This window comes from Diabrotica undecimpunctata, chromosome 5 (genome assembly GCF_040954645.1).
Source record: "Diabrotica undecimpunctata isolate CICGRU chromosome 5, icDiaUnde3, whole genome shotgun sequence".
In the NCBI taxonomy this organism is placed as follows: domain Eukaryota; kingdom Metazoa; phylum Arthropoda; class Insecta; order Coleoptera; family Chrysomelidae; genus Diabrotica; species Diabrotica undecimpunctata.
Genome location: NC_092807.1, coordinates 83,867,398 through 83,939,486, shown reverse-complemented (window position 1 = coordinate 83,939,486; position 72,089 = coordinate 83,867,398). Strand labels below are relative to the sequence as shown.

At 32.8% G+C, this 72,089-nt stretch overlaps 3 protein-coding genes across 6 annotated transcripts in view; all 3 read right to left on the bottom strand.

The window, feature by feature from the left end:
• The window catches only part of LOC140440674 (uncharacterized), a 15,489-nt gene extending 6,400 nt beyond the window's left edge, over positions 1 to 9,089 (bottom strand). Inside the window, exon 1 of the mRNA XM_072531032.1 lies at positions 8,937 to 9,089. Within this exon, the coding sequence (XP_072387133.1) occupies positions 8,937 to 9,018 (82 nt within the window). The 5' untranslated portion in view covers positions 9,019 to 9,089. The remainder of the gene's footprint in view (positions 1 to 8,936) is intronic.
• A 5,284-nt stretch (positions 9,090 to 14,373) lies between these two features.
• LOC140441428 (multiple coagulation factor deficiency protein 2 homolog) lies at positions 14,374 to 44,615 on the bottom strand. 4 transcript variants are annotated; one of them, XM_072532152.1, is made up of 6 exons: positions 44,533 to 44,615; positions 35,622 to 35,800; positions 35,353 to 35,529; positions 34,841 to 35,029; positions 20,927 to 21,149; positions 14,374 to 14,538 (listed from the first exon to the last, which is right to left on the bottom strand). In XM_072532152.1, exons 4-6 carry the CDS (start codon positions 35,024 to 35,026, stop codon positions 14,417 to 14,419), a joined length of 531 nt encoding a protein of 176 aa, XP_072388253.1. In that variant the 5' UTR covers positions 35,027 to 35,029; positions 35,353 to 35,529; positions 35,622 to 35,800; positions 44,533 to 44,615; the 3' UTR covers positions 14,374 to 14,416. The 4 variants fall into 4 exon arrangements, with proteins under 4 accessions (XP_072388253.1, XP_072388254.1, XP_072388255.1 ...); XM_072532153.1 differs by having other exon boundaries at positions 35,363 to 35,529; XM_072532154.1 differs by having other exon boundaries at positions 35,622 to 35,740; positions 44,533 to 44,610.
• An 11,893-nt stretch (positions 44,616 to 56,508) lies between these two features.
• Positions 56,509 to 57,180, bottom strand: LOC140442333 (uncharacterized). The gene has a single exon (XM_072533408.1). The coding sequence runs from the start codon at positions 57,178 to 57,180 to the stop codon at positions 56,509 to 56,511; it is 672 nt and encodes a 223-aa protein (XP_072389509.1).
• Positions 57,181 to 72,089: the final 14,909 nt, after the last annotated feature.

The following is a 72,089-nucleotide window of genomic DNA, read 5'->3' as shown; positions in this document are numbered from 1 at the left end:
TGATGCGATTTTTTTCTTGGGAAAGTTTTTAGTACAAAATTTTATTTGCATAGAAAAATACACTATTTCATGCAACTCCGAACATTTTTTATACCTTTTTCATTTATTTCAACCAAAGTAATTCGAATATATCTGAAAAATATGAGATATGACTAAGTTGACGAACGTTCTATAGACCTACGTTGACAAATTCGTCATCTTACCTCCATGTCTGAAATGATAGTATGGTTTTTATTACATACATTTCCATTATATGTACGGAAACCAGCACATTTGGCAACTTCTTCTATAATAGGCATTGTGTATTGGCCTGGGCCCCACAAGAGATTTATTTTAAACCGCGTTTGAGACGTTCATTATTGTAGTGACCAAGGTTATGTGTACACGTGCTAAATTCTTGCTCTTGCAATATTTCTTGTTGGGGAAATGATGCGATTTTTTTCTTGGGAAAGTTTTTAGTACAAAATTTTATATGCATAAAAAAATACACTATTTCTTGCAACTCCGAACATTTTTTATACCTTTTTAAGATTTAAGATTTTTAAACAGTATTCGTTGGACAGTTAACAGGTGAACATCGTTCGATAAATCTGTGCCGTGTCCTTAACTAGTGCTATTATCAAATTAATAGGTATTTAATTTGAAAATAAACCAACCGATCTTCAAAAAAGGTAGGATCTAATTATTTATTATTATGAGTGAATCGGGGGGTGGTGTTGAGCCACCCCAGAATAATATATCATCAATGGATACGGAAGACAAAAGGTATATTAATTTAAATAATAAATATAAAATAAATGATTCAGGGTATTATAATGTCTTTGTAGAATCTACAGACAAAAACTTGTCCCGTTTATCACCAGTACGTGTCGGTCATTATCTATTTAAAAACCAATATTTTAAACACGATGTACTAGACATTAAACCTGTTGGCAGAAATAAGGTAAAAGTAATTTTTAAAACTTATACTTGCGCAAATTCTTTAATTGAACATGAGCTTATTAAGGATAATAAACTTGTAGCATATATTCCATCATTTTTTACTCAAAAGAAGGGAATTATTAGGGAAGTCGATACGTTTTTGGATGAAAAGTATATTTTAGAAAATATTGTTTCAGATAAAAATGTTGTCGAAGTAAAAAGGTTAAAACGGAAAATAATTGATTCGGATAATGAAACAATTCTTGTACCTCGCCAGATGGTCATTCTGACATTTGAAGGAAATAGCATTCCTAAGACTGTTAATTTAGACTTGGTTAGGTTTAATGTTGAACAATATATATATCCGGTTGTTCAGTGTTTTAATTGCTTTCGTTTCGGTCATACTGCTCGGCAATGCAAATCAACATCAAATCGTTGTAAAAAATGTAGTCAAACTCATAATAATAATGAAACATGCACTAACTCCCTATTTTGTTTACATTGCAACTCCACTGAACACAACTCACTCTCTAAACAATGTCCTGCATTTAAACACCAATACAAAATAAAATCAATAATGGCTTTAGAAAACACTACCTTTAAAAAGGCAGAAACCATAGCTAACAATCCTTCATACGCCAAGGTAACTACAAATAATAGATTCGGTATCCTCAATACTATACAAAATTTCCCCGCCTTAACCCCTAACATCCCTGAAGGTACAAATCAAAATCAATCCTATGTACCTACCATTAAAAAAACAAGAAACAAGCGTAAAGCTATATCTCCTACTGCGATCAAAAACGCACCAACCTTCCCAAGATTTCCAAATGCTACAAACACCTCATCCCAACCTATAATCCCTAATCCCTACAGGGACGAGTTTATGGCGTATAAAGAAAAAATAGAATGTAAAATAATCAATGAAATTCCAGCCTTGATAGAAAATATCATCAAGAAAATTAACCCTAAAATATTTTTACCTAACTTACAAAAAAATACAAAAGAAGAAATTGAAAAAATGTTGAACAACCTAACAGATATTGAAAGCGATGGGGAACAACAGGACATTTAACATACTGCAGTGGAACTGTCAATCTATAAATAAACATAAACCTAGTTTACTTAATTATCTCGAGCACAATGTTGTTGATGTCATTCTGCTTAATGAAACATGGCTTTCTAAAAATAAAAATTTTGGTTTAACAGGTTACAACGTTATCAGAAGCGATAGACCTGATGGTTACGGTGGTGTAGACATCCTCATATCAAATAACCTTTGTTTTACTGAAATTAATGTAACGAAAAACTTTAATAAAGGTATTGAAACGTGTGCAGTTTTTATAGAACAAATTAAATTGGTAATCGTTTGTATTTATAAACCACCCAAAGTGATAGTCAATAATAGAGATTGGGAAAAGCTTTTAACTCAATTTAGTGGTAGGGTTGTCATTGGTGGGGACTTCAATGGACACCACAGTAGGTGGGGTTCCTTGAAGGATTCCGCTCAGGGCAAGTGTATAGTAGACGCGCTTGATAACAGTAATTTAGTTCTGCTAAACGACTGTAGACCGACCAAAGTAACAAGACCTAATGAACTTCCATCAATGGTGGATCTATCCCTTGTTACACCAAATCTAATTGGATATACCACATGGGATCCTGTTTCCGATACTCTGGGTTCAACTCACTTACCTATAGTAATCACCATCGACTTGGACTATCACCCATGTACAATAATTCCTTCATCCAAATGGAAAGAGTCTTCAGCAAACTGGAATATCTTTAAAGGCCATATAGAAAAAACATTATCCGAAAATATAACCGATAATATCACTTCAGCGGAACGTTTTGACTTCCTGTTAAAGACAATTGACGATGCTGCCTCATTTTCTATGAATATCAAAAATTCCTTTCAGCCAAAATCTCGAATTCCAGTCTGGTGGGATTATGAATGCAAAAATATGATCATTTCACGAAAAGTTGCATACAAAAGATACATTGAAGCATCAAATTTTGAAAACTATATTAAATACAAACAAATTCAAGCCAAAAGTAAACTCCTCTTTACAAACAAACAAAAAAGTTCGTGGATTAACTTTGTAAATACTTTAAACAAAAATACTCCCATCAGTAAAATTTGGAATTTTGTTAATAAACTAGTGAATAAAAATTACCGTACAAGACGATATCCCCTGCCAAATGAACTAATAGAAGAGTTGCTCGACAAATTTGCTCCGCCATATGTTGACCTTCCTATTCAGGATAACAATAAAACTAGTAAATACAATATTTTCCAGGAAAGTTTTGATATGATAGAATTTGAGGCTGCACTTAAGTCTTCAAAGTCCTCGGCTCCGGGGCGCGATCAAATTACTTATAACATTATATATGAATTACCTCTTATAGCTAAACAAAGTTTACTAACAATTTTCAACGATTGGCTTTTCAATGGAAGATATGTGGATCATATGAAAGAAATAGTTATTTGTTTAATTCTTAAACCTAATAAAGATAAAACACTCTCCTCTTCTTACAGACCGATATCATTAATGTCTTGCATATGCAAGACATTTGAAAGACTTATTAAGACTCGATTAGAATGGCTTGTAGAACATTATAGTATCCTTCCAAGTACACAATATGGATTTAGGGCTAGTGTTGGTACACTGGATGCAATATCACATTTAGTTACCGACATTCAAATAACGTTTTCCAGAAACAATTATCTTGCTTGTTTGTTTTTAGACCTAAAAGGGGCATATGATTCTGTTAATTTATCCATTTTACACAAAAAACTATATGATATAGGATTACCTCAAAATATAGCGACTAATATTGTTCATCTTTATAATAATCGTGTTATATATATTAAAGATCATTTAAACCAACTACACGGTCCTAGAATTGCTCATACAGGTCTTCCACAAGGATCAGTTTTAAGTCCGTTATTGTTCAACATATTTTCAGCAAGTATTCATGGCATTTTTGACAACACAATCAATTGCATCCAATACGCTGATGACATTTGCATCTATACAGAGCGTAACTCGTATACTGACTGCCTGGAGGCTCTGGAATCCATCATGCAAAACGTTAATAACTGGGTAAAAAATCATGGACTGACCATTTCCCCTGACAAATCAGCCACAATGATATTCACTAGACATAGGATTCGTACGCCTGACAAAATAAAGTTGTCTGGATATGATATACCTATTGTCAAAGAATACAAATATCTTGGCATTCTTCTTGATCCCAAACTCTTATGGTCAAAACATGTGGAATATATAAAAAGTAGGTGTGAAAAAGGTATTAATATTCTTAAATGTGTTACTAATCGAAGATGGGGCGCTGACCCTAAAGTTGCATTGATGTTTTACAGAGCCTACGTGCGATCTATTGTAGACTATGGTTGCATTCTGTATGGTGCCGCCAGTAACACAAACTTATTAACTGTAGACCGCATTCAGTTTAAATGTCTAAGAATATGCTTGGGCACCATGAAGTCTACTCCTTGCCCTGTACTACTTGCTGAAAGTAATGAAATACCTCTTCAAAATCGTCGAGAAATTATGGCAATTAAACATATCCTGAAGCTAAGATTAAATAATAATAATCTACTTAGTCAACTGTATGAGTTATCTATTGAAAACCTCTCAAATAAATACTGGCGCATAAAAAATTCTCCTCCACTTGCTGATGCTTTCTTAGAAACTAATGAGTATCCTAATATCTATGGCAAAGAAAAAAGATTACCAATATATAAAGCTAATTTTCAGGTAACATTAAATAAACCAAAAGTCATTATACCAAAGTACACAGAATCCCCACAAATAAACTTTGTCTTACTTAGATCCATATTGAGTGACTATAATGATCACGTAATAATGTATACCGATGGTTCCAAAAAAGAGGATGGTGCCACAGGTTGCGCTGTTTACATTCCACATAAAAGCGAATCTTTGAAAATTAAACTTCCATCACATTGTTCAATATATACTGCTGAAGCGGTAGCTATCGAAAAAGCATTAGATTGGCTAGATTCACACAATTTAAATAAAGCAGTAATATTATCAGATTCATTATCGGTCATTAAAGGATTAAACTCAGATATGACTCAACATAAAAGAAATAATATTCTTTGTGCTATTAAAAATAAAACATATAGTAAAGATATTACAGTTATTTGGGTTAAAAGTCACATTGGTATCGAGGGAAATGAACTGGTTGACCAGCTTGCTAAAGATGCGACCCATGTTGGACTCTATATTCCCATATTTACATTGGAGGACTTACAACAACATTATTATAACAAAATTTTTATAAATTGGAAAGAAAAATGGAAAAACATAGCAACGAATTCAAATAATCAATATTATACTATCCACCCTACCTTGCCACAAGATGTTGACTATATTTTCAAATATGCAATGCCAAAGAAGTTAACAGCCACAATTACACGACTGAAAACTAATCACGGTGCATTCCCAGCTCACTTGGCTAAGTTAAATATTATCCCTTCTGGGGTGTGCTCATGCGATAATATATCACAATGTGACATCAACCATATTCTTTTTAAGTGCGATAAACATAGGTATGAAACAGATCAGCTGTATTCAAAACTATCAGAACTTAAAATTCAGACTCCCATAAACATCACCCATTTACTCTCCTTAGATAGTAGAGAAGTATACGAACTAATATGTAACTTTTTATTTAAAGTTGGTTACACTATTTAAAATCTAATATCTTACATTACAATTCTGTGGCTAAAGGACTAGTTTCCAAGCCAACTCACCAAACACACACACACACAAGATTTTTAAAGATATATTTTAGTATTCTTTCATTATCCCACATAAGTTTAGAGATTATATGGTTCACTGAATAGTCACCTGCTTCTTATATCTTGTTAATTGTTTGTTTCCAATAGTTTTGTATGTTTAGTTTTACTTTAAAATTTATTTGTTTTGTCGTTTTTCAACTTGTTTGATTTATTTAATAAAAGCACTATTTTCTTTTAAATTTTATCAGTACATATTTTTGTTAATTAATCTTAATTAACGATTCACAATTTGGGTTTTGCAAAGGCCTAGGAATAGGAACTAGTGAAGCTCTTTTATAGACTAGAATGACCTCAGGATCATATTGAATTTTTATTATAAGCAGCGAGCAAAAGTACGTGCTAATGAACAGCTGACAGAAGAAATGAGTGAAGAGTGAAGAAAGAAAAGAGTGCTCTGCACAAAAGATTTATTAAAGTTAGGGCTAAGAGTTAGGTTAGCGAACTACTACATTTTCTCGACTTTGTTTTATGGAATTGAAGCTTGGATGTAAAAAACTAGAGTCATTCGAGTTGTGAGTGAGTGTATAGAAGAATCCTGAAAGTATCACGGACAGAAAACGTCACAAACAAAGAGGTTCTGAAAAGAATGAATAATTAAATGGATATCTTAAATACAATTAAAACAAGAAAATTGGAATATCTGGGACATATTACAATTGGACAGCAATATATCTCGCTTCTACTGATTATGCCAAGAGAGATCCAAGGAAAAAGATACATAGGGAGATGTGAAATACCATGGCTGCGTAACCTGAGAGAATGGTACAGATGTACATCAAATAAACGTTTCAGATCAGTCCTAAAGTCTCTAAAGTCCAAATAGCTATGATAATTGCCGGCCTCCGTCGCGGAGACGACACTTCAAGAAGATTTTTCTTTATATATCACCTTTATAGTAAGTATGGTTTACAAAGCGCAATATGTAAGGCGCATTTTCAGTGAGTAGTTCTGAGAATTACTTTCTTTAATAGTCTAGATGTTTTTTACCTTTTGTATTTTATTAAAGCAATTCCCGTAGTCATAACTTTTATTATTTTTTCGAGTTGTTATATGAACAAAATTATTTAGACTACAAAATGCTTATCAAAAAAAATTAGGTACGAAGTATTCTCGTATTAAAACGTTTGGTTTTTAAAACTAGCATCCTTTCATTCACTGGCAATTAAATAATATCAATAAACTTAATCATTACTTAAGAATCAAACCGAAATTTTTATCAAAATTTTGTAATGGAAAACGTTTCAAATCGATGTGAACAATGAAGTATCTATAATTTGGCGTATATAATAAACGTTTACGCTATGAGAACGACAATAATTATGGTATAAAAAATTGTCGAGCTAAGCTTAATAAACTTGAATATACTGACTGGACCATGTTATAAATGTTTGAATTTTTACTTGGTTATCAAATAATGACAAATCTAAATATTCCACTCATTAAATTCAACTTTGTTGAATTGTTGACATTTTCGGAAATCATTCCTATAATAATGATATCAAATTAAAGGCCACCTTATTCATTGCAAACACACCTACAAAATTTGATGATAAATTAAGAATACGTTTTACCTTGATAATTAGATAAAAAATTTAAGACTTTTAATCTGAACAATGTTCCTCACAAGTTTGACATTGGCTATATGTCCTATAAAATCTTAGTAAAAGCAACTCTGCGTTACAAGAACAAAACATCAAATGAATAATGATAAGTATAACTTATAAAAGGAAAGTTGCTAGTGGTTGTATGTACAATGTACATCCTAGTTTAAAAAAAATACAAGAAAGTGTTAAATTGAACATTTGAAAAAAGCTGTGACTAGCTGGTTTAAAAACCTTTAGTTTATATATAAAATATTAATTAAATTTAAAATTAAATTATATGTTTTCGATGTTTATCTATTACGAACTAAAGGGAAACATACTCAAACACATTTAAAAAAAAATCTAGGTTGATGGAAATTATCTCATTTAATTTTAAGTGTCATTAACTTTTTATATGTAACCTAAAGGTTTTTAAACCAAGTTTTGAGTGTTTAAGTATCACTTACGATGGTCTAACAGGACCTTAAAGGTTGTGAAAAATGTATTAAGCCTTACTAATTACACTAGAAGTTTTCCTACTTAGTAAGATTTTTTTTACTTAATACAATATTTAACTAAATAAATATAACACTAGCCACAAAGAAAAATCTTTAAAGAACAAATTTGGATTATTTAAACCAATGTTCATTATTTGATCATGAATTAAATTTAAGTTGTTAAGAACTTATTTTTCAAAGAAAAAATGGAATCTATGCACTCAGAGAAAAGGTTGAAGAAGAACTAGCCACCTAGAAGTGGCAAAAATAATTTATTAATTTTAATTTATAATCAAATTTATTAATTTATAATCAAAATTTACCAAAATGTTTAATAAGCTGGTAGATATTTAATAATTTTGACGACTTACAGGACAATAATTATACAGCACAAGTTAATAAACAAAACTTGAGAATAGAAATATCTATTTCAACGATAGACGACGAAGATTTTCTTATGTTGTTGTAAGATGTGAATCTTTAAGGAAAAACATTTAAAACTTGAAAAAAATACAATATTTAAGAAAGTAGGAGTTTTGGATAATAAAAAAAATATTTTAAAAAGTTGGAATAATAATTTTTCATATCCATGGAATATTTCATATCCATGGAATACAGTGAATATTTAACATTGTAAATATATATATATATATATATATATATATATATATATATATATATATATATTATTTTATGAAATATATATAATATAATATTCAATGGCATAATAAAATCTAGTTAAAAATTTAATATTACTTATTGAACTTATTAAATTCTGATTTTATATTATATTTTATATTATATTTTATATTATATTATATATATATGTATATATATATATATATATATATATATATATATATATATATATATTCAATATTCACTGTAGGATGTCAGATATAATAATTAATAACTATTAATATCAAAGCCCAAACTTTAGACGAATTATGGCAAATACTTAATCATATATAATATAACTGGGGAAGGAAAGGACTAAACACTACTCCCAATTCAAACAAAAAATAAAAAATATTTTGGGATTTATTAAAATTAGTTATCACAAATGATTATCACATAAATCCTTACCTTCGCCAATATACGCTTGCAAAGTAGTTGATATGCAGATAACAAAGGTCAGACAGAAAAATATCCACGACGAAAAATTCATTTTAGGTTCAATACTGGACCAACGCTAGCCAATAACTGATAACTGATCATGCTTGTTTGGTTTTAAGATCATAAGAATTATTTCGTCATATAATTCCACAATATCAGTGCTTTGATTAATTTTATTTAATAACATTATTGTACGAGGAGGCGGTAAAAAATCGCATAATTATTTAAAATTATAATTTTTTCATCACAGATTGATCATAAATAAGTATGTTAGTGTGCTCTGTATACAAGTACAAGTATTTATATATTTTCAAACATTTAAAAAGTATTGGCTCATACAGTAGCCCACCTAGAATTTGCCTCTGGGAGGGGTTTTGCTGGTCACCAAAATTTTTTTTATGATGTTACCTCCATTTTGAGTCCTTAAAATGTGTAAGTAACAGTGTCGGAATAGGGTCCTGGGGGGGTTTTAACCCCCAAACCCCCCCTGGGTGCGCCACTGGGCTCATAACTCAGGACTTATGGGAAATAAGTAACAGAATCATTTAGTAACCTATCTAAGATGGAAATATCTAAAAATCGTATCAAATTTACATAAAGCAGATCAACAATAGACGACACTTCAGTCGGTGAAATTGATAAAACATCTCGCCGTCTCCTTACAACCATTAAACGAAAACGACTCGTCCTTTGTCGAAAATTCATTTCATTTTATTGATCTTTTAAAAAACATTTTTATTTTCTCCTTAGATATAATAGTTATAATAGTTAGTTTTGACATTTTTCCTTCATTAGCCAACATTCCTATTAATGAAACCATTTCCATCTTAGACTCTAAATATCAAATCCCGCTCTTATGACTACATATCTAACACATACTTTTCATTCTAAAATCATTTCTATCGTCAAATCAAAGGTGCTCAAATGGGATCCCCTATCTTCCGTAATAGCTGATATCTAGGTGGAACATTTTGAAGCAACAGCCCTGTCCTCATCAAATCTCAAACTCACCTGCTGGTTACGGTACGTTGATGACACCTTTGACATTTGGCCCCATGGTAAACATACACTAGATCTCTTCCTCTCCCACCTAAATGGAATACATCCCAGTATTCAATTCAGGATGGACGTTGAGTCTGAAGCCTCTTTGTCATTTCTTCCTCACAGTTTTTCCTATTTCGTGGACCGGAAACCCACCGATGCAAACCATTATCTTAATGCCCAGTCACATCATTACCCCGTCCAACTCAAATCAAACCAGCAGATTTATGTTTCGTAGACCTTACAAAGGCATTTGGCTGGGTCAAATTAAAAGACGTTATCCACTTACTGTGTGCAGGACAGATACCTCTAGGAATAATCAAAACGATCGAAAATATCTACCAAAACAACACAATAAAAGTAAAAGTAGAAGAACTAACCGACCTTATTGAAGCTGGTAATAAGATAAGACAGGGATATTCCCTAAGTCATCTATTGTTCAACCTGATTATGGACGAAATAATAAACTAAGACTATATAAATGTAAGTACTTAAAAAGGCTACCAAATGGAAGAAAAACAACTTAAAATAATCTGCTACGCAGACGACGAAATACTACTCTCAAAGTGAACATGATTTACAACGTATGCTGCACCAATTTAATATAACCGCCAGAAAATTTAACATGTTATTTTTCCTAAAAAAGACAAAATGCATGGTTATAACAGCAAATTTACTAAGATGTAAATTGCAGTTGGAAGGTCAGATAATAGAACAAGTGATGAAGTTTAAATATCTAGGCATCACATTATCTAGCTACGGAAAGCTCGAAACCGAATTGGAAGAGAAAGGCAGAATTTACAAAACAGTCATCAGACCAATAATGACATACGCAGCAGAACAAAGACCTGACACAGAGATGACAAAAAGGATGTAAGAAACAGCAGAGATGAAAACACTTAGAAAAATTGATGGTAAGACACTATGGGACAGAGCTAGAAGTACAGATATACGACGTAGATGCAAGGTGGAGAACATCAAGAACTAAGTAAAAAATAGAAGAGTAAAATGAAACGATCATATAAGCCGATTGACAACAAATATAGTAGTAAAGACGGCTAGAGACGGTTCCCCAATAGGAAGACGATCAGTAGAAAGACCACGAAAACGATGGAACATGGTCAACTTACTGGAGGCACATTGAAAAACAGACAGAGTCATGTCTATATAAAAATAAGAAGAAGAAGTAGAACTTAATTCAGTTATCAACACTTTCGTTTGACAATAAGACAAACACTCTTACAAAACAGCTACCACAAAACACAAATCAATAGGAACATTTAGAAACATCTAGACCGCATTCGTAAAAGACCAAATCCCCAAACACCATGGTCTCTACGAGATACCTTGTTTCAATTGCTCACGAACATACATAGAACAGTAAAACGAACGAATTCATAATCGTATTTATGAACATTCTATTTCTGTAAAGCGTTCAGATACTAATTCAGCCCTAGCCCAACATTATATTCAGACAGGTCATAAAATAGATTTCAGCGAACCCCCGCTAAGACTGTTTCCGCGTATATCATTCCCTCCTAAGAGTATAAAAGCAGCTACTGTCGCCGTATTAACATTTCGTTAATATTCAAATTTTCTATTGGCGGTTATACTAAAAGTATCCATAAATCGTTGTTTTCAAAACAGATAAATATGCGACACCTGCAGAAAGTCGCTCTCTTTAGCTCCACAGTACAGGGAACTCGTTGCCTGGCCAGGCCCTCTCCACCATAGGGCTTTATGCCCTGAAGAGCTCCTTCTGCTGTTGTAGCAAGTGTTACTTTACTTCACTTTGTTTTCATTTCTTTCTTGTTATGACTTGTAGCCCGAGTATACACTACTCAAGCCTCATCAGGCTGGACCGCTCTACGTTGCATTTCTTCCATTGATGAATTTTGGGTACCCAAGTACCCTTGAGGACAAAAACAGACATTTGTTATATCCACGACGTGGTAATACTACAGAGGGTAAGACCGGTCGTCACTCGACACTGAGGAGTAGGCAGATGAGACCTAAGGACTGTTTAACGGTTTTCGTATTTCTGGAGAACAAGATACTGGTTCATCACGAGTAAGGGAAATAGGCAGATAAAGACCCCGAACATAAACGGAACCATATCCATCTTGATCATAGCTCCGAAATGGGTGCCGAAACGTCTAGTTTTCAATTCTTAACGTGGTTCTTTCCGTGAACTTAGTAATTTTTATTTCTAACTTATAGTGTACGGATTTTTATTTCGTAAACAAAAAAATAATTGTGGAAACTATTTTATAATAATTTTCTTATTGAAGTGATTTTCCCAGATATATTAAAAGCAACAAAAGTACTACCAGTGTTCAAAAATAGAACCTATAGATGAAATTTAAAATTATCGTCCCATCTCAATTATTCCCATTTTCGACAAAATTTTTGAATTTTATTAATTAGCATAATTTAAAAATTAAAATAGATAGTGATACTCAGAAAGCAAAAAACTGGTTTTTACATAATGGACTGAAGCTAAATGAGGACAAAAATCAGAATTTGATTTTTAGTTCCATTTGGAACTATATCTCAAGAAATATTGTTAAACTATTAGGAATCTTTCTAGATGATAATTTGGATTGGACGGCTAATACAGAATACTTAGGTGTTTTTTTAATACGCAACTTAGTTTATATGATTCCTACAAGTACCCTTAGAATGTGCTACTTTGCACTATTCCGTAGTTATTTATAGTACGGAATAACTGTTTGGGGTAATTCTTCTCAGTCAGATATAATTTTTAAACTACAAAAAAGAGTAGTGAGAATACTTACAAGAGCAGAGTACACAGAGGACACTGTAAACCCTTATTTCTGGATTTAGGTAATATGCCACTACCTTCACTCTATATTATATATATATATATATATATATATATATATATATATATATATATATATATATATATGTATATATATATATATATATATATATATATATATATATATATATTATATTGCTTAGTCAGACTTGGATCGAGGCGGTCGTGTTTTGCTACACTCCGACAAATTTAAATTTAATTTATTTTAAATCTGTTGTTAAAAAACATAAAATATATATATTGTGATTGTGTTTTTAAACATTCAAGTAAGTGATAACGATGAATTTGCTGTTTATTATCAATCCAATAATTATAATTCATATCTAAAACTAACACAAAGTTAATCGTGTCTAATACACCGTTTTGCGCTAATTGTTCAAAGCTAACTTTTACCCCCGATAGAAAGCTCCAGTATAAGAACCAATACACATCGCTTGTACGGATCTGTCGGTCGATGATGGAGTTACCAGGCAAAAAGTACGTGGGATATGTATACTTTGCAATGCATGATGTAGTTCAATCATTGATAATATTACTGAAATCAATAGACTACTAGTTGAGTTTAAAGCGGATATTTAAAAGAAAATTGAAGACTTTGATATTAAACTACATATCTGAACTCAGCCATAAATTAAATCAATTTATAACAACAACAGAATTCCTGTTACATTTTATAGTCGGTCAATTAATACATTATCAATACCGTGTGCCTATCGATCAGGTTTTCTAGACTCTTCAATATAAATTTTATTACACTTATTGAACTAAGGTGACTTGACTTTTTTTTGTCCGGTTTTTCCACGTTCTAGATCTACAATTCATCCAGACGGGATTTATCCAATACTTCTGTAGAATTCCTAATTTTTTTTTGAAATGATACCTTTGTGAAGGTCCTTGGAGACAACTTTATGTAACCTTGATATTTCTGTAGTCTATTTTATCTCATCGCAATACCCTCTCGACGGTTCTCTTTTTGCATTTTTCAGTTCCTTATTATATTTAGTCAGCACTTTAAAATAATTAGCTTACTAACTTGAAGTTTTGGCAAAATTCAATTATTTTCTGACTTCTGGGCTTTTATTTGTAAGGTTTTTATTCTACGATGGTATTTTCCTGTTGGAATCTCAATATCTCCGGACAATTGTCATTGTCAAGTAATAAGGAGCATTTAAACAAAACGACATATTGGGACAACATGTAAAATGTGTATTCAAATTTACTGGATATACTATGATACTGTTTTCCAGTCGAAAATGGAAAATTGCTATTATTAAATTTGTATTTAAACAAATACTACATCAGATATTTATAGACTGTCTTAAATAAAAATAATATGTATAACCTTTCTATGGATTTTTTTCTACCATAACGATAACTTTAATCCCAAGTTCTATTGTAATTTGTTAGAATCGTTTTTTAAATGTCTGTATTTAGTTCTGGGCACCTATCGATTTATTTTCAACTGTACATTCTTAGGTCAATGACAATCAAGACAGCAACTCAAATTTACTAAGCATAATAAAACTTTTCTAAAAATTTATTAAAACTTCTTAACTTAAAATAATTATCTATTATACAATTTAATTGAATTATTTCGAATTCGTCGTCTTTTTGCAGCAAACTCGGAATAACTTAGGAAGCCATCATTATCAGTATCATCATCTTCTAAGGCTTGATCGACTAGTTCTGAAAAATAAATAAACGAATATAATAATTTTCACATACTTACAAACACGGTTATAGATTTATATAAAGATATAATGAAAAAAATTGAAAATTAACATTTGTAACGGTTACAAATTTGGAACTCATTATACGTAAAACTTGAAGTCTTGGTGAACTGACTACTGAAATATGTCGACAAAGTTGTCGAAATCTGTGTATCTATAGTAAACCTATTAAAAACAAACTAAATTTATTAAAAAAAAATGTTCTGTACTTATTATCGCATATTAGTAAGATTTGTATCATCAAAACGTTACATTTACTTAACCTGACATCAGATTTTTGGAGGGTCGTTGGGCTCAGATAAACAAAATTGTAAAGTCCTACCAAAATTTAGGGAGTAGGATAGATTACTACAAGTAAATAAAATATATTAATTATATAAATATATAAATTTTTTCCAAATTATAGTCTATGAAAACCATTGCGTTCAAATTTTAATTTTATATGGGTTCTAAAAATCATCGGTATAACAATTCCGATTTTGGCTCTATCGTATAATGATTAAATGATTCCTAATTAATATTTATGTTGTGGTTTTGATTTACTAATAAGATATCTGTTGATCGGTGTTTCCATGAAGAAGAATGTAGAAAATGGGGCGGCCAATAGAGCCTGATACACTGCGACCTTTGCAGATCTATTGTGTTTCCCCCTTATTTTAAAGCACTTCATCTAGCTTGGTCCTCTTAATGAGACTCAACAGCCTTGATAGTGGCCTTTTCATGTAGCCTGGTGCTTCCGGTTTTTCCTCTCCGAGTTCTAGAAACCGCATTCGTGCGAGACCTTCGCAATGGCACAGAACGTGTAGAGCGGTTTCCTCTTCTTCCAGACAGAAACGACAGGTGTCCTCTTCTGTCAGGCCTATGAGACTCAGGTGTCTATTGAGTCTACAGTGCCCAGTGAGCAGACCCACTATCATTCTGACAGTCCTGCGCCTGTGCGAAAGTAAGTCTGCTGTAAATTTAGCCGAATGTCCTTTGATGAACTGTTTGGCCTGCCTCTGTCCTGGTGAGTTGTTCCACCACTCAAGAGACTTCTGTTGCACCCATTTGTGTATGGCTGCCCTTTTTATCGTATTTGCGATTCCAAAGAAGGGTTCCGGACCAACCAGTGGCGTAGATGCGCCTTCTCGGGCCAATTCATCGGCCTTCTCGTTGCCACGATGACCCTTATGTCCCGGCACCCAGGCAAGTGTCAACCTGTTTTGACTTCCCACCTGAGAGAGGACATCCAAACAGTTCCATACCAGCCATGAATCGACCTGTACCGAACTGAGAGCCTTTAGAGCCGCTTGACTATCCGAGTAGATAACGATGGAGTCGTTATCTACATTTCGGCCGATTAGTTCCATAGCGCACCTGTGTATAGCAGCTAATTCGGCTTGAAATACGGTCGCGTATGTTCCTAGACATACCCGGACTTCCGTCCTTGGTTTTATGCCATATATTCCAGCCCCCGTACCTGTATCCGTTTTGGAGCCGTCCGTATACCATATTGAGTTTGCTGTTAGCGGCGGACCAGTTTCCCAGTCCTCTCTTTTTGGTATTATAATTTGAAAATTTTTGTTAAAACTATACCTCGTAACCATTCGGTCTACAGGCATTCCTAGAACGGGGTCTGCCTTTATGTCCTGGTATAGCCTTAAGTTATCAGCTCCCTGCATCATACTTATTGGAGCTTGGCCTTGGATCAACCGATGTACTGTTGATCTGGCTTCACTCTGTATGTATATATGCAGAGGTGGTAGGTTTAGCAGAACTTCTAGCGCGTCCGTTGGGGCTGTTCTCATGGCTCCGGTAACACTCAAGCATGCAAGCCTTTGTGTGCTACTGAGCAATCGAATCGCCCCGGACTGTTGCGTTTTGTTCCACCACGCCACTGAACCATAAGTTATCATGGGCCTTATAACCCTTGTGTACAACCAGAGGTTCATTTTAGGATTTAACCCCCAATTCTTACCACACATTCGTCTACATGTGTTCAGGGCCATAGTGGCCTTCTGTGTGACTTTCTGAATGTGTGCATTCCATGTCAGCCTCTGGTCGAATATTACACCTAAGTACTTGGCCTGACTTGTGAATGGGATTTCTACTCCCTTGAGCACTAGTGGCTGTAAGCCTTGCAGTGCTCTTTTTCTGGTGAAGGGAACAACAGATGTTTTTTTAGGGTTAACCTTCAGGCCTTCTTCCTCACACCAGCTGTCCACAATCCTCAGAGCGACTTGAAGTCTCTCCGAAATTATTTTGGTAAAGCGTCCTCGGACTACAATTACCAAATCGTCCGCATAACCCAGACAGTAAAAACCCTCCCTGGTCAGTGTATTAAATAGGTCGTCCATAAGCGTAGCCCACAGTAATGGGGATAAAACTCCTCCTTGTGGGCAGCCGCTTCCTGCCTTCGCTTCAATAGTGGCTTCACCTAACGAGGACACAATGATCCTGTTTGTTAAGGTCGCCTTTGTCCACTCGCATATGAAGGCAGGAACTCCTCTTCTTTTAAGCGCGTCCGTTACAGACTCGAAGGAGACGTTATTAAACGCTCCCTCCACGTCCAGAAACGTCGCCACCGCTATCTCCTTGTCATCTAGCGACTTTGAGAGCAGTCTGTTAAGATCATCCAGCGCCAAGTCAGTTGACTTTCCTGGCTGGTATGCATATTGGCGATCGCTGAGTGGATTCTCCATCAGCACGTCGTCCCTAATATACCTGTCTATCAATCTTTCCAGCGTTTTTGCTAGGAAAGAGGATAGACTTATTGGTCTGTATGACTTGGGGGTCTGGTCCATTACCCTACCAACCTTGGGGATATATGTGACTTTCACCCTTCGCCATGCGGTTGGAATATATCTCCATGCCAAACTAGCTTTGAAGATCTTTGTTAGATGCGGGATGATCACATCCTGTCCCTTCTGTAGCAAGGCTGGATAAATCCCGTCCATTCCAGGTGATTTGTATGGCTGGAATTTATTGATGGCCCACCTGACTTTTTCCGGTCTCGTGATGTCGGTAGCTAATTTCCAGTCCGCCTTAGTAGGCCTTCTGGGATGAGCTACCTCTACCGAAGGATTATTGTCAATGGATGAGCTGGGAAAATGTACCTTGGTGAGCATTATTAAGCTTTCCTCCAGGGTTTCTACATACGTTTCGTCCTCTTTCTTCAAGAGGCCGACCTGATTCACAATACCATCCTTAGCCAGGACCTTGTGGATTCTGGAACATGCGGGAGCCTGTTCGACTTCCTCGCAGAACTTTCGCCACGAGTCTCTTTTGGCTTTTCGGATCTCCTTATTATATTGCGTCAGTTTTTCTCTATAAATGGCCCAGTCCTGGTTGAATTTGGCTTTATTGAATAGCCTTCTTACATCTGCCCTAAGCTTTTGTAAGTGTTCATTCCACCAGGGTGTGTTTTTCTTTCCTTTCTTTTCTCTCTCTGGACAATTCTCCTGGTAAGCGGCCAGAACAGCTTCCCTCACCGTTTCGACTGTCAGTTCGAGATCGTCCGTATCTTTTATGGTGCCGATTCCTCCCTCAAGAGACTTCTCGAGTGAGCCTCTATAGCCTTCCCAATCCGTCTCTCTCGGGTTCCTGAACCTTGCCACCATTCGAGTCGAAGTAATTAAATCAAATCGAATGTGCCTATGGTCGGAACATGAAGGTTCCTCTGACACATGCCAATTCTTTATAGTATCGTACGTTTTTTCACTGCAAAGTGAAATCTGTGTTTCCATAGTATACTTTATAAACGCTTCTTTATCGTTTATGTTCATCAGCAATGTGTCAAATAACTTTGATTCATGAGACTATATAAAGTGTTCTTTATATTAATAATAAGGAATAAAAACAATTGGAATACCTAAACCAATCCGGATTAATGCTTTGACACTGAAAACCCCTATAATTGTCCCATTCCAGTTTATAAGTATATAATAAGACAAATTCTAAATAACTTGCCACACAGCTAACACCGCCCAATAATTGTTGAAGTAGGTTACATAATTCCAATTACTCGCTCCACTCCTAGAGCAAGATGAAGCTTTAAACAAGCTAATTGGATTAAGTTCACTGAATAACATTAACAGCATTGCTAGATAGATTTCTTAAATCAAATGCTATCATTTTTTCTGACAAGAATTCTCAGGTAAAATTTGATTGAATTATCCTTTAAAAAAGTCGTCCCAAGATCTCCCCTTAAAAATATTGAAAATATCATCTTAAAGTCCTCTATTTTAAAATATAATATATAATATAATGTATGTCCGACCTCGTGTAATTAATTATTAGACGACTTTTTCTGTAACAAAACAAAATAATTTGTTTAAATTATATTTTGGGAACGATTTTTGAAATGAAAAAAATCGAAACTTTAAAATAAACGTATTTTCAACTGAAATTGTGGTTAGTTCTCAACATAGACTCAATATAATATAAATAGACTGACTATTGCAATACAGGATTTTTGGAGAAAAAAAGGACTAAGTCTACTACCATTCTTTGCCACACTGCCAAATTATAGCACACAGTTTTTTAAAAATTCCTAATAGCAGCTGAAAATCAATATATGGATAGTGTTTTCTTAAACTCAGACTAAAAAAATACTTTTTTTGTAATTTTTTTTATTACAAATTAAAATTATGTTATACTTAGGCCGAGTATTTGATAAGTTTAGACAGATCTTAAACCAAAATAAAAAAAAAAGAAAGGTCACTGATTGTTCTGATAGACATAAGGAAATGTAACAGATAAGTACAAATATTGGATATTTTCGAAAACAAATTAGTAATAATATAAGATGTTGCAGTTGATCGTAAAAGAAAAAGGAAAGCAGTACAAAAACTTTAAGTCGAGTGCAATCTGCCTTTAAAAGTTTTTTTAACAATTTACTTATAGTATAGTTGCCCTTATACCGTTTTTTTAAATTTTATTGTGATTGGTTTTTATTACTGATGGAACCTTAAAATTCAATTAAAAATAACTGTTGGGATCAAAAAATCTTAAAGCCTCAGAAACAATAAAAAATATTGTTATTACTATCTTCTTCTTTTTATTGCGGCAGTTTTCCCTGTAAAGGTTGCCGACCAGCATGGCACTTCTTTAGATACCGGCATATGGAAAAATTTGACTAAGCACAGTCCAAACTAATATTTTAAATTGTGGATTTAGAAATATTAATGACCTCGTACTTCTTCTGTCCACGATTTTAACTTGTTTTCTAAGTTATAAGTCATTTTATTATATTGATTTAGTCAGAAACTCTAGATTTTTTTTCTTGGCATTAAATATAATTTCAATTCATTTTCTATCCTCTCCAATACATGTTGTTTTGTTGTGTTTCGGTCAACCCATGAGATCTTCAATATTTGCCTCTACACAAATCTTAAAAACTTTTTGTTTTTTTTTGTTGTTTATTTATGAACGGTCCAAACTTTCCAATCAACATAAAAGAGATGTGCCTACTAATATATATAAATTCTTCACTCTTAAAAATCTTATCTCATTTGTTGTTTTGATTACATTATTTTTTGTTTGTATTGAAAATTCTCGTCCATTGTTATACCAAGATATTTATAATACCATACCTGTTCGGTCATATTCCATTTTAAAATAAAACTATTTTAAAAATAAATCATCAAAAGTCTCAACTTCTCATTTGTTCTTTTAGAGACGGATACAAACCATTCATGTGATATGATCTCAGTGTTTATGTCTTTATACAGGTCTAGAAAAACTTACAGATGATGATACCCAACGTTTGATCACAGACATTGCACTTAAAGAAGAAGAAAAAAAACTTACATGGTGGTTTAATTAAACAATTTTAAAAGTTAAAATATGTATCTTATTCGGTACAGCTGCTTTATTAAAGTTTGATACTCCATGCTTTTTAAGCTTTGATAGCATATTACCAACTTATGAATACACAAGTTTCAGTTTTTAGTTTGTTAAAACAACAAATTCAGTCTGAAGGGGTTAAATATAAATCTACATACTTTTTTTTTATCTGTTCATCAGTAATATTATTAATTTTTGTTTGTTCTACGTACTTTAATATATTACCATTTGTTTATCGTTTATTTATTATTTCAGTAAATCATCGATTACCTTACAACTTTTTTATTTTCTCGTGTAGCGTTATATTTTTTAATGATTTAGTCTTAGTTTATTTCTGATGGCTAAAATTAGTTAACTAAGAAATGATCGAAGTATTTTTATTTAACATTTAAAAAAAGTTATTTACACATATAAAAATTCTTAATATTATTTCAAAAAGATACTTCCAAATGTTTTTTGTCAAAAAAAGCAGTCTTAATAGTTTAGATATTTAGATAAGATAAATAACTAGACCTTACCAACATAATAATTAAAGGCAGCTTCCTCCTCTAATGCATTATGTTCTTCTCTGTCTTCGGGATGCTCATAATGCTCTTCAGTATGAAGAATTGCCTGAAGTAGTTCTAGACCATCTAGCATTGAATTTTTGTCACTATCGTGTACTTGAAAATAATAGAATTCTACTTCCTCGTCTGACATTTTGGAAAAATCTGGTGCGGGAATTACTTCCTCCAGATGTTCCTACAAAAATTGGAAAGAAAATTGAAAATTGAGAATTTATAATTTAGTAATTAATATTAAATATATTATGAACCAGCAGGAAGAAAAGAAAGTATAGATCTGGGAAAGAAAAGTGCTCAGAAAAATTTTCGGATGAATAAATGCATCAGAGAATATTTTGAAAAGACGAACGAATAAAGAAATAATGAGAATGTATGAAAAATCATCAATTACGGCAAAAATACAAACTCAAAGAGCTAGATGGCTTGGTAACATTATACGAATGCCAGAGAATCGAAATGTTAAAAACAATACTAAAGGAGGGAGAAATGGGGTAAAAAAGAAGAGAACGTCCAAAGAGAAAATGGTTGAAAGCAGTAAAGCAAGACTTGTCAGAAATAGGCGTGAGAAATTGGAGAGAGAAAACAAGGGACCGATAAAAATGGAGGGAAATAACCAAGTTTTTAGAACCCAGGGGCCTACAAAGCCTGTAGCGCTGTTATATATATATATATATATATATATATATGATAGTCAATATACAAACCATAAGCAATATTTACAAAAACAGAGAGAAAGTCGCTCGATGTCTAGCAACCAACTAAAATATAGTATAGCAATCTCAAAAAGCAATACGTTTGTCCAATACAGTTTTAATGCGTCATTTATAATTACATATAAGTCAATACTACAATGTGTAATAACAATTTTAGAAACTACGCTGCCAATTCTTGTCTGTACACAAAGCATGGGGGTTCAAATTAAGAATTGCGCCTTAGATGTTGCAGCAATATTCTGCAATCCGTTCAAGTCAAAATTAATTTACGATGTACCTGCTACCGTATTTTATATATAGAAATATAAAAAAACTCATCTATTCGAGTATACACTTTTTGTTCTTTTATGTGTATTTTAACTTATTTTAAAAATTGTCAGTCTAATTGTGAAAGTGTAAAACAAATATTTGTCTTGTTTCTTTTTTGTTGTTCCAAACCGACAGAACCTGGCATACTTCTTTTGCCGATTGGTGATTAGACGACACCAGTCTCCTCCATTCTGTTATGTCGTTATTCTATTCTTTTTTCTATTTCGTGTCCATTCATTTATACACTGTACGTTACATTTTCTTCTAATGTCTTCACTTCTCTTTCGATCTCTCAGCGTATTTTCTGTAATTATTTTCAGTACTCTCATCTCTGCAGTTTTCAGTAGCCTTTGCGTTGTGGCTGTGTCGGATCTTGTTTCTGAGGCATATGTCATTATTGGTCTTACACTGGCTTTATAAATTCTTGACTCCATGATCAAATTGAAGAGCATGAGGCTCAATGGGGCTCCCCTTGTCTTATTCCGCTGCCTATTTCTATAGGTTCTGTAAGTTGTCCATCTATTTTGACTTCCATTTTGTTGTTTGATATATATATATATATATATATATATATATATATATATATATATATATATATATATATATATATTTATATATATAATATATATAATATATATATATATATATATATATATATATATATATAATATATATAATATATATATATATATATATATATATATATATATATATATATAATATATTATATATTTATATATAGAAAAGGTTAATGCGAGTGAATAATAAAAGTAAAATGTCATGGCATGTCTGGCAAAATAGGCATGTCTATGGAAGGCAACCGTATATACGTATTTCTGACTATTGGTCGTCTTCAGTACGGTGCAGCCATGCACAACAAAATAATTCATTTTTAAAATATGTCTTCTATTGGAAGCTTAAGGTAACAACCAGCCTGGGAACATATGATTGCTTTTAGTCCAGAATTTACAGCATACTGGAGTCAATACAATTGTCTGGTATTGAAAAATGATTTGATATGATATGATTTTGTTTTTAGAAAATTTTAAAATGAGTATGGCACAAAATCTAAGCTACCACTGATTGTTTTTAAAATAAAGTATCAGAAATATTGCGTCAACTACATGACGATGCATCAGGTAGACCACTTTGGCATTTCAAAGACAAAAGGTTTTATTGGGTTAACTGTAAATAAAATGTAAAAATGCGGTATCAAAAAGGCGAATTATGTATAGCTTGTAGGGGTCCAGTTAGTAAAAATATGGCACACATAAAATAGTACAATGTTGAAAGTCCTCGAAAGTCCTCGAAGTCTATCGAGAGTGTTTTCATTATAATTGTAAGATGAGACTCCCAGAAACTTCTACACTAGGAACACTATTCTGGTGGTAATAATATAAATAATATTAAAATATTAAATTATTATTTTTATTATTATTTAAAATAATATTCTACAAAATGTAATATTCTACAAAATGGACGGAGGATATAATGCAGTGCTAAATCAAGAAGCTTCTCTGGTTGCATTATATACTAGTTATATACTTCTTCAGCCGCGTTTTGTTCTTTAGAAATCCATTTAGACCAAGGGGAAAGCTTTTAATAAAAGTAATTTTATCTTGACCTGTAGCATTTAGGAACCCTTTCAGGACTGAATAAATTCCGCATATATTTAAAACTTTTCAGATAAAAAAATATGATCAATAATCTTATAATGGTGCCCAAAGTGATCTAGTTTTTTAAATATCCTTAAATCGTTTGGTAGGATATGCGACAACTGTGTCCCATCTTGGGACGAATGTGTCCCATTACTAATTTTAAAGGTAATTTTATTAAAAACAATATAAAATCACATGACTAAAATTAACAATGATGTGGAAAACACGTCTTATATAGTTGCCAATCACAGGCGATACAAATTGTTTTGGTTCTTGTCTCTTTCTTACTGAGAAAACATCTATGTCATCTCCACCTGGAAGAAATTTGATTTGGAAAATGGTTTCCGACAGTCATCATGCTCTTTTGGCGTATGGACATTCTTTCAGAATGACCCCTCATGTGTCACTCCACTTTATCTTTGGATCTGCCATGTTCTATAAGCTGCTCTGAAAAGGAAATAAAAAATTCGATTTGGAATATCATCTTTTGGTTAGACTTCGTATATGGTTATTTCCACATTACGAAACCAGACTAGTCGTCATCTGGATCTGACTTCTTCTCTTCTTCTTCAGAATCTATCCTTTCGAGATCTCTGTTAAAATCTTCCGTTTGCGAAGAATGTTCTTGTTGAATGAACACATATTTCTAGAAAATTTAAGGTTATCAAATTGTTGGTTGCATAACATAACGAAATGTTTAGTAATAAGGTTATATTTGATTAATGTGAGAACTAGAACTTTTTTAAAGTTTTGGGATATATAGGTCCCCATAGATCCCAAAGGGTTAAATAATATTTTATATTTTTTCTCGAAATCCATATATTTCAATTGTCTAAGCGATATGTTCTTGTTTTCTGTTTCTCATAACTAGTTTAGATTATTCTCACACTCCCATTCCTTGTTCCTGTTTTCCCCATTTGCTACTGCTTTGTTCTTGTATATAAAGTTAATTCATTATCCCTCACATACGGTATCACAGTAATTATAGTTATGGATAAATGGATAAATACCCATAGTACTCCTGTCACTCGGGCTATTCACCTCCCAATTTTGTCGGACTAAACCGATTCACTTAAAATTTAGTGAGTTGATGGGAAAGTGTTTAAATATCAAAAGTTATATAATGATGTGTGCTTTCGCCCAGTGGGCTGACTTTTTTTAGATAGTCAATACTGTTTGAGCTATTTATGGTTGAAAACAGCGAATTTTCATTAAAGAAGTCACCGTTTTAACGGTTTTTCATGAGTAACTCAAAAAATATGCCTTTGATCGAAAAAGTATTAAAAGTTTAAATATTTTAAACCATAATATGTACGTAAAAAAGACCTTTTTTTAATAAATATTCTCGTGTTCTATAAACTTTTGTAGCGTAAAAAACAATGAATATATCTCCGATTAAAATGTATATCTAGGTGTGAACGTCCCCTGTTTCGATTGCTTCAAAGCTTAATTTTTTAAAAATAAAGGCTAATTTGCCTTTCTAATAAAACTAAATTTGTAGCCTTTAAAACTTTCTTTCAAATTGGTATGTATACATATATTAAAGCTTAAATACTGACTTAATGGCAATCAACCAATGATATTTTTGGAGAGTGTAAATACTATAAGTATTTTGGAGCTCTTTCATATCCAAAGTACGCATAATAATTTTGTAGATGAATATATTGTTACGATAAATTATGTTTTCATATTAAACCTGTAAACATCTTATTATTCTAACAAAAATGTTCTCGTAGATTCTCTGAAAGCTGTCTGATGCCCCGTTTTCTTCGAGAAAGGTCAACACCGCTGCTAGCCACGATGAGACCGGTCTTCCTCCAATATAATCGAGCCAATTCAGGTCAACATCTGTCTGTTCGAAGGGAATCGCCGGAATTCTAGTCTAACGGTTGTTTAGCATAAATATAGAGGCCTTTTATTAAAGAAACAGTTAGTTTTGAACATCGCGTCGAGTTTTTAAAATGGAGATCATCTGAAGAATTTAGAAAACGTTTTTAATAGACTTAAAGCTGCCCAATTGATGTTAAATCCCAAGAAGTGTCAGCTATTTCAAGCTAAAGTCAATTATCTGGGTCATCTAGTCAGTAAAGAAGGAGTGGCCGTGGATAAGGGAAAAATCGATTCCATTAAGGAATGGCCAGAACCAACGGAAAAACATCAAGTGATACTTTTCTTCAACTTTGTACTTACTACTGGAGGTTTATTAAGAAGTTTGCAGATATCGCTAAGCCATTAACGCGACTTACAGAGGAAGCAAGAGATTACCGCTGGGATACAGATTGCCAAAATGCCTTTGAGACATTTAAAAAGCATTTAATCACAGCACCAATTTTGGGGTATCCACTGCCAGAAGGAGAGTTTATTTTAGATACAGATGCAAGTAACGTAAGAATTGGAGGAGTGCTATCTTAGATTCAAGGAGGACAGGAACGAGTCCTTTGATATTTCAGTAAAGTTCTTTCAAAACCTGAGCAGAATTATTGCGTCACCAGAAGAGAACTTCTAGCAGTAGTGAAATCAGTAGAGCACTTTTATCAATACCTCTACGAAAGGAAGTTTTTAATCCGAACCGACCATGCCCCCCTAAAGTGGTTGATGCAGTTTAAGAATCCAGAGGGTCAGATAGCCAGATGGATCGAACGACTCCTAGAATACGATTTCAAGATTGAGCACCGGGCCGGAGTTAGCCACAGAAACGCTGATTCTCTTTCCAAAAGGCCATCCCAGCAGAGTGTTCCCACTGCAACAAAACGGAATCCAAGGAAGCAGCAGTGCTAAGAACAACGATGGTCAACGACGATTGGACGCCTACTAAGATAAGGAAAGAACAAGAGAGAGATCCAGTTATACAAAAAATTCGAAAATGGAAAGAGGAAAACCGTCGACCACCTTGGAAAGAAATATCAAACCTATGCTCAGTAGTTAAGACGTATTGGAACCAGTGGGACTCATTTATCATGGAAGATAGCTTGCTTAAACGAGTACTGGAAAATAATGACGGTTCAGAGAAGAGAAGACAGTTGGTGATCCCAAAGAGCAGAATAGCCGAAGTACTTCGTCAGTTACACGACAGTCCTTCAGGAAGGCATTTCGGTGTAAAGAAAACCATTCAGCGAATTCGGGAACGGTTTTATTGGATGAACAGTTCCGACGACGTAAAGAACTAGTGTAACAAATGTACTATTTGTGCTACGAGTAACGGGCCTCACCGAAAAAAGAGAGCTCCTATGAGACAATATAATGTTGGAAATCCGTTTGAAAGAATAGCTTTGGACATCGCTGGGCCATTTCCAAAAAGTGAAAATGGAGGCAAGTACATGTTGGTAGTAATGGATTACTTTACTAAGTGGGTCGAGATTTACGAGATTTACGAGATTTAAGAATATATCAGCCGATTTGGAGTGCCTTTGGAGATCCATAGTGACCAAGGAAGGAACTTCGAAAGCGATCTATTCCAAGGAATATGTGATAGACTAGGAATGAAGAAAACCAGAACTACAGTGTATCATCCGTAATCGGATGATATGGTAGAAAGGATGAATAGGACAGTTGGCAAGTATTTGACAAAGATGATGTCCGATCATCAGCGAGACTGGGACCAATATCTTCCGTTGTTCACAATTGCCTACAGATCTGCTGTTAACGAATCAACAGGCCAGACACCAGCCAGAGTCCTATTTGGACGCGAGACGCGATTACCTTGTGATCTAGAGTTTAGGTATCGATCTGGAGAAGATATAGCAGCTGAAGATTATGTGATCTAATTTTGAAAAAGAATGGACAATGTACACGAGTTGGTCCGTTCCCATCTTCAGATCGCAAGCGACCGAATGAAGAAACGGTACAATACGCAAGCCGAAAAGGGATGCTTTAAGAATAACGACAAAGTCTGGCTCCATAATCACAAAAAGCGAAAAGGTTGTTCTTCCAAGTTGCAGCAGTGGAGAAGATCAACAATGTCATCTACCGAATAAGCAAGATTCCGAGGCAAAAGCCGATGATAGTACACCATAACTGGCTGGCGTCTTTCGAAGGTGACCACGACGTAGATGAAGAAGTGGAAGTAAACCAAGTCCAAGATATGTCTGACCTCACGTTTGAGGAATTCATGGGGCCCTATGGAGGTACCGGTAAAGCAAGACATGGTGTTACCACTGAAGAAAAGCAAGATTTACTCGCGCTTCCCGACGACTACTCGCTGGCCCTTACCATTCCGGGCAGTATCAAAGACGCACCATGGTTAGCATCCGTCTTTCCAAAGAAGTTCGGCCGAGTTGCAGAACTTCAATGCCAAGTACCAGCTCCCGGCAAAGCCTTGAAATTCCAAGATGCATCACGTTACCTTTTCTACCTGGTAACAAAAGACACTGCCCATGACCAACCTACATACCGAGATGTATGGGAAGCCTTACTTCAATTGAGAGAGCACGTACTAGAGTCCGACGTGCAAAAGTTAGTCATGCCAAAGTTAGAGTGCCGTCAATTAGATTTGAGGGTTATCCGAAGTATGGTCGAGGAGATCTTTAAAAACACCGAAGTCCAGGTGTTAGTCTGTTGCAATCCGCATAGTTACTGGTGCGGAGAGAAATCCATCCCTTGTCATTTGTATACAACTGGAAGTTGTAAAAGTATATAATTATAAATTATATAATTATAAGTGTGAAATTAATTAGTTATATTGTACAAATAAAGACTTTAAATAAACTTGTAAGTGTTATAGGTGTAGAAACTTTGATAATAAATAAAGACAATAAATTAGAATAATAAAAATACTACAAGATTGACAGAAACCACGACTTTTTTATTTATAAAAATATGCAATTGGCACCGGACCTCTCTCTCTCTCTCTCTCTCTCTCTCTCTCTCTCTCTCTCGTGCGCGTCCGCTGCCACTTCATCCTCCCATCTTTTCCGTGGCCTTCCTTTTGGTCTTGCGCCCTGCATTTTACTATATAGGGCTCTTTTCTGCAATCTTTCTGTCTCCATTCTTACTACATGACCAGCCCAGCGAAGACTCTGAAGTTTAACGAATTCTGAGATCGGTATCTCTTTGAACAGTTGGTAAAGTTCATGGTTGTACCCGGATCTCCATATTCCGTTTTCGTTAATAGGTCCAAATATCTTTCTTAGGACTTTTCTTTCGAAGACTTCCAGTTTTCTTTTTGTCTCTTCTGTCATCACCCATATCTCGCATGCATAACATAACATTTTGTAGACCCTGATTTTCGATCTCCAGTGTGTGTTTTTGGAGCGGAACACATTATCGAGTGAAAAATAAGCTTTGTTTCCCTTTACTATTCTTCTTTGGATTTCTGGTTCTTCTGTTCCATCCGTGTTTAATACAACTTCTAAATATGTGAAACTTTCTACCGTTTCAATATCGTCCTCTAATTCAACTGTGCGTCTGTTTTCCCTCGCTCTTGCCTGTGTTAACTGTTTTGTCTTTTGAATATTTATTTTTAGTCCGGTCTTTTTTGCCTTTGTTTTTAATTGTGAATATATTTCTGCCGCCTCTTCTGTTCTGCGAGACATGATGCTGATATCATCGGCATAGGCGACAATCTGTATTGATTTATTTGTTAGGAGATTACCTCTTCCTATATTCAGCTGTCTTACCACACATTTTCCAAGGTCAGGTTGAATAGTGTCGGTGCCAGCCCGTCTCCTTGCTTTAATCCTTGAACTATTGTAAAGTTTTCAGTGAGCTCATTTTGGACTCTGATAGTTGCTATTGACGAATCCATTGTTGTTTTTACCAGTCGGATGTATTTTTGGGGGATATTAAAGCTCTGCAATATTTGATATAACTTGTTCCTATTAATTGAGTCGTAGATTTGTTTGAAATCTATAAATATGTTGTGGACGTCAATGTCGTATTCCCACGATTTGTTTAAAATTTGTTTCACTGTAAATAGTTGGTCAGTTGTAGATCTTCCTTGTCGGAAACCGGTTTGATATTCCCCGACAATATTTTCAGTTAGTTGTTGGAGTCGTTGGTTTAGTATGTAAGTAAAAATTTTGTACACCATGCACAAGAGGGTTATGCCGGAATAATTTTCGCATTTCAGTTTATTCCCTTTTTTATAGATTGTGCATATAATCGCGGTTTTCCAATCATTAGGGATCTTTTAATCATTCCAAATCTTGTTCATGAGCATATGCATTTGTCCTACTAGTTGATCGCCACCTAATTTATATAGCTCAGGGGGGACGTTGTCAATACCTGGAGCCTTATTGTTCTTTTGTGCTCGTATTGCCTGTTTTAACTTTTCCATCGTTGGCGGTTCTATATTTTCGGTGTCTCCCTCATTGTGATGCATGTCCATATGCTCTTAATTTTCTTGTGTCCCTAAAAGAGTTTGGAAATAAGTTTTCTAGACTGATTTTATTTCTTTTGGATCACTGGTTATTTGCCCTTCTTGATTTCTGCATAGATTTGGTTGGGGTTTGTATCCTTTTCTTAAATTACGTAGATATCTGTACGCCTGTCTTATTACATTGTTGATTTGAAGATTTTCTTCCATATATTTTCTGTATATTGCCGTTTTTGTATTTTCTTTTCTCTGTTCGGCATATTTTATTGGCCCTTCGTCTTGCATCTTGGTAACTTGACCTTCTTTCTCTGGTTCTTCTTTCCATATATTTTTTGTGTTCTTTATTTATTTTCTGTATGGTCTGTCAGTGTTTGTGTTATTTCTCTCTTATAGGTATGTTTGACATCTTGTTGTTTCAATTTTTGTATATCTAGCTGTTGTGTTATTGCTCCTGTCTTTCCCTCCTCTTTCTCTGAATTCTGCATCTGTATTTTATCTGTACTAGGATATGGTCAGATCCGCAGCATGCTCCTCTTCGGCTCTTCAGATCTTATATGCTTGTTGCGGCCCGTTTGTCTATCAAGACACGATCAATTAGGTTAGCGGTTGTTCCTTCAGGCATAATCCATGTCGCTTTGTGTATGTAGGGTGTGGGAAAAAAGTCGAACTTATGATCATGTTTTTTCTACTGGCAATGTTGATAAGTAATTCTCCATTTTCATTGGTATTTTGATGGAGTGAATGTTTACCAATGGTTCCTAAGAAAAGTTCTTCTTTGCCTATTTGAGCATTCATATCTCCTAGTACGATCTTGATGTCGTTTCTTGGTGAGCTGTCGTATACTTCTTCTAGCAGTTCGTAGAAATCTTCTTTTCTACGAACACCGAATCTACGAAGAAAAGAAGGCTCCGGAACCTCTCTATTTAAAAAAAACTGTTTTAACGTTATAGTTGTCTTTAGGGGTGATTTTTAGGGGAAGAGTTTAAACTAAAGAAATATGGTTTCATAAGCGAGGAATGAATTTCTAGTTATCTAAATGGAAAATTACAAAATATTTTAAACCCTAAATAGGCTCTTTAAGTACTTTTTTCATAAAAGGGTGCTTTCTAGGCTTTAAAAACTTGAAGCTAATAAAACATCATTCCACAAGCAATGAATGAATTGTTATTCAAATCAAATCAAACTCTTTATTTTCTTTCTGACAAACATAGTTTGTATACAATTAGTCATTAATATACATTGCTAAAAACTAAACACTAAACTAGACTAAACAAGACATGAAATGAATTTAAAAGCTAAATGAATATTGATTTGAATTTATAAAGTTAAGCATTTTACATCGTAAACAAATATTTTTTTACGTTATCTACGTTATGAGCGATGGTTTCTAAGGGTTTAAAATTGGTATTGAAGTACAAATTGTCATTGAATATGTTTATTTTACCTAATTCAATCAGATTTTATTGCATAAAACGCTTAAATAAGTGTTTTTCTATTTTTTCAACTTAGTGGTAGTTTTAACCCCTTAACAAAAAAGCGCACCTCACCCGTATATATCTTTTGCGAAAGGAGAATAAGACAAGCTTAAATCCAAATTTTCAGCTAAATCCATGCAGTCTGACAGAAGGTAAGGTAATATTTTCCGCCAAGTTACTGGACTATAGTTATATTTAAACGTTTGTTCACTAAATTTTAAGTGTAAATTTATTGAAAACTAACGTCAGACTTGTGCTTATTCCATAAATTGTGTTTTTAAGATAATTTATCAAAAGTTTATTTAAATATATGTCATGTTTATATTTATCTTTAAGTTTTTCTGCAAAAACATGAACTTGAAAAACATTGCTGATAATATTTCTGATATGACGATCTTGAACTATTTATTAGATGCGTTGTATATGTAATAAAGTTAAAATGACCTTAGATTTAAGAAGAATTGTTTACTCAATCTAGTAGAATAAAAATAAAATGTGTAATTAATGCTAAAGAATTTTGTTATTTTTTTTAAAGCATTTTAATTCTGCATTTGTTTATAAACTTTATATTTTAGTACCGTAGTTTTTCGACTTTTGGTTTTGATACTTCTTCAGTTTTTTAATTTAAACGCATTTTCCTTTGTATAATATCCTTTCGCATACAGGCATCTGTATCTTTATTTTCTAACATTCTTGTTTCTTTAGATATTATATTCCTATATATTTTTAATTCGGATCCATTAAATTTCCTCTCGCCATTTAAGTCTAGTTTTTGAATGATATATAAATATTTTCAGAAGATGTCGTTAAAAAAATTTTGTTCTTCGACTTCCATAAGGAAAAAAAATTTCGAGCAAAATAAAAAGTTACTTGCAATACGACGGTCAGTCGACAGACATCAAAAAATTATGGACTTACCAAAAAGGTAGAGAAATTAGATATTACAAAAAACAAAAGCAGAAGCTTATAAGAATGTATGCGTTAAAGGAAATTCACGAACGTGAGGTCAAATAAAAGTAAACAAAAATCGAAAGGTAAAAATTATATAATAATAGAAAACAGGTTTAGTAAAGTTCTTCGTTATTATAAAGTTGTCAAAACGGAAGAAAAATTAGATATGGCCAAAAAAGCAAAAGCATATATACAGTGGGGAGCAAAAGTATGGAATTAATTCATTTCTTCGAGAATGGGCAATTTTGAAGACAAATCTCGAAATAGATCAACTATTATTTTTTGGCATATATGTCATACTAGTGACGTTATCGATATCCATATGGGCGTGATGACGTAAATAATGATTTTTTTTAATCAGAATAGGGGTAGTGTGTTAGCTCATTTGAAAAGGTATTCACTTCTATATTCAGTAATATTATATACATTAACATAGTTATTTATACAGGGTAATCAAAAAAATAATGTTTGAATTAAAAATATTGATACAACAAGAAGTATGTATATTATTTTTTTAACTTCATATACATTTTACTGCTGTCAGAAAAGAGAAAAAAAAATGTTTATTTGGCAAATAAATAGTTCTTTTCGCCTAAATTAAATGTTAAAACTGCCACCCGCCTGTCTCTTGAATATTGTGAATCATTTCTTGAGTTATATTACGAATTTCTAATCTAATTTTATTTTTTAAATCTTATTAATTTTGTGGTCGATCGGCGATCCAGATCATCCTCATTGAATTCTTAAGATGTATTGAATTAAATGGGAAGTTCCTAATTTCGTTTATTATTAAAACACTTAAAAAAGTTTAAAAGTAAATATTTAGTACTGATATTCTTTCTACTAGTATAAAAAGACAAAAATAAATTGTTATATTAGCCAATTAAATAATGAGAACTAACAAGAACTATAGCAAAAGTCTAATTTTCTAGTTTTTAAAATTCGAGTTGGTTTGGTTGAGTTCTTTGCATTTACTTATAACGACTAGTGTATTGCATGAAATAAATAATAATAGCCCCATGAACAGAAACAGAAAGAATTGAAGCATTAATTTAATTAGATATAGGAAAAAACCGGGACACAACAAGAAGTGCATAACTTATGTTATATAAAATATTCAAATACACCTTCACACCTGTCTGTATGAATTGTTAGTAAAATTGAGAAGAAATTTAGAAAAACTGGAGACGTGAAATATGTTGCAAATGCTGGTTGTGTACCAATAAACGATAATATATATCTCCCTCTCTCTCCAATGGCGCTACATCCCAAATCGAGCCTTGGCCTCCTCCAAACTCTGCTTCCAACCTTGCCGGTCCCGTGCAGACCTTCTTCAGGTTCTCACGTCCAGCAATAGGTCTGGCAAGTAATATATACATTGCTACATTATTAAGTGTAGCAGAGAATCCTCAAATTAATTCAAAGTAAATTGCAGCTGATATAAACATTTTTAAAAGGTTTGTATTACGTGTACTAAAAAAACGAAATATCATCTGTAGAGAATGTCCAGGACCTCAATAAGGGTGATCCAGATCGCCAAAGGCAGTTTTGCGAAATAATGCAAGATTTATTTAATCATATTCTATGCTTCATTCGCGAAACCCTTGTTGCTGATAAAGCAACCTTAAGTTTAAAGGGAACAGTAACCTGATAACGTACCAGTATGTGATATACGAGTATATACCAAAAAATCATAACTGAAGTATAAAAATCGACCTGTTTCGGTATTTGTCTCCAAAATCGCCCATTCTTGAAAAATGAATATATTCCATAATTTTGCACCTCACTATACAAGAATTTATGCAATGAACTTAACGCCAAAGAAAATACAATAAAGATATACAAAATAACCAAACATAGAGTAAAGAAAACAAAACATTTTAACCAAATTATGCAGATAGTTGAGATAAAATAATAATCAATAATAGTGTACGAAAAGAAAGTTGAAATGGATTATTCTGACTATAGGCCTGAAGGCTACAATTCTGTCAATAATGAAAAGATGTCACACAAGTAGTTGTGTAGTTTTTATAAAATATTTTTTTTTGCACGAGGCAATGTTTCACTCAAAGCGTACTGCTAACTGACCCAATTGTTATTATTATAGAAAATTCTGTGTGAAAAAAAAACAGTATTGTGTCTTATTTTGTTGACGAATTTATTACAGGCAAAGGACATGCATTTTTAACGATTATGTTTACCCTTCAGTTTTCTCCTGATAATAACAATCCAGATGAAATAGATAGGAATGTTAAGATCTTAAATATTACTTACTCTTACTCAAATATTAAAACAATTAAATACATTGCAATAGATATATATATGTATATATATATATATATATATATATATATATATATATATATATATATATATATATATATACATATATTGGAATATGGAATTTCTTGGAAATAGGAGCTATATTTTTATCCAAACCGTTTCAGTACCTGAATATGCTGTGTATCGTGCAGAAGCTGCTCGTCCTCTGTAAGTTTTTCATTAGTGCTTCCTGTTGGCGTATAATGAACATGTCTTTTTATTATCTTTTCTCCTCTAGGATGATGTGGGCCTCTTGATTCAACAAAGACTGCTGCCAGTAAAATCAAGTTAAATAATCTTGAAATCATGTCCATCGCCTGTAACAAGTTTTTTAGATAACCTATAGTTGCTCTAATCATCAAAAATGTGAGTTTATAAAACCTGTATATAATATATATAATGTATGTATATAATATATGTATATATATATACATATATATTTATAATATATATATATATATATTATATACATATATATTTATAATATATATATATATATATATATATATATATATATATATATATGTGTGTGTGTGTGTCTACTAGGGCGGATCGATAATCGCAAAATGAAAAAAAAAGTAGTAGAGTAATAATCATAACATTTAAAAAAAAAACTAACAAATTCAATTGGAATACCCACCAACAGTTACCTTTAGTAACGGTTATAAGGAAGTCTTATTACGACTTTTGGATAAAATTACATCCTCTGTCCTCTACAGGCTTTTGAAAAGCGAAATGTTTAGTCTATGTTTAGTCTAGTCCCATCTGCGGGGTTGCTGCAACTTCCAGTAAATCCTCACGACGAGAAAGCTAGAAACTGATAGAAATAGATCATGAATTGCCTTCCACTTCGCATGCCAATATCAATACAGAAATGCAGTGTACACAAAATTATTTCAAACTTCCTACCTTGGCCAAAGTCCGTGACCGCTATGGACTATCGGACAGATCTGCAGCAGCTATGGCAATGGTAGTGCTACACGACCTTGGAATTGTTGAATGTTTTGTGGAAGTACTAAACCGAAAACCTGGAAAGTTGAATCATTCTTGATGGCTCACGTTGGCGAATCGCATTCTTTATGTAAGGACTAAAAATCCAACATTAGAATTAAAGAAACTGACCAAATTTATGACTTCAGGTTAAATGCAACTTATCATGTGTAAATGGTACAAATCATAATAACAAACAATAAAACGTTGTCAAAACCTAGAGCAAAATTTGAAAAGTGTTGTAGACCCTGTTATTCAAAGAATTGCCCATTTTGTACATACATCCTTTGTTAGGAAAATCTTCTGCTATGTATGCTGCATGACACTCGCCAGTATATAAGAGAGCTTGCACTTCGTCGCATTCTCAATGCAAAAACTAAGGCCAATACTGATCTATCCAATATCCGACGTTTTATTATTCTACAAATGAATTTTGACGCAGATGGCTATATTGATCTGACAGATTGGCAAAACAATAAAATAACTTGCCTTCATTGCTTCAATGTTTGCCTGACAAAATCATCGACATCGCATCTCAAAAAAAAAGGCTACAAACAATAAATTATCAAAATTAAGATGGAGGGTAGGGAGTGGGTAGAGGAATAAAAATTACATATTTTAAAGATATTTTAAATGGATATCATTTTTATAATAATAACATGTACTTATTACTTAACTGTTCAATTAAAATCATAAGTTCGTATTTTCCCCGGTAGACGGCAGAAGATGAACACGTTTTGAAAAATCGTAAATAAAGATTAGATTTGTAATACCAATTGGCAAACATTTGCGCACTATTCCAAAACAATTTTCGAACTTCGATTTTTCGAACCACCCTCATATATATATATATATATATATATATATATATATATATATATATATATATATATATATATATATATATATATATATATATATATATATATATATATATATATATATATATATATATATATATATATATATATATATATATTCAGCGATTCTACAGTATTCACTGCCTTCCCTCGCTCAACCGTTTCCATCTCTCTCTGTTGTCCCATTCTCCATGGTTTAGGCCTCTCTTACTCATGGCGTCGTCTACTTCGTTCCTCCAGGATTTTCGGGGTCGCCTTTTTTCCTCCTTCCTATGGGGCTCCATTCGGTTATTCTCTTTATCCATCTGCTGTCGCTAGTTCTTCTGACATGTCCATACCACTTTAGTCTTTTTTGTTCTATATATGTTAGTATGTCTGTTTCTATTGATGTTATTTGCTTTATTTTGTCATTACTTCTCCTATTTATTTTTGTTACTCTGCAGCATCTTCGCAGGCATTTCATCTCTGTTGCTACTATCTTACTGCTGTTTTTCTTGTTTGTGATCCAATTTTCAGCCCCATATGTCATAATACTTCGCACTAATGTTCTATAAATCTGTGTTCTTGTCGTCATATTTAGGTGTCTATCCCACCATACTGCGTTAAGTTGTCAGATTGCTGTTCTTGTTTGTGCTAATCTTTGTGTAATTTCTTCCTCTGTTGTTGCCTTTTTCGTGATTATAAATCCCAAGTATTTGAATTTATCCTTTCCTTTGATTGTTACGTTGTCATCAATCTGTAGATCTTCTATGTTTTCTTCACTTGCAGAGAGCTACTCTGTTTTCGCGAGGTTAATATCTAGGCCAGCCTTGGTATATTCTTTTTGTAGTTTCTTCATCATGTAGCTGAGGTCATCTTGGTCTTGTGCAATCACTACTTTCTCTAAGTATATTTTGAATAGGGTTGTTGAGCCCTTTTGTTGTGGTGAAGTTCCCTATGATTCTTTTTCCCATTTTAATAGACGTTTTATTTTCTTTATACAGAGCTTTTGTAGCTTCTATGAGTTCCGTCTGTATTTCTAATTTGTACATTGCCTCCCATAGTTCTAACCTTGGTACAGAGTCATACGCCTTTCTCAGGTCCACAAATGCCAAATGTATATCTCTTTTTTTCTTTCTTTTTTTCCAACAGTTGTTCCAGTGTGTATATGTGGTCTATGCATGATCTTTCTGCCGTGAAGCCTGCCTGATCATCCCCGATTTTACCTTTTATCGCTTGCTCTATCTTTTCTCGCAGTATCTTCCCATATAAGCCCATATATTGATGGCATTACGCTTATTCCTTTGTAGTTTTCGCATCGTTTTCTATCTCCTTTCTTAAATACAGATGTCATATATGCCTCCTTCTATTCCTTTGGGAGCTGTTCTCCATTTATGGCTTTCTGAAATATCCATTGTATCATTCGGTGTAATTTTTTTGATCCGTATTTTATAAGCTCAGGTGAGATGCTTCCAGGTCCCGGTGCTTTCTTATTTTTTATTGCTTTTGTGGCCGTTCTCATTTCCCTATCTGTTATTTCTATTTCTTGTTAAGGGGATCTGCTTCGTCTTCGCCTGTTTTCTTTTCCAATGAATTGTGGTCTTTGTTCTGTTAACAGTTTCTTGTAATTTTCCTTCCATTCTTTGTCCTGTATATTTTCCAATTTAATTTTTTCTTTTGAGTTTTGTTTCAATCTTCCCATTATTTTCCATGACTCCGAAGTTCTTGTACTTCTGATGTATGTTTCAATATTTAAGCAGGTTTTTTCCCATTCTTCATTCTTTTGTTATGTTATTTGTTTTTTCACTTCTCTATCTTTTTCTCTATATTCTTTATAAACTTCATCGTTGTTTTTATTCAATTATTCAATTGATCGTTGTTCAATTATTCTTTTTGTTGGTTCATTTATTTCATAATAGTGCTGTTTATTTGTTATACAGGGTGTTTCAAAAAAAGGTAACCCCGTCTCTAGGGTAGCTAAAAAACTGAAAAATAATTGGGGTTTGCTTGTCAAAAATGGTCAATATAACTTTTTTAAGAGTATAATTATTAATCAAAATTTCAAGTAAACTTAAACATCATTCAATTTTATACGAAAAAGGTACTCTTGGTAAAACTCGATACTGTGTACCGTTTTCGGAATATTTTGATTTGAAAATTATGAAGTAATAATTGATGCTGGTATAAAATAGTTAGTAATTAAACAAAACTCACAAGAAGAAAATTAAATTAATGACTAAGAACATAAAATAAAATTCAATTACAGTAAGTGTTCAAAATGCCCTCCGTTTTCGCGAATATACAAGTCTATTTTTTTTCTAAAGATTCCATTAATCTTCTAAACGGTACGGGATCAGCTATGATGTCAATAAATTGACGTTGAATTCTTTCTTTCAGTTCTTGGCTTGAATTTACCTCTGTAGCATAGACTTTTTCCTTAATATACGACCAAACTGCGTAGTCCAAAGGGTTAAAATCGCATGACCGAGGAGGCCAATGAATCGGAGCTTCTGCAGCTCTACCAATCCATCGATTCGGAAAATGATTAATTAACCAATTACGATACCTTCTACCAAAGTGTGGTGGAGCTCCATCGTGCATAAAAAATAAAGATCTTCGCTCGTTTAGCGTTAAATCTTCTAATATCTCGAATAAGGAGTTGTTTAAAAAATCAAGATACATATTACCATTTTAATTTCCAGGTAGAATATGATAACCTATTAATTTGTTACCTAAAGTTGCTGCCCAAACATTAACTTTAAATGAGTGTTGGTAATGTGATACCCTTTTGACTCGTGGATTCTCATCACACCAGTAGTGTGCATTATGGGAGTTAAACATACCTTGTCGCGTAAAGGTGGCCTGTCCGTAAAAAGAATGCATTTTAAAAAATTTGGATTGTGGGCTGTCCTTTCTTGCAATGTTTCACAAAAATCCACTCTAACCGGTAGATCATCTGGCAAGAGCTCTTGGACTTGTCTGTAATGATAAGGATGTAATTGCTGTTCTTTCAGGTACTTGAAGAAGAAGTATTTGTTTGTCTTTCTATATTCCTTACGCTAACTGTTGGATCTTGATCAAGTAAATTTAAAATATTATTTTCTTTATTAATTGTTCTTGTTGTTCTTGGTCTACCAGAATTTATTTTATTTGGTCTCACATTTCCAGTTTCTCGACAACGTCGTTCAACGGCTCTAAATGTTTTTTTACTTGGTTTCTTCTAGGAAACTTTTCTACATAACGTGTCACAGCTGCACTAGAACATCCTAAACATTCGCCTAAGGTTAATAACATGTCAGTGTATTCAACATTTGAGTACATTTTGATTTCATTTTACAAATAACAAGGTTTCAAAACTCTAATTATTGTTGATTTATCGTCATAATATCGTCAATAGATGTCAGATTTCCATGGCACACTTGGAGAAAATAGAGGTATACCTATTAGAACTTTATCATTACTACCAGCATCAATTATTACTCCATAATTTTCAAATCAAAATATTCCGAAAACGGTACATAGTATCGAGTTCTACCAAGAGTACCTTTTTCGTGTAAAATTTAATGATGTGTAAGTTTACTTGAAATTTTGATTAATAATTATACTCTTAAAAAAGTTATATTGACTAATACTAATATAAAAACAAATTCATGGGATGTATCAGCTTCCAAAACATATTCGTATAAAATTTCATTACAATGTTGGCAGTAGTTTCGGAAAAATCGTAAAAAATGCGTAAAATTTTTTTTTCTTTGACGCCCTGTATCTTGAAAACGGATGGCGTTAAAACAATTTTTTTATGAGCAAACCCCAATTATTTTTTAGTTTTTCACCTACCCTAGAGACGGGGTTACCTTTTTTTGAAACACCCTGTATGTTCTTTTTCTCCAAGGGCTTCGAATGCTGCTTGTTTTATACTGGCCTTTATATGCTCGTATATTTCTTCGATGTTGCCGTATCTAAATTCTATTAATTTTTGGTCTGGACGTTGTTGGTATAGTTCTCTTATTGATTGTTCTTGGATTGCAACAATACAATATGGACAGTTCCATATTGTATTGTTTTTCTCTTATAGTATTCAACGGTTCTTATTTGCTCCTCGGCTCCTCTTCTGACTCGCACATCTTTGATTTTTATTCTGGTATCTTGTTTGATTATTATGTAGTCTATTATCGATTTCAGCTTTCGTGTTTCTTGCGTCCATGTATATTTCTGAATATTTTTATGTCTGAGGAATCCGTTGGGGATTTTTAGGTTGTTTAGTTCGCATAATTCAATCAGACGTTCTCCGTTATCGTTTTGTTCATTTTGCACTCAAATTGTTATTGTTCGTTTGCACTCAAATTGTTATTGACTTAATAATAGTGATAATTTTAGTAATTTCTTCTTTTAATATTCATAACCAGATCCTACTACATCATGCCGAGGAATTTTTGATCAAATCGTATTTCCATATTCTTATAGATTTTCTAAAAAATCATGGAATGTTAAAACGTGATACATTGTGATACGTGAAATGTGATATGTACTCTTGGGATAAAAAAGAACTCTATCAAATTTATCAATATGTGTACATAGATTCTTTTTCTATTTAGGTATAAGGAATAACCCTATTAAATATGAAGTCAACAGGTCCACTACTTTGCTTCTTCTGGCATTTATTTCTCTTGAATTATATACTGTTCTATTTCATGATTCCTTTCTTTAATACTTAATCACACTATGTGAATTATTTACTAAAATTATTAGTAATTTAAATCATATATAGAATACAGTGAAATCGAGATTTTTTTTGCAAAACCGTATGCAGAAACTGAATAAAAATTAGAGGGTGTAATATGTTTTTTAATGATATAATGAAATATCATGTTCCAATAATCAATAACCAGAAACAAATATTTTTTTAAATTTCATATCAGTAAAAAAGAACGCAGAATTGGTTTTATGACCTAGTCTTACCAAGACTTACATCGAAAATATGCATTTAGTTTCCAGCAGCAAATTTTGCAATATATCTGAAAACAGTAAATAACTCCGAAACAGTTAAAGACAATACATTGAAAGATGGGACATTATATAAAAGATATGTCAAGAATATTCTGAGGAATCTAAAAATTGAATAATATACAGTTACATTTCAAGAGACTTCAACAAAAAAAATATAATAAAGATGCAAGGCTGATAAACAACAATGCTATAAAAATATATGTAAAAAAGTTGAGAGCCATGTTCAAAACATTCAGCCAAGAGATCTATTTAGCTAAAAATAGTAGGAAAACTTTGCTACAAAGAGAAATATCCCAGAGGCAAACTGATCTTCTGAACATAAGACAAACAGAAAAATCTAAGGAATTCAATATCTTACTATACGTTTTATAGATTGTCGCAAAGCGTTCGACAGGGTCAAATGGCAAAAATTATGGCAGATACTAAAAGAAGTAGGCGTACCCCAACACTTAATTTCGCTTATAACTGAACTATACTGAACTCAAATGAATTCCATCCAGAACAGGGGCTCAAAAAAGGATGTATACTGTCTCCGCAATGATTTAATATATACGGCGAGCATATTATTAGAAGAATTACAAGATTATATATTACAAGAAGAGTTAATTAATCTTATGCGAGTGGTTGAAAACACAAGTCAGATTTTTGGTATGCAGTTAACATATCAAAGACAAAGATCATGATAGTGGATAGACTACTTAATAATAATCCACACATAACCACAATTGACCCGTTTTGAGGTTGTGAGCTCAAACTTATATCTGAGAATATTGATCACAAATAACTTGAGAAAGAAATAAAAAATAGATGGGATCTACCAAAGGTCGCCGTAGGAAAGATGACCAAAATATGGAAGGACTCTCAAATTTTACGAATACTACAAAAAAGTTGATCAACTGTTTAATATTCCCAATATAAACATACGGATGTGAATGTTGGACCCCACGACAAAAGGAATAAAGAAAGGTAGATGCCACTGAAATGTTCTGTTGAAGAAGAATGTTACGAATTCCGTGGACGGCCACAGGACAAATAATTCAATTTTAAATGAGCTAAAAGTCAGCAAATCCAGCAAGGTCCATCGCCAACAATTAAAATACTGTGTACATGTTATGAGAGCAGATACAGAAAACATGGAAAGACCTATTATCCAAGAAAAGGTAGAAGGCCAAAGATCACGGGGAAGATCCACAACAAGATGGATTTATCAAATTACAGAAATATGCAAAAGACCTATGTACGAGTTAAAAGAAATGACCAGAGCCAGAGATCTTTGGAGACAGACAATAAACGACATCAATAAATTAATAAATAGAATTAAATCTACAGGCAAAGACATTTTTAATATATTTATTTCAAACACACAATCACAAATTACATTAATTAAATTAATGAGTGTTATTATTTTAAGAAAAAAAAATGGGATATTACTTTGTGAGGCAGAGCAAAATTTTATTTATAAGAAGTTGTTTAAAAAAATTTATATCCCCATAACCACATAACTCCCTCCAGGGGTCAGGATTAAAAAGAAAGGTGCAAAAAGATGCAAATTTTTATTGCAAAAAATGCGCAACTAAAAATACCAATCGGCTTCCTGTCTGAGCGTTTTATTGAACAGGCGAACATTTTTGCAAACAAAAAATACAAATACACAGCTTTCTATGTAATTTTAAGCTATTCAAAATAATTATAGAAACAAGGAACCTTCTTTTTAAATTCTTTAAGGCAGTTCATAGAGTTAGAGATAACGCTATCTAGTAAATGTAATAGAAGCACTACAGTACTTTATTAGAAAAACACTAATCAATTTTTTTTTTATTTCTACTAAATTTCAACTCCCAAAAACTTCACTCCCAATTCGGGCAAAAATAGTGTAAGTTACAGTTGTTCGAAACAGTTCAGCAGAGCCCTGTATAGATATCATCTGCAGAAAGGAAAAAATTTAACGTAGCATGGTGTATCATGGTAAAGAACATATTTAAAGTTACAGCCATTATTGGCATATTTACTCAAAAACAAAATTAATGGTTTAACTTTATATATTCGTATTTATCATATTATTATTGACTATAAAATAATTTTACTTTTAACACTAATTTTTTAACACACACACACACACACACACACATATATATATATATATATATATATATATATATATATATATATATATATATATATATATATATATATAAGAATAAGAAAAAAGAAGTACTTGTGACTCGTTTGGAAAAAATATATAACTGTTTTGGATGGGTTGGAGTCAATAAAAGGGCTATTGGTTAACTATTTTTTTATATCTCGCTTTCTGATTTTTTATAGCTTTCAATTGTGTTTACAATTATTATCAAGAGCTGCTAAAAATTAGTTTAGTAAATAAAAATTGCTGCTAATACATCTTAAAAATAATTAATATAAACATGTCCTAATCTAATAAATGCTTAAATGCTTCTCTGAAATTTTTTTTTATTTAGTATAATTTTGAAAACATTTTTTTAATACATTTTTTTGTTTTTGTAGATATTTTGTCTTTTTTAGCAGCTCTTGATAATAATTGTAAACACAATTGAAAGCTCGAGATATAAAAAAAATAGTTAACCAATAGCCCTTTTATTGACTCCAACCCATCCAAAACAGTTATATATATATATATATATATATATATATATATATATATATATATATATATATATATATATTGGAGTTAAAATGTTAAAATTAATAAATAGAATTAAATCTACAGCAAAGACATATATTTATTTTAAACACGCAAAGTGTTTAAAATTAATTAAAAAAAAAAAAGAAAAATGTGATATTACTTCGTGAGGTAGAGCAAAATTCCATTAATAAGAAATTGTTTAAAACAATTTACATCCCTCATAAATTATAGGAAATAATCTAAACAAAATTAATAACAGAAGAAAATATCTTTTACATGACAATGTCTAATTGTACTCAAAATATGTTATATTAAAATAACTTACATTATTAATTCCAAAGATATATTACATCTAGGGCCTTTAGCAATATTTACTCCTTCACATGTCAACTCGAGAGCACCTATTTCATCGATCTTGCCAGCAAGAGCAAAGTGCGCAGGGTTGCAGGGGCAGTTTCAAAATAATTAAAGATAGGGTCTGTTCGCTAAATTCTTCATGCGACATGCAAAAATTTAAATGTAATGGTATCTAGGTTAGTCGGTTCGTGTTATAAACGTTTGATGACTAGAAATCTTTTGTTTAAATTTTAATCAAGTTTTATTATTAAAAAAAATTAATGAGCAATATAATAATTAATAAAATTAGTCTTAAATTTTAAAACATTTTATGTCACTGTTCGAAAATGCCACTGTGCCCACTAGTCATTTTTAAATTTTCTTCTCTCGTATCTTCAATATAATACTATTTTTACCTAGTTATACTAGTTATAGACATAATATCTTTAGGTATTATTAAAACCTAAGCCTTGCCTTTCTGAACCATCCACCTGTCTTGCACTGAAGAGAAGAGAATTAAAAACCGATTTAAATCAAGTAAAAGATGCAAAAAGAGAGATACAATAAATGAGTCAAGATTTCTAAGATTACAAACAAGTATAAAAGTTAATACAAGAAAATTAAATTCTAAAAAACATAAGGAAACCAGTAAAAAGGAATACGACGAAATTCATAAAACAAAATAAAGACAATTGGAAATTTTTAAAAGTCAAAAATAATTAAATGGGTTGTTCAAGGTTTTACAATATTGAACGTAACAATTATGTTAAAGAACGAACGGTAAATATATGTAGAAGACCAGACATACTACTACTATTGCCGTAATACCGTTAAACAAGCCGTGCTTTAAGTAAAAAATTTATTGTGGGATAGTAAATGCTGAGAAATAGTTCAAAATATAGGATACAGTAGAACAAGTAAAGCATAGATTACTGTTTAGATTAGGCTAACGAAGACCTTAAGAATTTACCAAAGAAAAGGTTCAGATCACCCATCCTTATCAGCTCAGATTATGCCGTAATGGCGAAAAATGGTGTACGCAATTTTGTATAGGAGCAGTTAAGACTTTATATACTGATATTAAAAGTAGTATTGAGATGGGAAAAGGGATGTATTAACCATAGTTATTTATATATTATATATATATATATATATATATATATATATATATATATATATATATATATATATATATTTGGAATATATTCAATGGTTGAATAGCAGAGGTTTTATCGGTCAATAATTGGCAAATAAAAGACGTCAACTACTTTATTGCTTTATTTGAATACGTATTCAAATAAAGCAATAAAGTAGTTAGAATAATAGGATTTTACATCAAACATTTTACGTTTTATGTTAAAATAAAGTCATAATTAAAACATTTTGTTTACAAATCAAATTAAGAAATAGTTAAACTAAATAACACAACTTTTTGTCAAAGTAAGTGTTCGATATGTCCACCATTTTCTTTAATTAATTTGTCAATATATTCCATAAAAGATCGTCTCATTAAAGAGCATCATTGGTTCTAAAGAAACTGCTGCAGTATTTATTTCTTCCCATAGTTGGTTGCGACTGTTTATGGGATTCTTATAGACACCTTGTTTTATTGCGCCCCATACACCAAAATTAAGCGGATTAAATTCGGGACTACGTGGTGGCTATATGTATAATGGATGAATATATCGATGACATTACTTATTTATATGATTACGTTACAGCTTACCGAGTAACTATAATTACATCTCTAACAAATGGAATATTATGATTTACTAACGAACTTATATTATGCTGAACTAAATTGCCTGTGTATTTACTATATTTATAACAATATTGATTATTAGGACAACGATGATGTTTTTATTAAAATGCTGAGTCTTTCAGGTTAGATTTGTTGCAAAAGTATTATGAAACAGGACACATATGTGTTATTCAATACCTGTGCTCTAGTTTCTATTTGTCCTAATAAAAATGGGTAAACAATTTACCTAATAAACAATAAGTATTCTTTTCGGATTTTTTATGAATTAAATAATTATATCAATATCTCACCACATTGCCAAGGAATATGACTACCACGACCAATCCAACGTTCAGTAAAGTTGTATATAAGTAGGTTCTAACTGCCTTCTCTCTAGAATGTGGTTGTGTACCACCTTGCATAAACCACATATTTTGGGTTTTTAGGATTTTACGATAGAGAAAAAGTTATACAACGCAATTATAAAAACTTAAGAAGCGATAGCAAGGGTAAATTGTAAACATGAAGACGGCCAACGTCTAAATATGGACACGGCACCTAAAGAAGAAGATGAAATATATTTTCTTCAATAAGACATTTAGCACATATAACAAAGCATTTTGTGATGTTACATTATCATCTTTGAGTTGTTTTAATAAGAATAAACTATGAATTATGCTTATCTACATGTATTCAGTGCTTTACCGCACAAATATTAAACTAAGAATTATTGTGCAGCTGACTTATAAAATGCATTTATCTCGAAAACGGTTGAATCGTCAGGTTACTAACAAGTATACCTTTTCTTTGTAAAAATAATGTATCTTTAATATTTTTTAACACAATTAGAGCTAACTTAAAAAGCAAAAAAGTTAAGCGCAAATTTATTCCACACATGTGGCATATGTGGCGCCCTCTATTAGTTATATTAAAGTAAGTATAAAATTATAATTTAGCCCAGTCAAAAGCATCCAACTGTAAATTTTTGTCCAAAAATATTTACAAGCATAAAAGTTATAGCGAAAAATAAAATTTTAAATTTCCACTTTAACACCCTGTATCCTTCTTAAGATCTACAATTTAATAAAGCAAGTTGGCTTAAATCGTAATATTTTAAAGAGCAGAATCTACGGTTTCTGTTTGTACAATTACCTATGGACCACCCTGTATAGAAAAGGTTAATGCGAGTGAATAATAAAAGTAAAATGTAATGGCATATCTCGCAAAACAGGAAAACAAAAAACAAAATAGGTATATCGATGGTAGGCAACCGTATATACGTAGTTCTGACTATTATTTGTCATCAGTTCGGTGCAGCCAAGTTAGAAAAGGAGCATGTTAACGTTGGGAAAGGATCACTACATGAGCAATGCGACCAATCTGTGGCATTAGAGTTAGAATACCCTGATGGTTTCCAGGGCAACCACTAACAATAACCAAGGAGGAAGGCTACAGCTACCTGAAGAAAGAAATGCCAAACGTTAAAACGTTTCTATATACAGTGGTGTTAAAAAGTCCTGCATCACCTAAGCCCCTTATAGTTTTTGAGGTTTAACACAAGTTTTTTGTATATTTTCGCTAATTCATTTTAAGTTTGTGCTTGTAATTAGCATTATCGGTATACTTACTAATGTTTTTTTTAATTGCTAGCTCAAAATTCAACAGAAAAGATTAAAATAAGCTGATTAAAGGGATTTCCCATAATCCGAGAAAATTATGAGGTGATTATTAAGTCGTTAAAGTACTATTAAATTGTTACTTTAACACATTTATTCGCTCTTTGATTTTTGACAAAAATGTCAAAATGTCATCCCAGACCAAATAAACTAAATTATCGGACGAAAAGCGTTTTGAAATTATTTTTCACCATAAAAACGACAAATCTAGTCGCGAAATAGCATCCGCAGTAAACTGTAATCAATCTACAATAATTAGAGTCATTAAGAAGTAAGCTGGACAAGAAAAAATCGGCAACAGACCGCGTATTGGCCGACCAAAGAAAACTTCTGTTCGGATGACGCTGCGTTAACAACAAGTTTGGCAGACAGAAGCCTTAATTCCACTCAATTGACGAAGCTGTGGTCTGAATCAACAGTTGTAAGCGGTTCACTTCCACTGTGAGAAAAAGACTGCTTAATTTTGGACTTAGCGGATGTAAGGCACAGAAGAAACCACTGCTTTCAGAAAAGCTAAGATTGCACCGTTTGAAATGGGCCAAGGAACATCGAATCTGGACAGCAGAGCAGTGGCAGAGTGTACTGTTTAGTATTGAATCCACTTTCAATATTAATAATCATGCTGGAAATGCCTACGTCAGAAGATTTCCTGGTGAAGAATTTTCTCCAAAATGTGTTCTTCCCACAATTAAACATCCAACCTCCGTTATGATATGGGGTTGCATGTCCGTTCGAGGAGTTGGTCGCCTACACGTTGTTTCTGGGATGATGAATGCTACCAAATACATTAAAGTACGACAGATACTGCATAGTGGAAAAGACCTGTTTGGCGAAGAAAAATTTATTTTTCAGGATAATAATGCTCCTTGCCATAGAGCAAAATTGATTAAAGCTTGGATGCAGAGTAATGAAATTGATAAGATGGACTGGCCAGTGCAATCCCCGGACCTCAATCCCATCGAGAATTTGTGGCAAAGGATATCAAACATCATTTCCAAAAGCAAACCCGCACATAAAACGAAATTAATCGAATCTTTAATCCACGCTTAGCATCACTGTATTTTTATGGAAGAACTGCAAAAATTATTAATTTCCATGCCCAAAAGATGTGAACTAGTTATTAAAAACAACCAATGGGCCAATGAAATATTAAAATTAGTTTAAATTACTTCAATGTGATGTACAATATCGTCTTGATGTAAATAGCCTAATTTTTGTAATATTGAATTAAAAATTTTCCGAACTACATTTTTTTTACTAATCAAAATTTTTGCTGTTTCCATTTTATAATATTGTGTTTAAGTGCTTGTTTGATGTAGATAGTAAATGGTTAAAAAAATGGTATTTGGTAAGGTGATGCTGGACTTTTAAATACCACTGTATAGAATAGCATATTAATTTTACTAGGTGATTTCAACGCAATGATAGGAAAGGAAGACATAAATAAAGACGTAGCTGGAAAGGAAACTCTTCACACAATTACGAACACTAACAGGAGAAGGCTTTGCAACCTAGCTACAGAAACAAAGACATTTATAATGAGCACACACTTCAAACACAACAAAGAGCATAAAATAACATGGCTAATAACCAGGATCAACTGAGGGTTTATTTCAAAATAGTGGAGAATAATTCAAGATGTCAGGTCATATCGGGGTGCAAATGCAGATTCTGACCATTTTCTGGTAATAGCAAATATAGAATATAAGTATTTAGAAACAAGAATGAAAACCCGAAGTATGGTATCAGGGTAATAATTCCTATTTTAAAGAAATGGGACACAACGTAACAACTATAGAGGCATAACATTGTTAAACAGCTGCTACAAAATATTGACATAATTTATCAGACAACGACTCTCAAATTACTGCTGCTACAAAATATTGACATAATTTATCAGACAAAGACTCTCAAATTACATTGAAACTAAAATATAAGAATACCAGCAGATATTTAAAGAGGCAAGGTCAACAATAGATGCAATACACATATTCACACAGTCAATTGATAAGTGTTACGAATATGATATCGACATCCTTTTCATAGTTTTCAAGCAAGCATTTGACAGCCTAATAAGACCCGACCTAATAGAAGACATGAAAAGCATAGATATCCCAATAAAACTCATAAAGCTTACAAAAACGACAAAGGAAGGATTGACGGCAGCAATAATAACAGATGATGGCATCTCCAAAAATATCAAAATAGCAAGTGAAGTACGACTGGGCGTTTCTCTATCAACGTCACTATTTAACGTCGCTGTAGAAGGAACAATAAGAGCTACTGAAACTTATTAGAAATTGAACAACTTTCCCAAAGATAAGAAGCTTACTTAGAATACTAAACTAAAAATTTATTAAGCAGCAATTAGACCAGTAATCACATATGGTGCTGACGTCATATGCCTGAAATCAAGGTGAAGAAAGATTGAGGATCTTAGGATCTAATTTACTTACCGTTGCACGTCATTATCATTGACAGAGATAGAAGTTGACATAGTTGCTAAAGTATAAAAAAATCCTGAATCCATTTTAAATCAAATAGGTCACATAATTATTGCAAAAGTGGATTGATTATACAACAAAACAAATTAATATTTAATGTAAATTAACAGAAACATACATTATTGAAATAAAATATACTAATTTTGTTCTAAAAAGAACAGATTTTATTAAATAGGTAAAAATATAAAACAATAGGTATTCACTTCAAAATTCAAAATAATAAAGTAGGTACTTAAAAAAAGTGTCAACACCGCAACTGTCAATCGATTACCGTTACAGGGTGTTCCGAACAAATGTTCGGAAGTTCGGAAATCTTTAAATATTATTTCTATGCGTATACAATCAAATATGTCTAGTGGCTTTAATGCCAGTGGACTCGGCAAAGTAATTCTAAAAAAGAACACACCTACCGCCCAAATATTTCGTGTCGGAATCATGTGACCTCACGGGCTATGACGCGGATGACGTGCAACGGTAAGTTAATTAGATGAAGTATAGCTAATAATGAATTTAGAAAACTAATAAACTACAAATTAAGAGAACTTTTGAAAGGAGAAGACATCGTCAGATTTATCAATGTACAGACACTTGGATGGAACATCTAGAAAGGAGAAATCCAGAAGTAGTTATCAAGAAAATCACCAATTGGAGACCAGTATCAGACATACCACGAAGAAGACGGAAGACGAGATAGGAGAATCAGATAACTGCGAATCTTAAGAAAATGGGAGTTAGATGTTGGAAAACCGTAAGCAAAAACAGGAAAAAATGGAAAAATATTGTAGAAGACGCCAAGTTACTCAACCAATTGTAAAACCAAAATGTTAATGCGGACTGATTCCCTGCGACCAATGAATCAGAAGAGCCCAGAGAGGGCAGCAATCGTTGACCCGCTTGACCGGTTTCTAGATCCCTCGAAGATTCCATTACTGGAATGAACTCGATCGTCCCATATATTGTCCCGAAAATTACAATAAAGTTAATTTTTATAAATGTTACGAATACAGAGTCCTATAATATGAGGTTAGATTGTGGACACTTAATCGAAAGGCGATAAGAACTAGTTTGGATGTGGATATATAGAAAGATTTAGAAGATTCCACGCACGTATCACGTTACGAATGTTGAAGTATTAGGAAGAATGAACAAAGAAAAATATGTTGAAGATGATGTAACCTCGGAAACCTTTTTTTGATGGTGCTAGAAAGGTTACCAATGGAGACACTGCGGACGGCAGCCAGATGGTTGGTGGAGAGCGAGTCGTGGGTTCGAAACTAGCTTTTGGAACCAGGAATGGGTCCAACGGACGAAATAAGTAAAGATACGATAAGAGATATTAGAAAAAGATACAGAAATAAACAAAAAGACAGATGGGTAAAATTACCAAAGATAAGATAAGATAGGGAACAGGGCGCCACTTAATTTTTTGGGGTTTAAGGAGAAAATTAAGAAACCTTAGAAAAGAAAAGAGATAAGGAAAGATATTTAGGTTCAGAGATCAAACCCAAGAAAAGATATCACAGTTAATTATTGAATAAATTTGGTCAACACTCTACATAAACAAAAAAATAAATATAAAAGGTATTACACTTACTTACCTTCGAAACTTAATTAGCCTGATCTTTCTACTGGTCAAAGGTATAGTTATATTTAAAGGTAAAAAGCAAATATATCAGGGAACGTTGTTAGGAGTCGATAAATAAAATACATACATAAAACAATAACAATATATTAAACAACAACGAAATTACGACGCTGCTGAATGCAACACAAGTAATAAAAATACACAAACAACTATGAAATGGTGGTAGGTATACATATAAAAAAATAGCAGAAATATAATTAGAAAATATCTTTACAAAGATATAAGTATAACACAAGCATGCACAAATAAAGTTTTGGCGTATCTCGAGATATTACAGCAAAAAAATGAATAAAAAATTATAACAAAAACCAAAGATAGCAAAAATTAATAAAATCTAAATTTACAAAAAATACAAAAAAAGTTACTGAAGTGAAAACATAAAAATTTAACCAAACCGCACTTGGTTAAGTCGATTATTTGGTTCGTAACAAAAAAAAGTATAGAATGTTCTTTAATTGACTGCAAAATTCAGTAGCTACTCTCAACTTTGATGACATGTATGATCGTTGGATACGTCTAGATAATGGAAGATGATATGATGCTATACTATGTTACTTGCCCAGATAGGTGGAGATATTAAAATTATGTCACTTACAGTAATTCCTGGCGACTGCTGCTTTATTTCACTGAAGTTAATACTGTACTTGTATTAAACACTGAATTTATTTACCCTTAAAGGTGCTTTACAACTATACTTAAATTAATATAGTGTAAGATAAAAAAACTCTAATAAGCAAGTGTATACACACTTATAAAGAAAATGCACAGAGACGGTAAGGTAGCAGATACAATAATGTGAACTAAGCGTCTTAACTCGACGAATGCCCACCGATAAGTCGTTTTCTCTACGAGTGCCCACCGAGAAGTAACTTGGTTCCTCTAAAAATTTTACCAAGCTACCCAAGAAAAGGTGAGGGTATCTTCCCCCCAAAAATGATAGGCCAGCTGTATGTATTTCTGAGAAGGTAAAAAGTTCTAATTAACATTGAACATAACGGTATACTTCTACCTACAAACGTGATGAAATATGAAATCCCGAGATTGGGTCTTTACAGAAAAATTACTATACGAGCCTTCGGAATATTTACAAATCTATCATAAAAGACCCGGATTAAGACGGAAAGGATTAAAAACCTTTCGGACGCAAGGAAATTCCGGGCATTCAATAAAATTTTTAAGACGGTAAACCGAACATAAGCGTATCATCACGGGGGTAAAAGGAATAAAAATAATTAATATTTTAATTATATAAAAAAATGTTACAATGAATATCTTGGTTAAAAAACTAACGCGAACACTATGATTTGCAAAGCAATTTTTTGGAATGGCTGCTTTGTAAATTAGAGTGATCATGATGATTGCCAATCTCCGTAAAAGTATACATAATTGATGTTATATATCGGAGAACTATCATATATTTTTTATTTGTCCGCAGTTTTTTTTATTTCTGTAGGTACTCATTTTGTTTTGTGGTGCTTGTTATTTATTATTGATTGACGAAGAGGTTAAATTTTTTGTTTTTGTTTTTATTCATCCTAATTTATATTGTCTCTCGTGTCTAGCTCACAAGTCTTATATACCTATTTTGTTTTCTTATTATTAATTACTAGCTTGAGTCCGGCAGTGATATCATGAGCTACTCAATTCAGTTAGAAATCCAAACGTAAAGTTAGGTTTTATATTAGTTCGATATTGAACTAAACATATTTAAACTACTTTATGATATTTCAGCGTTTATCACTGCAGTGGGAATGAACTGAAGAGTTTAAAATTAACTGTTTATTTAATACATTTTATATTCAGATTTAGTTCTAATGAAATACAAATATTTGGTATATTCCTTGAATAAGTACAGAAGCCGTATTTCTACTTTGTTCCAAAAAATATTCTCATCGTGGTCATTATTTTAAACATGATTGAAACATAAACTATTATAACTCTGGCTCCTGTGAATAAGCACATAGTCAACAAATTTACAAAACTGAGATATACATGTACCTACTTACTTGATAATAAAATGGAATTCCTCTGCCTCTACATAAGCAAATCAAATATCTTTATATTTAGCAAATTATTAGCAGGTGGATATTCAAACATCTCGAAAATTATGAAATGTAACAGAGTAAGTAGTTTTATACTATTTCAATAAATTTTTGTGCTTTGGCAATAAGCAAATATGTACATTTATTTGCTTATTCACAACGTGATTTGTCGGATTGTGTTCACTTAAAACTTAAATAGTACCAGTACCTTCTTATTTACTTATCTCACTTCGTCATAAACCCCGTCAACACTCTCGATCGAAGTTCTTCGGAGGAAGTGTTGAAGTGAAGTTAATCGACGCGGGGTGACTCTCTACATACTCGCGAAGTCGAGTAATGTAGTGTGACACTTCGTATTCGAACTTCGGGCCCTTTGACTTGGACGCGAAAACCCACACAGAATGGAAGTAGAACGAAACGAAGCGAAGTCTCATGAAGTATCTGTCTACACTCTCGTAGTCGCTGAACTTCGATCAACCAAAAAATTTTAAGTATTTATTTAAACACATAAGTAATTACGTAAAAATTAAATCTAAGACCGATATAATTATTAAATTATCGTGTGTACTTTGACAGGTATCTAGTTGTCTAACAAAATAAAGTAAAATTTTATTGTTATTATAGAGTACCTAATATAGTACTTCAAAAAACAAAACCTTTGCAAAATACTTAGTTTTTCATTAGAATAAATCTGAGATTTTAAAATACGATCTTGTCGTTACACTTTATTCTCTATTTATATAATTGCTGTCTGTTGTAAACGTAATATTTGTTTTTTTTTTTAATTTGATTTGAATGGATTTAATTATTTATTTAAACATTTAAGTAATTACGTAAAAATTAAATCTAAGACCAATATAATTATTAAGTTATCCTGTGTCTTTTAAAAGATATCTTATAGTTGTCTAACAAATTAAAGTAAAATTTTATTTTTATTATAGAGTACAGAACTTCAAAAAACAGAAAACTTTGGAAAATACTTATTTTTTCATTAGACTATACGATCTGAAATTTTAACATTCGATCTCGTCATTACACTTCATTCTCTATTTATAGAATAGCTGTGTGCTGTAAATGTTATATTTGTTTTTTTTTAACTTGATTTGAAAGTTTTCTTGTGTTTATTTGTTTTATATTCCATATAAATTAAAATGAAGTAAGCTAAACTAATATCATGTGAATGCGTGTATATAGTAGTGCATTTGTTTATTTGAGTAAATTTTTGAAATATGAAATAAAGATGGCACTAACTACTAAAGAGTTAATAGCTTTGTTAGAAGAAGACTCAGATTGTGAAAATTCTGACTCACTTAATGTGGGTTATTTGCCGCCGGAATTAGATGAAGTTTCCGATGTAGAAGACATTGATGATAATATTATTTTTGAATAATCAATAAAATCGGATATTGCAGGTACATATTAAATGCAAGTGATTGACGATTCTGATTATGATATTCCTCTGAACCACAGATAAAACGTCCAAAGAAAAAACCAGGCAAAAATGGTAAATCCAAATTTGTCTGAAGTTATTATTAACAACAAATGCTTCTTCGTACTCAGTAGTAATTCAACATCAGTCTGATTAATATTTAGTTAGACAATATAAAAGCCAACCATTGAGGTAAGTCATATATTGAAGTTTTTCACTCTTTTTTTATAAACAAGTAATTGAGAGCATTCTATATTTTACAAATATTTATGCATCGCAGAATAACCGTCACGATTTTGTAATGAATGACATATATTTGAAAAATTTATTGGCATATGTATATTATCTGGTTTACACTCTGCTTTAAGTTGATATATATTGCTCGAAGGATGAGGATAAAGAAGTGCACATTATAAGAGAAAGCATGAGCCGACATCGATTTATATTTATAATTTATAATAGTGAAGAAACCGCTGATAGACGTCAATCTTTTTTTTTCTTCTTTTATGAGGGTGGTGGTCCAAAAACATACCTCGGTTCTAGAAGGTGGGCAGAACCGCCTTCCCGCCTCGGTTATACAGGACTCCTCCAGCGTGGCTACGATGATATCTGAGACCGCGCGCTACGGTTGTTCGGACACCATCGCCGTCAATTTCAGAGACCTACCTGCTAAAAAACACCCTCCTCCGCGGTGAATTACCGGCCGGATCGCCCTGATTGGGACGCAACATCGGCACGGCATTCACGCACAATTCTCACACATGCTAGCACTTTCCCACTACGATGGAATTCTTCTCTCCCTCTATTCCTCCCTGTTCATGTTCAATATCCCCCCTTCTCATTCTGCCTTATCTTTTTTCTTGGTCTTGGGCACCCTGCCTACCTTCGGGTTGCCTTTCTTCTTGTTCCTTTCTTTACAATGTTCTCCTCACATATCTCTGAACTGCTCTCCACCAATCTGACGACCTAAGCATCTCCTCCACCAGTTTAGTGACGATTGCACCCTACTTCCTAGCTCTCTCTCAAGCAGGCTCCTCTCACCTATCCATCTATCGCATACCAATAGAGTGTGTGAGACAATGTCCGATATTTCACAATATAGGCGTTTGTCATTTTCTGCCTTTCCTAATCTGTAAAAGTATGCCCTAAAGCAACCATGTCCTGTGAGCATCTGAGCCAGGAAATAATCTAAACGCCGATGCCCGCAATTCATCCATCTTCTAAGATTAGGAATAAATGACTTGTCTTCATTTCTTCTCTCATATATTCTTCCTCTTTCCTTCACTAGCATGTGCATCGGAATACGGCCGGCGATAACTCCTAACGCCTCGGCAGAGACTATTCTGTATGCACACGCCACCCTCAATAGACTCTTCCTATTTGCTCGGGTGAGCTGCTTTCTGTACGCCTTTGTTAAAACTGCAGAACTCCAGACAGGCGCAGCGTAGAGGACGATCGATTGCACAACAGAATGAAGGGCCTTCCTCCTCTCAGTTTTGAGCCCTCCGCTTTTACGTGCTCCCCTCACTTTCCGTTTTGACTCAGAATCACCCCTAAATACCTCGGGCACTTCTTTGGAACCACTCTCTTTCCTGCACATTCAAATGTTATTCCGCCCCTTTTCCTTGGTCCCTTGAGAATTATAGCCTCGGTCTTACCCGTAGCCAGTTCTAGCTCATGCATTTTCATCCTTTCCTCGGCTTGGTTGCATATACGCTGTGCATCAAAGATAAGGTCCTCCCTGTCCCGCGCCACTACCAACATAGCGAGGTCGTCCGCAAATGCGAAAGGGGTTACACCCTCTCCGTATTTTTAGCTCACAACCCCGTCATATGCCAAGTTCCACAGCGTGGGTTCTAGGACCGACTTCTGCGGCACTCCAGCCGTCATGTCAACCACTACTCCTTTTTCTACCACAATTTTCCTCTCTGACAAATAGTCGGAGACCAAATTCATCAAGTACCTCGGACACCTTCTCTCTCGTAGAGCATAGACGTCAATCTAAATTTACTTTACCAGATAAAACCAGATTCGACAATAGTGGCCACATTACAAAAAGAGACGATAGTGAAAGAATGTCGGATGTGCAAAAGTAATACTATTTATTTAAGTAAAATGTGTAGAGTGCATCTACACCCCGAATGTTTTTTACAATTTTCACCTTAAAATTTAATTAACATTTAAGATACAATATGTTCCTTCATTAAAAAGTGTACTGTTTTTTCTTGATAATGAAAAAAAAAAATCTTTTTGGTTGTAAATTAGTCTTAATTTATGTGTTTTTAATCCAATCTGATAAATGAATTGTCAAATTTCTCTTTGTTTATTGTATCGCCCTAATGGGTTAATACTATAAAAAGAATAAACTTACCCCAAATTTACTTTACTTACCTTAATACTATTTTAAAATTAATAATAAAGTCTATTTAATAAATATATTCCCAAGAAATAGAACACACTACGCATATGCACATATTGAATGTGTAACAAATAAACTAAAATATCACATTTCTCTTATTCCCATTCTTTCTAAGAACGTAAATGTATATTATAGATCAGCGAAATGTTAATAAGTTTACCGATGTTTCAAACTATTCAATGAACTTGTTTAACTAACTATACGCTCGTGAATCGCACCAATTTATTGTCACCTCGGGGGAACAAATAAGGGTCTAACCACCTTCTGTTATCCCCGGGTGCTCTGTAGAGGGCTTCGAATATACTGTCGAGAGCTCCTCTACTTAAGTCCATTTTCGGGTTATGGACTTGGAAAATATTTATCTTCGGTGTCTTGCCTTGAAAAAGGCAAGATATTTCTTACATGACAATTTCTTCGTCGAAATAAAAACACCAAGTTAAGTTGAAACAATCTCAGCCACAGAGTATGGAAAATAAATGCAGGAAGCAGAGCCCCGAGAGCACTAAGCTCTCGGAGAGCCCGTGAGGGACTGACCTGAAAATCGCCAATATTTATATGCGCTGTTCGAGCGATAAATAGAAATTTCCAGGTCAAGAGCAATCGGAAAATTCGAGGCGGGCGATGCGCATCGAAATGCATACTAGTCCACAGACTATGGCATTCGATGACATTATATTGTTACGGGGGCAAATTTTATGGGACTAACTTACTGTTTCACTTATTTACATGGGCGAATCATACTCAATAAAAATGACCCCGGTAAGAATTTACTTCTGAGATTTCGCATGGTTGCCGTTAGCTCTTGGTTCAATTTGTAGATTACTCACCTTTAATTGAAAATTGTCGGATAGATGTTCATAGCACCATAAGCCATAAAAAATATCGAATTTAATTCACATAAGAGATAATACGTGTAATTCTGAGATTCAAATTTGTTTTGTCTAACAGTTGGAATTTTTATATTGAGTACTTAAATCAGTTTGTTTTTACAATTCCAAAAATGAACAAGAGAACATAATTTATTTCGAGCCTGTATAATAATCAAAACAGTCAATTTGGTAAGTAATAAGCACAATATTATTATTTTTTCTAATTTGCAATTAAAACATACGACAATGCTAAAATATTATTTTCCATTTTTATTAGATTTTAAGATGAAACCTTTATGGTATCATTTTAATATCTGTATCATGTTACAATAGTATAATTCTAATAACGTTCCTTTTTAGGGAACAGTGATAACAATGAAAACCAATGTATACCTCAACGAATTTTTCGGATACAAACGAGACACCTTTGTCGAGACATTATTATAGATTCAAAAACATAGCTTATTTCAAACGTCCAAACCGTGATATAGACAATCAAATTTCAGCTTCCAATCTCCAGTTTAATCAATCTGATTACCTAGAGAAATTTTGGTAGAAAACACTCAATTCCAAGTAATGAAAAATTGGTCAGATGTGGAGAATAATTTTTTATTTATTTTTATAATAATTTTCTATTAAAAAGAGAAAATTATTTTTTAGATAATACAAAAGACTTGACAATCTCTTTAACAGATACAGGTGAAAAATCACAAATGAAATTAAATAACACATTTGAAAATAGAGTCGAAATTGAAACCTAATTAAATCTTAGTGATATTAGCAGTAGTAAAGTAGAAAAGTAGAAGGCAAAAGAAATAGAGCTAGATCTCCCACACGATACATGGACCATATTGTTGCTACCATTGGCGCTCCATTGTCAGAATATGCTAGAATGGCAGAAGATAGAAAAACGTGGAGGAACATTGGGAAATTTAGCTAATAGCTTCATGATATCACGATACCTGCATAAGGTTAACGGCTAAGAAGATATTAGCAGAGATGATCTGAACTTTCTCTGATATTCTGATTTAAATAGCAGTATCCAAAGCGACAACAAAACAACAACAGTTCGAAACAAAAACAACAAAGACATTCCTACTAATTCAGCTAAAGTTAAAGGCAATAAGTCGATCCAGAAAACAGAGAAAACTTAAGAGATGTTCAGTTTTTGATGAGAACAACTAACAAGAAATGTTTAATTGCTACGTTTGGTAAAATCAATGTCTTTATAAATGAGAATATATTAAAGATAGGATTCGTCGGTGTCTACGATAATTACGGCAGATTAACCCTTTTATGCCCAGAACTATTTTTTCTTTTACATATAGTTTATTTTGATATATGTTGCGCTCGACTGATTCAAATTATGTGGAAAAAATATTTAAAAAATTATGACGGCAATAATAGTAGACATATATACATGGGTCGTTATTCACCCCTTGGGCTAATGCGGCATATAAAAATATGTTTTTGTTCATTCTTATAGAAGGGAAGGATAAGTTTTATATTTTTTAATAATTTTTTTAATAACAAAGTATTTCGAAAAACATTATAAGTAAACATAACATAAACATTTATACAATAATGAATCCAAAAGTAAACAAAATAACATAAATTATTTGTGATATACCTTGAAACATTTGTCATGCAGAGGGATATTGCAGCGTTGATATGCTTTAACTGTCTTAATTTTACACAGTTGACAACGACGTCTCGGTTGTCCACATATTATAAGGTGCTGTTCACTGGAACGTAATGGTCCAGGAAAACGTGGTTGCTGACCATACTTTTGTAACAATGACAGTACCACCATTCTTCGAAAATATAAGTTATCATGTTTGTAACCATATTGTCGAGCAAGAACCTACGCATTACTCATACAAACATCAAACATGTAGAACAAGATGGGTACACACCATTTCTTTCCTATAAGTCCGATACGATATGCAGAGATATGCCTGTCTAATAAATCGACACCCCTCATGAATGTATTGTATTTTTTAATACTTTATGTTTAACTTTTGTTTTAGCTGCAGCTGAATACCTTCGTGCTTTTTAAATCGGTGCTATTCCAAATTCATTTGACAGCAAATTCACAATATTATTATCGTTCCACTGTAGGGCTGTTATTTTTTTATCTTCTGTTAGGAGGCTTCCTTATGCTCCACTCTCTCTCTTTTCATTTCATTTTTTGCTGTGAGTGTGCAGTTTTCCAATCTATCCCGTCTAACAGTACAGGTTGCTCCAATATTCATCTCTTGTAACTTTTCCATTAACTTTACGCTGTTGAAATAGTTGTCTAAAAATAAAGAAAATCGTAGATCTTTAAAATTTTCTGACAAACAATTTTCAAATGTAAGTACAATAGACTCTCCCACGCCATATTTGTTATTGTCATCAGTTCCTGCCGTTCTTTCATTTTTTCCTTGATAAATATCCAAATTCACGCCATATCCGCTAGTTGTAACTAAAATCTAGGCTTTGTAACCAAAGCGAATTGGCTTTCTCTTTATATATTGCTTACAACCATGCCTGCCAAAGTAGGCAATCAGATTCGTCGATGGAGAAATTGTATAGGAGCATATCTGACAAAATTATCATTAACCATATCCATCAAAGGTCTTCCCCATTTTGTCGTTTTTAGGTAGATTGTTATTGTACGGTACATGAATGTACCTGAACATTTCTTCAAAACGATTTCGACGCATAGAGTTTGCAACTATATTATTATGCGTATCTTTCATCGTTTCCCAAAACATTCTTCTTCATGATACAGGTACATATCCACTCAAATAAAGAAAGCCTAGAAATGTGTATATTTCATTTATATAGAGATGGAAGGGGCCAATCAACACACGGCCCGGCGAGGAACAAACGGTGCCCAATCAGTACTCTGGCGCAGGAGAGAATAGGTATGTCTCACTCAGATCATTGCTCCAAGACCGGGTACGGAACTGCCAGTAGATCAATACTCTAGCAGAAGCGGTTGACCTTCAGTCAATAACCTAGGGCCAATGGAGTTGTTGTCAGAACAATACTCCGATGGAACTCCCCTTCTCTTATTCTTCTCTCATGTTTTAACCTTATTTAGGGTTTGGACTCTTTAAGGAGGGATGCTCCTTTTTTGTGGAGCTAGGGGATATGATAAAATTTTGTGTTAAAAACCGTAATAGAGGAATTTTTGTTGGTAAGCCAAACAAGCCAAGGGTAGGTACTTCAAGGTGTTATCAGCCATGCTAGGAACGGCTCTTGATTAGCGTTTTTGGTTTGGAGTTGTTAACTGCTATATTTTAGGGAGATTGATTCTAGGACGTCGAAATACTCATCAGGAAGTTCGTATCCAGTGTTATTTAGAAGCCTTGCTGGAAGCAATGGAACTTTTCTTTCGGGAATCCTGGTGAGTATTTGCCCTCGGCGATTTTGAGTGTTTGCTTGGCTCGGTTGTTTGAGCCAGCTATAGTTCGGGGGACATATATTTTGCTGAGGGTTCGGATCCTATCCTTAATTGGTGTCATGTTTGCTATTTGGTGGATTAGTGCTGACGGGTAGTCTCTGCGCTTCCTCGTGCAAAATCTTTAGTAGTATTTTTCTTTATCTTGCGACGGCTGCTCTTTATACCGTCGAAAGCCGTTTTTGTCCTCTAGCGCACATCAATGGAGGAGGAACTTGTGGTGATGATGCGTGTATACGAAGAGTTTACGGTACCGATGCGTTGCATATCGTTAAACAAGTTGTCACACATATCCAAAGCTTTCCTGCATACGAGAGTCATTATTGTAGACAAACAACATCTAAACTATACTTACAATCAGATTTGATTATAGCTAAATTGTATGACCTTTACGAAGAAAATACTGAAATAAAAATTTTGTTTCAATGAAAATTTAGTCTGCAAAATTTCACGAACTAGGGTTAAAATTTAAAAAGCCCAAAAAGATACGTATTCTACATGACATAGCTTAAAAATTAAAAAATCATAGGCAGAAGAAACTAAAAAGAAAAACTTAATCTTAGAGAAGAAAATCCATCACCTTTTCAACGCAAAGTCAGGTGATACAACTTTAGCTAGACAAAATCCGTCAACAGCAATATTTGTTTTTAAGTTGCAACAATGTTACCAACACCTTATTTAAAAACATCGATTTCATTTTACAAATGGTAACTCTGGACCTACAATCTAACTGTCCACAATTTAGCTACTGCTACATTTAGAATAAATCTGTTTCTGCCAGAGGAGGAAATCAAATTGCTTTATGTTTGTATCGATATATTATGGATCTTCCATCAACCATTAAAAGACCATAATATTGGGTTTATATTCGTTTATATATATAAAGTGTTTATATGCTGATACATGTCAAAGCCAGAATAAAAACAGTCACGCTTCAGCAATGTTTATGAGCTTTTTGCAAAACAAAGTACAATAGAGTGTATTGATCACAAGTTTGTTGTAAGTGGTCATACACATATAGAACGTACCTAATGCAGATCATTATGTTATTGAAAAGAAGAAGAAGAAAACTACGATGAAAATAGGCCAACCATATGATTGGATATAACTTATAAGAAGCTGTAAACAAAAGAATCCTTTTATAGTAATAGTAATGGAAACCATTGATTTTCATAATTTTGTTGCATTGTTGAAAACTGATTTGGTACAAAAAAACGTTACCTACTGATAGTAGTGAAAAGTTTCTTTGGAAAGATCTGCAGTGGGCACGTTATTCTGCGGACAATTTTACAACTCTCTATTTTAAGTCGTCACTTTAATAATCACGAAGAAATTAGGTCTGTTAACTATGTTAACTACCAAGAAGGGGAAAACAAGCAGCCAAACTTCAACAGTTAAAGCTGCATAATGGTCTAGTACCAATAAGCAAAAAGAAGAAAAAAATCTTATGGGGCTTTTGCTTTTCGTAGATAAACAATTTTGGCCCTTTTGTCAAAAGTCATTAGTGGCTGATTTTCCTGACTGCGATCCCGATTTAGTGGAGATGAAATTTAGATATTTTTGTTGTATTTTTGGTTATAATAAAAATATTTTGATAAGTTATCAAGTATTATTTTAATTACAGACAAATAAGTCATAGGGAAATATGCCTAAAACCCATATCTTGAATTATGTCAAATTTGCACCTAAAGTATAACCGTGAATATCCGAATAAGCCATTCAATATCTTCCAAATAAGTCATTCAATATCTTTCGAATAAATTTAATTTAGGGTAATTAATTATATTTCTGTATAATACAAAATGTGTCTTATCGACTTCGAAAAGGTCTTTGACCGAGTAAACCATGACAAACTTATAGGTGTCTTGCAACAGGTGGGAATTGATCACCGAGACCTCCGTATTATCAAAAATTTGTATTGGAATAAATGTGCAAACATACGAATTGGACACAACATGACAGAAGCAGTGGAAATACGACGTGGAGTAAGGCAAGGATGTATTCTATCGCCTTTACTTTTTAATATCTACTCAGAATTTATTTTGAAAGAAGCCTTAGTTGATAATACAGGCATTAAAATCAACGGAATTAATGTCAACAATCTAAGATATGCAGACGACACGGTACTTATTGCCTCCAATGAAGAAGACCTGCAACGACTTATAAACAGGGTAACCGAAGCATGTGATGAATATGGGCTAAATCTTAATCTTACTTCTATGGTATGGAAAGCTAGAACCTTACAGAGACATCAATGAAAAAATTGGAGGCCTTTTGAGATGTGTATTTATCGACGAGTATTGCGGATAAGTTGGGTTGATCAAATAAGAAATGAAATAGTTTTACGTCGAATGAAAAAGAGCACAGAAATAACAAAAACGATAAAAATTCGAAAGTTACAATATGTCGGTCATGTAATGAGACATCCCGAGAGGTATAATCTTTTAAACCTCATAATACAGGGTAAGATCGCCGGAAGGAGAGGCCCAGGCCGAAGAATAACATCCTCGCTCCGAAATCTCCGAGAATAGTATTAAGAGACCACCGCTAATTTATTTAGAGCCGCCGTAAATAAAGTTATTATTATTGCCAATATGATCGCCAACGTTCGATAATCGAACAGGGTACTGAAAGAAGAAGAAGAAAATACAAATCTCCCGATATAGAAGGTACTTTTAAATGTTTCAACGTTATTCTACGATTTTGCATTTTACGATTTTGCATGATCCCTTACATTGTTTCGACGCTCCTGAAAATTTTACCAAAGTTGACTTATGTGCTTATTCTAAGGAGCCAGAGATAAGTAACTGAACACTAGAAAAATATTTTAGGCCTAAATTTAGACAACTAAATATACAGCAATATGTATAAAGCATTGTATAATGTTTGTTGTCAAAGGACGAGATATTTGTAGAGATGTAGAGTACCTTCGACAAGGAAAAAGAGTAGAGTATAATATATAGTCATAGCAAAGAATGTAGACGCTTATAAAATATAGCGTCTATATTCTTTGGTCATAGTATAGTTACAGTCAGCCGGTTTAGTTACAGATTATTGATAATATGCCATGGATTACAAATTAAAATAGCTTTCTAGGTTTTTATTATTTTTTTACGGTATCATTTTAACCATACGTATTAGAAACGATCCTTACTAACTCTTTATCCTTTACTCTTTTACTTTAGTTATTTTTTAGTTAAGTTGACCAAGGTGTATTATCAAATTTTAATTATTGGGCAAAACCAGAGCAGTATTTATGATGAATTTACGTTACGGCATTGTTTAAATAGGACTAGTTAGACAATTCTTATGGAACAAACGTTTGACTTTTACTCTGCCGTCATGTAGCGGCCTCTAGTCATAAATTTAAAAAACTATTAACAGAAACTTAATTCTCGGCAGGATTCTATTCGAGTATATTTTTACCTGTCTCATGACTAAGGCAAACCTGTACACGGATGCCAGATTGTGAAGAAAATATAAGACTTTAATAAAATGCTTATTGTTATTATCGTTGTATGCGTCTAGTGAAAGATAACTTGACTATTTCGAGCGAATATTTCAAATTGTTTTTATACTTTGAGACTTGCTAAATCTAAATCGGTTAGTAATCTATTTAAATAAAGTAGGTAAATGCTGACTTTTTTTTAATTTTTATTAGTTTATCAGATATTTATTTTGGTTATATGATTTGCTAGAAAAGGATTAAATATTTAATTGAAATACACTCGATTGCTATCGTCTTAGAACACTCATGCGGAGGTTTATTTTTTAGTCAAGACTTAAGTTTTATCATTGTTTAAAAAAGAAAATCTTTTTAAACAATGGTTTTATGTATGTTTTGAGAAAATTAAATTTTCAATCTTTTAATCTTTAAAATGACGTTTGAAAATATAGTAAATTTATGGGTATGGTTTTTTGATAATGGTTTTGAAACAAATAAACACATCGATATGCCACAACAAGAGGCAACACATATTTAGAGACAAATTAATCTATGTGTTGGGATAAAAGGAATAATAATTAACAACACTTTAATAAATAGTATCCTTTATTTTATTTATTTATGTATTTTATAATATAAACACCAGTTTTGTATTTCTGTTTACATAAATGAGAAGTTTAAATGAATGAGCTGTTCATTAATGAAATAATTTTAAATTACAAAGTGATAAAGATACAATTAGTGATAAAAATTGATTGTAACATTGTTTTTATGAACTAAAATAAGCAATGTATGTAGTGCGAAACACTATTGGCACCGTGGATGGTTGTTTTGCTATCGAATACGTATGAAAAACGTGGTGTCGTTAACAAACCTTCCTCTTCTACCTCACTATATTTTTTTGGTTTGCATTTAGATAGTTTTGGTCAAAATGCTTACTGCATAGAATTTTTTTTTTTAAATCGGGTAGCTCCAGACTTTCCAATGCAGCATTACCTACAACAATATTATTATTAACACAACTGAAAAAAAAAGCAATTTTCTGCACAATAAAGTAAAAAAACAATTTAAGTTCTGTATTCAAAATATAAATAACTTGGCAGTTATGCCAACATATTTATATATATATATATATATATATATATATATATATATATATATATATATATATTGTTATGATATGTAAAATCGAGAAAAATATTGGTTTGTTTAAAAATATTTCAAAATTCAATAACATTAAAATAATTCAGATAAGTAGGATAATATCCAACAAACATTTCGAAGAAGGAGAGTTATTAATTTCTTGAATTACCTGTACTAAACAAAATGTAAGCTTTGCATAAATTATTTCTTTGTTATACTTGAGTGACCCGCATAATTTTAAGTGAAATCCCAAAGACAATTGAAATACATTAATGCAGTGATTAAAGACAATAGAAGGGATTATAGAAAGAGGTTTTTGTTAGTTTTTAAGAATTATAGAAAAATATTATTTGTAAATAAGTTTTAGGAAATTTATAATTATAGGTAAAAATTTGTTTGTTATCGAAATGAAAAAATGGGGGAATTGTGACGAGTTTTGATTGGCGGAGATTGAAAAAGGTGGGATAAGTATGTAGGAAAAAGTTTAGCGAGATCATCAGAGAGAGAAGAGAAGTTCAGTTGGTTTTCCAAATCTGTAAGACTAACGGTGATTGTTCTCTGGCAGTTCCTGAGAAGTAGCAAGCAGTAGTGTTGAATGTTAGTGAGTTTTTGTGGAGTTAGTGTATCTGACAGAAGCTGGAGCAGCAAAATATTGTAAGTCATATTTTCCTACTTATATTCCAAGAGTCACTGTTCAGGCCAACGAGAGATTCAGTTTATCGTAAAGAGAAGATATTCCAAGAGTCATTTTTCACTCGGGCCAACGAGAGATTCAGTTTATCGAGAGGAGAAAGGCTATCATAATTTGAATGATTGTTGCTTTTGAAGGAGATCATTAAGGACGATATACTTGCAACAATCTGTTGTAAGATTGCTGATTACATAGGGAGCGGTTGAGAGGAGATCATATAGTCTACAAGGAACAAGGATTTGGACCACTCATCATCAGAGAGAGATATTTTGTTTTCTGCAGTTTTTTTCTTTTATTGATAACACAATTTTTACACTTCATTTAGAAAGGATATAAATATTTTGATTAGGAGAGTTAGAATAGTTCGGAATTTTGAGATTTCAATTAATATTGTTTGTACCATTAATTTTGATTGTTCACGTACGTAGAACAAAAATTTTGAGAATCATTATATGAGATTTGTTTATTGGAAACTTTGGAGTGTGAATTATTCCATTATTTTTATTTCAATATATAGTGTTAGATCATATGTGTTTTTTATTATTCCGGTATTCTCTGGACCTTACCTTTCACATGTAATAGCATAGATATTGAAGCACGAATTTAACCCTGAGATAAAAGAATTAAAAATTGTGATAGAGTCATAATCATATCATCTAGATAATTTTAATTAATCAAAAAAATTAATTAGCTAATTATTGCTTGGCGCACCAAGACTTTAAATATCACAATAATATATATATATAAGAGTAAGAAAAAAGAAATTTTTTAGATAGGAAAAAAAAGATTCCATAGACTACCAAAAACAAATTTTTTTTGGTAGTATGGGTATGGGTATGGGATCTAGTCTTTCACCCATTCTAAGTAGCTATATCAAGGATGATGTTATCAGTGATTGTATTAACAATTGTACTTTTTTCATTCCTTTTTTTAAAGATATGTAGATGATTTAGTTTTGGCACTTCCTAAACACAAAATTATTGAAATAGTCAACATTTTTAAGTATCATAATCAACATATACAATTTACAGTTGAGGAAGAGGTAGACAATTCTCTAGTTCCTTAGAGTAGGTTTCAAATCCAGTGCTTTATACAGGTTGGTGAATTGTTTGCAGTTGGTAAGTTTGGTATGGTTGATTCATAGTTGTAATAGTCGATGCTTCTCTTCTAGTTATGAAGTCTAGGGAGAGATGACCAATAAAAGATTGAAGTTTATGAAAAGTCGTTTTGCTCTTTTGCTCTAAGTTTTGTCAAGTATCCTCTACCGACTTTTTAAAAACGAATTTCGAGATTCGTTAGCTAGTTGAATTGGAGTGACTTCAGTCACCCCATGGTTGGTAGCTTCTTTGGCAAAATGATCTGCTGTTTTATTACCAGTAATTCCGGTGTGAGAAGGCAGCCATATGAGAGAGACTGTTACATCGTAAGCAGAGAGATTTTGGTATATGTCAAGAATGTTTTGAACTAATAGGTGCTCAGTGAAAATTGTATTGACTAAATGGATATATGAAAGAAAATCTGAACAAATGGCAATATGTCTGTTTTGATGTGAGATACATTTAAAAGCCAACACAATACTATATAGTTCACCTGTGCAAACGTTGCATATTAAGGGTAACCGAGATGATCTTACAAGTTCATGTTTAGTGGTTACTGCACAACCAATACCAGTGGTAGTTTTAAAAGCATCTGTATAGAGAATTAAATTCTAAAAATGCTTTCTTTATAAGAAGGTTAGAAAATTCAAGTTTGTTAAAAATAGTGAGTGAGGTATATATTGAAGGGATATCTTTAGCCCAGAGGGGAAGTAAAGGTAGAGGAAATAAACTAGTCAGAAAAAGGTCAATATTTTTAAGTAGTGGACAAATTAATTGAGGTATAGGTTTTATGATAAGGTGTTGGTTATTGTTAGTGGAAGAAGACGGCATTGTGGCAATTAGAAAATGAACAAGATTAAATGGATTTGCAGATGTTGATGCAGCATACGAAAGTAGAAGTGATTATCGTCTTAGGGTAGGAGAAAGTTCATTAGACTAAAGCGAAAAGCGCTCAGACCTAGAAGTAGTTTTATTGGCAACCCATTGAAGATGACTGAGGGTTTTAACAATGTTCAACCTTTTAAAACAATTGATTTTAAGTTCAGAGATTTGATTTTTTCAATTTAATCTGGAGTCAAACATAAAACCGAGAATTTTACAATAATTAACACCAGAAAGTAGAGATTTGTTAAATAAAATTTGGGGTAAGGGAGTGGAAATCCCTTGGAATCCCTAAATGGAAAATTTTATTAATTTGGTTTTGCTCTCAGAGAGTAATAATCCTAGTTCGTTAAATCTATCTTGAAGTAGATTTACTACACTTTGTATAAGTTTATATGAGGATGGGACAGATTTAAGATGGCAGTAAATGATTAGGTCATCAGCGTATTGAACATATTTGATGGGAGGCAAATTTCGTTGATGGCAAGAATGAATAAAGTTAAACTTAATGCAGATTCTAAAGGGACACCTTAATTTTGAGGAAGGGATCGAAAAAGTTTACCCTTGGCAAGGACTTTAAAGATTCTTTCAATTAGATATTTTTTTACTAATGAGAAAATATTACCATTTAAATTATAGTGGGAGTTTTTGTCAATGATTGCTTTTCTGGAGATTGAATAAAATGCCCCTTCAACGTTAAATATAGTTGCTACGACATCTTGTTGATTATAGATTGCTTAAGAAATGTGTGTTTGAAAAATAAAAAAGTTATCAATAGTAGACCGATTACGTCGGAAGCCGGATTGAGCGTCGGGAATAATATTATACTGTTTAACGAACCACGTGAGTATTTCATTGATCATTGTTTCAAGAAGTTTGCAGGTAATACAAGTAAGAGAAATCAGACGAAAGATATTGGAGTTATAGAGGGCTGGTCAGGTTTTTTAATTGGAATGATTATAGAATTGCGCCAAACATCTGGGAATTTTTGTGTGTTCTAGATAAGGTTATAAATTTCGAGAAGTTTGGAGAGAGATGTATTAGAGAGATTTTTAAAAATATATAAGGGATATCATCGGGATCATCAACAGATTTTGTACATGAAAACAAGGTAAATTTTAGTTTATTTAGGGCAAACAAGCCGTTCATAAACTTGACATCGTCTGGAGTTGACGAGATGGTGGAGAAAGATTGAGCGCGTAAAGAACTGGGAGTAAAAGCCATATTACTTTTATTGAATCTGTCTTCAACCCCATTAGCGAGTGTGTCAGAAATGAATTGACTGTCAGAGATAACTGTGTTGTTGAAGAAGATGATAGGAGAAATAGTTAGGATATAGGAATGAAGGATGACTAAATTCATAGGATGAAGGTTAGTTTTATTGCCTTGGATTTGTGAAACAGTTTTTTTTATAAATGAGAGTGGAGTTATCATATCCACTGGTAACTTTAACATCCTAATATATAAGACTAAATAATGTAAACTAAATTGTAACATATAACTTTTATCGGGTTTTTACCCAGATATTTAGTGGCTCAAAAAATGTACACCTAGACACTGATGATGGAATATGGATTCCGAAAACAATTTGTCTTCATGGCATAGCCCGTTTGGGTTTTTTAATTTATGTACCTTTTATAAAGAATTTTAACAAATTTTTTTTTTTGTAATGATCTTTCTTTTATCTTAGTATAGATTAGGGCAAGACCTTTCATTAACGATTGTCAGCGGTATGTCAGTGGTAAATTTACTGGCTTCATTTAGAGGTTCGTTGGTGCCTAAGGAATTTTCGAGAAATTTTTTAAGATAATTCTAGAAAACCCTAATTTTTGTGTTTTTATAGGATTTGAGTGCAGCTTTTAGTTCGAAATAGTTTATAAGAGAGTTCGGATGATTGGTATCTTGTTGTGAAACTGAGGATGAATAATGAAAGGGCGAAGGAAGAAAAGAGTATATATGGTTAGGTCCAGATTTGTTGCAAAACTTTTATTTTAAATTTTCTGCCAGAATCTTGGCTGTCTCTTAATTGTCAAGGATAACCTTTCGATTAAAAAAGAGATTGGATATTTTAAGGTTATTTTTTGTTAACATTTTTTTTTCCAAACTGGACTTGGACTAGTATTTGATGTACATAAAGTTTTCTTACTTAATTAAATATCGTGTCTAAATTTGGCAAAAGATGAAGTAAAAATATACAGAGAGCAGAAAAAATGAATAAATGCGAGAGAAAGAGAGAAATTCTATTCATCATGTATGCTGTGATTAGATTTGACATCAGAAGATTTATCAGAGGATGCACTTATATATACTCTTGTAAGTCGGAGATAGGCTGTTCTTTTAACTTTTTTAAGATTCTAGTGATACGGTTTTTTAGTGATCTTTTCCTTGTACCTATGTAGAGCTGCAATAAGTCCTTTTGAATACCATCTATGTTGGAGGATTTTTAAGCTTCTTGTAGTGGGGTGATACATACAAAAGAGTTCTCAAGAAATGTAATAAGTTGCGTGGAATT

Coding starts and splice junctions, on each gene's coding strand:
- LOC140442333 (XM_072533408.1), bottom strand. CDS start 57,180: ATGTGCAGGAAAGAGAGTGGTTCCAAAGAAGTGCCCGAGGTATTTAGG.
- LOC140441428 (XM_072532152.1), bottom strand. CDS start 35,026: ATGGACATGATTTCAAGATTATTTAACTTGATTTTACTGGCAGCAGTC. Junction 21,150..34,840: donor ACGATACACAGCATATTCAG/GTACTGAAACGG, acceptor CAATTTTTGTAG/GAACATCTGGAGGAAGTAAT. Junction 14,539..20,926: donor TGCCTTTAATTATTATGTTG/GTAAGGTCTAGT, acceptor TTTATTTTTCAG/AACTAGTCGATCAAGCCTTA.